The sequence below is a fragment of the Siphateles boraxobius genome, unplaced genomic scaffold, assembly GCF_051911475.1.
Source record: "Siphateles boraxobius isolate OS27281-9 unplaced genomic scaffold, OSU_SipBor_1 48, whole genome shotgun sequence".
In the NCBI taxonomy this organism is placed as follows: Eukaryota; Metazoa; Chordata; class Actinopteri; order Cypriniformes; family Leuciscidae; genus Siphateles; species Siphateles boraxobius.
Window position 1 is genome coordinate 3,165,880 of NW_027509119.1, and position 72,089 is coordinate 3,237,968.

The window sequence follows — 72,089 nt, forward strand, 5'->3', positions numbered from 1 at the left end:
ACGGGTTGTGCCTGGAATTCTATTGCTAGACCACCGCTGACTCCGGGGGCCGCTCGGCTCCTCAGCGAAAAAAGCAACCGGTGCGTGCATCCACTTCCGTGTTTATACCCGTGCTTCGGGGCAGGGCGTATAATCACGCACGCCAATGTTGAATTGGCTTGATTAAATAGTAGTACGAAGAAGTCAGTGTGATACCCATTCGGTCGACATCAACTACATCCGCCGTTCTCTCCTTCAGGGAACGATGGGTTGCATACGCAACCAGGACATTCTCCCATTAAAACAATTTTCTCATTTATTTCTAGAAGTAGGCTAATAACTGCTTACATTTTAGATGCATTTGCTCAAGATAGTTTTTATGGGTTAAGTTAACACACACAGTTGAAAACACTCACCTGGTTGAGGTGGAGGTGTAGCCAAGATAAAAAAGTCTGTGAGGAAACACAATAACAGATCGTGAATGATAAAGTGAAGCAGATCATATATTTTCTCAATTGAATTATAAGATTTAATACATTGATACACATGAACCTGTCACAGTAGTTTGATGAGGTTTTGCAGTGATCTATACTGTAGCAAACACACATTATTGTAGAGAAAAGTTTACAAGGGTTACATCTGTTCCTAAATGCCCAGCAGACCAGCAGAAAGACTATGGAGTTCATTTTGAGGAGCTACTGTGGTGTCATTACTTATTTCTATGCAACTCTAATCAACTAATGGACAAACGCAAAGTGATAAAATATAAAAAAAAATAGTTATACAACTGACAAGGTAGTAGTAATGTAATGAAGGGGGTGGATTGGAATCCACTGCTGCTTCAATGTATATGTAATGAGTGATTATAATTAAGGTATTAATCAATATGTTTCCTTCTAAATATCACATGAGTTGAAAGACTTCTCTAGCTTTGTGAGATTTTACTTTGTTATAGAAGTTACCAGTGTGATACTGAAATGTTATTTTCATGTATTCTCTGTCTGTATTTGATATCTGGATGCAGTAACAGTGCCTGCTGATTAATTCTGGCTTCCAGAAATGAAGTATGGAAAGATGTTTTGTTTTGTGTTTGAGAAATGTCAATGCCTCTATTGGCAAACTACTTAAAAAAATCTGTCTGAGATTGATACTGGTTATCTAAAAAGATATAAGAAATAAAATTAAAGCTGCAAGCAGCGATGAAAGGGCCCTCGCACCCGTGACACCGCTACCCGGTGTCTTTATGAAGACAGAGCACGATGGGCAATGTGCATTTAAGTAGGTAAATATAGGAGAAGTATGTCAAAGTCAGTTACAAATATGTCCACTTAGCTAAGTATTTCTAGCATGCTTTAGCATGTTTCTAACATATTTCTAACTCAATGGCATATTTAATATGTTGCTAGTACTGCATTACAGTGTTAACCATGTCACTTCCTGTTGAAAGTAGGTGGCGCTATTACTATAACTGAAAGTTGTCATGTAGATGTGTTCATGGCAGGACTCTTATCAAACATGTGAAGTTTGGGGCAGATTGGACATTGCCTTCTTGAGTAACAACAACTTCCTGTTTCATGGCATTAGCATGCTTTAGCACTTAGCTAAGAATTGCTATCATGTTTTAACATGCTTACAACATGTTAATAACTCAATGGCATATTTAATATGTTGCTAGTACTGCATCACAATGTTAAACATGTCACTTTCTGTTGACACTAGGTGGCGCTATTACAATAACTGAATATTGTCATGTAGATGTGTTCAGGCCATGACTCTTATCAAACGTGTGAAGTTTGGGGCAGATTGGACATTGTTTGCCTGAGTTACAGCCACTTCCTGTTTCATGGCGAAACATCGAAATTTGTCTGGCCGCCGAGGACACGCCCTTGGACGAAAACTCAAGATCTTCGCAATTTAACGTCACAAAGGCCTTAAGATTATGCTCAACAAATTTGAAGATGATCAGATTAAAACTGTAGGAGTTTGTTACAGTACAAGGCCTGAAAATGGCAAAAACTGCACAAAAATCTGAGAGGAAGATCAAAATGGCTAACTTCCTGTTGTGTTTAGGGCTATGCTCCAAGAGACTTTTTTGTAGGTATTGGGTCATTACACATATGTACTGAATTTCGTACACGTACGTGAAATGTAGCGGAAAGCGCACTCTGTTGAACCTTTATAGGTGGCGCTATAGAGCCATTTTGCCCCACCCAATTCTGAAACCCATATCAGATGTAAATTGTTGCCAGTTATGACGCGTGCGCAAAGTTTCGTGAGTTTGCGAGCATGTTTAGGCCCTCAAAAATGCGATTCAAATTGGAGAAGAAGAAGAATATAGATGCGAGCAGCGATTGCGGGCCCAAGCCAGTGGCACCGCAACCCTGGTGCCTTTAGGTAACTAAAGGTGCTGCCGTCGGCTTTGGCCCTTCATGTCATAGGATGTCATAGCTCAATATGTTTTGCAGCACTTAAATGTGTAAATATAGAAGCCCAGTATTTATCTGGAGGTCTTTGTACAAGTTTATTAATGTAATTTTATTTTACGCTTATGTGTTCTATGATATGCAATGGAAGTAAATTTTAATGTTTAACATGGATGTATTCACAACACATAGCATATGATATAATATCTTAAGATTATTGTTTTGGAATGGGGTTGGATAAATATGTTTTGCATTTAAAACAGTGTGCGTGTGCACGCGCGCGTGTGTGTGTGTGTGTGTGTGTGTGTGTGAGAGAGAGAGAGAGAGAGAGAGAGAGAGGGAGAGAGAGAGAGAGAGAGAGAGAGACTTTGACTTTACAAAGACCTTTAATTTCCAGTTAAAAATAGATTAACATGATTCAACAATTAAACACACACACAAAAAAACAAAATTAAATTAAAAAAATTAATTAATTAAATTTTACAACTTCTTTCCTAAACACCCATCACTTATCTTGCATAACATTCCATTTAAACACAAAACTTCCTCAAATGTTACCAATTTTCCAACAAGTTTGTAGTAAGCAAATTCAACCATTAAACGAGTAGAAATCAGACCTTTACATGTTAAAACAATATTGATGGAACCTTTTCCTTCAATCTTAACTTTTCTTGTCAACCATATACTTAGTTTAGCTTGTCCATACAAATAATTAAAAAAAAAAACATCAATATTCCTTTATTTATAACGATACTTAGGACCATAAATAAAACCTTGTTGGCTAAAAACATGACCCAACAAATCTCACCACTCTTTTAACATCTGGAAAAGTGGCTCTCAAGGGCGTAGGTTTAGGGGGGGACGCTAGGTACTAGTCCCAATCAATATTTTGAGATGACAAATTTGTCCCCACCAATATTTAGCAAGCTCCTTTCAACTGCTATTTTGATATTTGCGCTGCATTTGGATCTTTTCGCTGCTATTTGGATCGATTCCAACGGCCAGGACGACGACAGTACAAGATGCGACGTAATTTGATTGGCGGCGGGGTATCTGACGGGCAGGCTACACGCGCGGGCCGGGACTACTTTATGTGCTTGCACTCACTGGCAGCGAGCGGGTGGTGTGTGCGTGTGTGTGTGTGTGTGTGACGACGCCGACGGTAAGTTACCAGGGTTGTCTCTCTGCCTGCCATATACAAAGGCCAGAGTAAAACATTTTAATATTCCGTTTTTTGCCCCTTTTTGTACTTTGTAGATAAGCTATGTCACCCAAGAAGAAGAAAGGGGACATACGAAGCTTTTTCATAAAGCAGAGTGTAAGTAGGCAAAAATAACACAAATAACTAGCAGTAGTAGTGACTGACCAGGCTTTCAAATGCAGATTCTACTGTGGAAAATAGTATTAACTGGTGATCCTGGTTACCCAGGATATTGTTACAGTTAAACCTAGCTTCTGCAATCTTTCAAGGTTAGGAGCATTAATTAGGGGTGTGCAGCATGGATAGACTCATAGAAGTCGCGCTATCATGATAGAATGCTAACTTACTTTAGCAAGTCACTGAATGTTAATTAGCCTACCTTAACTTAGAATCTTGCAGTCATAAACAGTGGATCATCTGAGACATTTTTCGTTTCTACATTCTGTTTATGTAATGTATTTGTGAGTGTAGCCTACTTGCTAGACACATGTGCTGGAAAAACATGTTGGCAATGTTAAAAAGGCGAAAGTTAACACTGTTGGTTATTCAAATATAATGAATCATTATTTGATTGATAATATCCAAATAACAATATCTGGTAGGAGGGTTAAACTTGCTAGCCATAGGATAGACTACAAAATTAATTAACCATTTTGTACGCAGGAAAGACAGCATCAAACCACAACAGATTTACATTTATTCATTTAGCAGACACTTTTTATCCAAAGCGACTTACAATTGAGAACAATAGAAGCAGTAAACCTAGGATAACAATATGCAAGTTTTATGACCCTTCCCAGTTTAATCTAATGCACTTTTTTTTTTAGAATAGGAAGGGGGGGGGGGGGGTGTCCCCACCAAAGCTGAGACCAAACCTACGCCCATGGTGGCTCTTATCTGTTACACTCTGAAAACAAATGAAAGATAGTTTCAGTCTCTGAACAAAAAGGGCAAGTATCAGTTTCACTGGAATTCAAGTGAGCTTTATGCTTATTTGTGGTTAATATTCCATGTATAATCCTCCACTGTAAATCGCCAGATCTTTTATCAGTGGGAATCTTATATCAAGTTCTCCAGCTACGTTTGGTTGAGATATCTGTTCCAAATATCTCCTGCCATTTTGACTCACGTACCAGTTTCAATTCTTGAACACGCATCACTTTCACGCAGACATGATACAGTACATGAATTTCTTGTCCACCTCACGAAAGGATTTCAGTTCTCGAGTACTAAAAGTGAGCAGTTTTCCTTCCTCTTCCTGCCACGAAACAACACCAACTTTTAATGCCAGTTCTGGAAAGTCTTTAACAGTGTCATCATCATTTTGTTCAGATAACTCTTGATCCAGGGGAAATTTAAAATCAGAAGGTACAGAAGCCACAATTTCAGTTAAAAGTCTCTCAGAAAAAGTTTATTTCTGTCTCTCAGTTTATTTTGCATGAAGAAGCCTTTTCATAGCACTGAATACAACTTAATATACTTTGTATATCTTCTTCATCCTTGATTATCACAGTGAGGTCATCAGCATAAGCAGAAAGTTTCATTGGCTTATTAAATGATCCTTCAATATGTAAACCTTTTAAAGAAGTTCTTAATTTACACAATAATGGTTTGATCACTAAACTGTAGAGCTGGCCCGAAAGAGGGCAACCCTGCCTTATCCCCCTTCTGACTTTAATAGGCATGCTTAACCCTCCAGGCACTTTCACCATGCATTCAGCTTTTTCATAAAGTAATCTAATCCATGAAATAAAAACATTCCCAAAACCATATTCACTTAAAACATCAAACAGATAAGAATGATCCACTCTGTCGAAAGCCTTTTCTTGATCTAGGGATAATATTCCTAAATCAATATTGTTGGACATTGAATAATCAATCACGTCTCTTATAAGAAATAAAGGTAACACTTTAGAATACGGTTCCTTCGTTAATGAATGACTACACAAGAACCAATGAGTAACAAAATATTAACAATCTAGTAACTATTATTAACTAACAAGAAACTCTGATTAACGAACTAGTAAGTTATAGCGCACAGATTTAAGTGGTAGTTCACTATTAACTAATCAATAACTACTTTTTTTTTAATGCTTCCCAGAGAACTTACTGAAAAAGTTTATTAACTATCTAGTAACTACTATTAACTAAAAAGAAACTCTGATTAACGAATTAGGAAGAAATAGTGCACAGATGAAAGTGTTACTACATACTTCTATGGGAATTACTAATTATTTGGATCCGTATTCTAAAGTGAAGATCACGGGAACTAACTAGTAATGACTCAAGTGTTACTACATGATCTAGTCATGATTTGTGCAACCAAACACAAAAGTCATTTCAAGCGTTTGAGATTTTTGGTGAACTTTGGTATACTTTTAGAAAATTTCCTTAGAAGTATAGTAACACTTGAGTCATGATTCTCTTTCCAACATTTTATTTTCAATTTCAAGAATCTCGTTTTCAAGTTCTTTAATCATATTTTCCATTCTTTTTGAGGAATAACAAGTATATTGTTGGTAGAAAACTTTAATTTGGGTTTTTCCAACTTCCCACCACTGTATGACATCTCTAAAGTCATGTTTATGCATCTGCCATGTCTGCCAAAATAAATTAAAATGCGCACAAAAAAAAGCATCTTGTAACAGCTTGTTAAAATGCCAGTATGAACCTACTTTTTGTTGTTTTTTACAATATACAATCTATTGTAATCATTTTATAATCTGAAATGATATTGGGGATAATATTGGCATTACAGACTCTATTCCTTGAGTTGTTTGAAATATAAAATGTATCTAATCTTGCAGCATGAACCGTTCCTTCTGAAACCTTCACCCAGGTATACTGTTTAAAGAGAGGTTTTCAGTTCTCCATATATCATTTAACTCGAACTTCTTGATAATTGGCAAAACAGAGGAAGACTGATGGTGTGTTTCTTCATGATTTCTATCCATATTAAAATCTAAAGTACAATTAAAATCCCCTCCCATAATCACAATGTCATTTGATGTTCATGTTTTTAAAACCTTTTTTAAAAAGAACACTTCTCTCAGATCCTTTATTATTTGCGGAAATATTCATAAAAATTCTACTTTGTTATTTTTATCACTATGGGTTTCTAGAAGGAAAGTAACTCCAATATTTTTAATTTTTAAACTGACAGCAAAGCCTGTTTTCTTCCATCTCTAAGGCCATTTACGTTTAAAGAAGCTACTCGCAAAGGCTCCATGAAACAGAAAAGTAGGGAAAGACAGAAAAGAAAAGAAAAACAAAAAGACAGACAAACAGCCATTATAATTATTTAATATATCCCCCAATTTCCTTCCCTACTCTTTTCCTTTGCCTCATCACAGCTATATATTGATTATGTCTTTATTGCCTTTCTGGACAAGGACAGTATACCGTACATAGATTTTCAATGGAGGGACAGAAAACTCTCGGACTAAATCTAAAATATCTTAAACTGTGTTCCGAAGATGAACGGATGTCTTACGGGCTTGGAACGACATGAGGGTGAGTCATTAATGACATAATTTTCATTTTTGGGTGAATTAACCCTTTAAGGCTATTTCACTACTACAACAAGGCTGCTCTTCTGGCAAAACCTCAGCAAATGTACTAGAATTTGCACTCATTTCCTGTATCCACGACTCGACCTTCTGAAACTTTCCCTGATTCCCGATTTTGATCAGCATGACTCTCCATTGCTGATTGATTCTGATCAACCTCACTCTCAGTTGTTGCTTCATTTTCTGCATCCTGAGTCTCCTCTGGTCTATTTTTATGCAGACACGAGAATCTTTTATGGCCGATGTCACCACACTCAAAACATCGTAAGCTTTCAGTTTCCGCATATAACACATAGGAACTATCTCCATCATTTACTCTAAATGACGCATCTAAAGTTTTATCCTGCGAATTTAAAAACATGTGAACTTGTCGTCTAAATGAAAGAACATGTTTTAAAGCTGGATTTTTACACCCCAAAGGTACCATCTTGACTGGACTGACCAATTTCCCAAAACGAGACAATTCTTTAACGATCGCTTCATTTTTAATAAACGGAGGGACGGAGAGACGTTTGAAACTATCACTTTTGTAGCCGGTGCATATAGCGGAGTTGCCGCCAAAAACATCCCCTTCACCCAAAGTCCATTCTCAATTATTTGTTTAACAAGCTGTTCCGTCTTCAAAAAAATCACAACAGCTTTGTTCATACGCGAAGCCGAATTTATATTTTCGTGACCAACCTGATCCCCGACTACAATCAATACATCCTCAATCGAAGCGTTCGGCTCCGGTACACACCTAAACCCATTCCGGAGGGAAACCGCACTGGTTCCCCCCGTGGGAGACGCCATACAGCTCCGAAGAGGCCGCAAAAACCCTAAACTATCTTAACCCCCCATATAATAAGGAATGATGAAACACACCCCCAGTATGTTTCGAAGACAAAAAATGAAAAAAAGATAGTGATAAACCAATAAAGAAAAAATAAAATATAACAATAAATCAGTTTGAAAAACGCAACACGCTCTCCCACACGTGTCTCTCACACACGCACTCACTCCCAAATATCCACTCAGGGAATGAGAGAGACAGGCGCGGGCGCGATCGAACTGTGTGTGTGTGTGTGTGTGTGTGTGTGTGTGTGTGTGTGTGTGTGTGTGTGTGTGTGAGAGAGAGAGAGAGAGAGAGAGAGAGAGAGAGAGAGAGAGAGAGAGAGAGAGAGAGAGAGAGAGAGAGAGAGAGAGAGAGACGCGGGCGCGATCGAACTGTGTGTGTGTGAGAGAGAGAGAGGATCATTTTGTTCATACAGGACATCATTCAAACTGCAAAATGTTTACTTATATTTGTGTACACAAGCACATTCTTAGCACAAATTTAAAGCATTTTCTTTAAAATGTTTTTCAATAAAAAGTCACACTCTAAACTCTTGTCAAACTGTAACCTACAACTGTCACCCAACCACACATACACACACACACACATTTGTTTTTGTGATTTGTGAGGACATTCCATTGGCGTAATGGTTTTTATACTGGACAAACTGTACAGTATATTCTATCCCCCTACACTGCCCCTATCCCTAAACCTACCCGTCACAGGACACATTCTGCATTTTTACATTTTCAAAAAACATTACTTAGTATGATTTATAAGCTGTTTTCCTCATGGGGACCGCTGGCTGGTCCCCACAACGTAGGTGATCTCAGGTTTTACTATACTTGTGGGGACATTTGGTCCCCACAATGTAATATAAACAAGCACACACACACAAACACACACACACACACACACACACACACACACACACACACACACACACACACACACACACACACACACACACACACACACACACACTCGCTGTCCTTCTCTCTCACTCAATCACTCACACATACACACCATGTTTCACACACATTAGCCATTAAAATAGTAATAGGAATGTAACTATGTTTGCTTTGCTTTTTTGTTGTTTTTAAGTTCTGAGCTAGATGTATTTCATACTAGTTAAAATAATCCTAGTTGTCCCACCCTCTCTTTGAGAGCTCTCTCTCTCTCTCTCTCTCTCTCTCTCTCTCTCTCTCTCTCTCTCTCTCTCTCTCTCTCTCTCTCTCTCTCTCTCTCTCTCATCAACACATACTGTTATCCATTATCCAATTGTCAATTTGTCTACAGTTAACTTTTAAAGATATGTAGTCTACAGCTGGGGCTTGATTAAACAACTAGATTGTTGTATTCCCTATTATTTTTTGTATTCCCTATTATAATTTATTGTTATGCACTTTTTCTATCTGGACATGGAGCATAATAAACATGCAACTTGTTCATTATCATTACCTGTGAAACTGTTGATTTCTACATGGCAGTTCAATTAATATTGTATTTTTAGAACATTGGTATTGGTATAGGCAAGGGCATGACCTAAGGCCTAAAATGCACCAGAATGCAGGAAATCACATCTACGAAATTAAAAATTTTCTGGGGGAGCACCACCAGACCCCCCGGCAATATTTTTCACCAGCCGCCACTGGTTGTCTGTCATAAAGCGTCCATCTCCACGATGAGGAGAACTCCTCTATAGGGTTCAGGAAAGGGGAGTAGGGTGGCAGACAGACATTTAAAACATTGCTCTGTGAGCGCCACCATGATCAATGTCCGTGCGGATGTCCGTATTATACTTTCACTTTTATATTAGCGATCGCTGGTGTCACACGTTGATTAATTGGGATTCGGGGGGAATATAATTATATATAAATACAATAGGCCTACCTGAGTTTTATGTACTATTTTGATATCATTTCAGACACAAGAGGGCAATATAGCCCTATGTATGATTTTTAGTTTTTATTTAACCAAATAGCTCTAAATAGACTGTTTTTCTCTTTTTCATACTTCTTGAGTTGAAAAAAACCCAGAATAAAATGGGTTTAGTTCTAATATTTGTATAACTTTATATAAAAATAAATGGTGTATAATTAAATTTAGAAGATATGAGACGTTTCCAGATTCTTTTTTTTTTACATGCCTTTAAACCCTTGCCATAGCAAAACCGTTTAAGATATTCCTTTTCACGAAAAAAGTGATTAAAGTGATTCGCCTTTTCAAGGCTTGGGCCCTAATAATCCTAAAGAATACAATAGGGCTCTGCGCCCTTTCAGGGCTTAGGCCCTAATAATAATAATAAACAGAGAAATTCCAAGAGGGTCCACACACCATCGGTGCTCTGGCCCTAACAAACACTTTCTTTGAAAAACGAAAATCTGACTGTTTATTGAACTAAAATCGCACTGATATCTCACTTGCATAATAATTTGAAACAAAGTGTATGATAAATAAAAGATACAAATAGTGTAGCTGCATTTTGTTTAACATCTGACGGTGTCAGGTTCTCATGTACAAGATTTTACCGGCAGGGGCGGAGTGGCAATCGGGAGAGTTGGGATTTTTCCCGGTGGGCCGGTAGTGTTTCGAGGCCGTGAGGGCCGGTCTGATAATAGTTATACATTGCAAGTTCTTAGCAACACCATCCTCGGCAGCCTGGTGTGCGGCCGCTGCCCGCTGATCAAACTGTACAGCCTCTCTGCTCAACCCGTAAATAATCCAGCAATCCGCAAATTCAGTTTCAGTTCTTAAATGGTCTAGTGGTAGATCTTATGCCAAGCGTGTCAGAGGTTATGGGTTCTAATCCGCACCCATATAGTTTTTTTCTCTCTCATCAAAACTAAATATGTTCATCAGTGGTGACAGTCTATCTATATCAAGCAGGGACACGTTTGTGTGCATTAACTGCACTTTATTTTGTGATTTCACCGGAATGAATAGAGTCTTCGCGACAGCGATAGATTAAAGCGCGCTTCCGAGTGAATACTGCGCGCTACAAGAGAACACTGTATCCCTGACAACCGATCGCCGTGGCAATGAGCGCTCAGCTTGATTTAAAAAAAAAACATTTTAGCGGTAGATCTCTTATTTAATAGCGAACTAAATGAATACTCTGCTAGTTAACTGGAGATGTTTTATTTATTTGTATTAGTATATCCGGGCCTCAATGTTTCAAAAAGTGGTGGGGGACAATCGATCCTGAGGAAATGTGGTGGAACACGACTTCACTGGATCTAAATAAAGCAATCTAACTAAAAGTGTGACCAGTAGTGGTGCCTTTCTTAATCTATTTAAAATAATTTTGCAAGGGTTCTTGCAAAAAAAAATTATAAAAAAAAAATTTTTTAACCAAAAAATACCCCCCTTGGCCAGTGGTCTACGAAATCTCCCGGTAGATTTTTTGGTCCTACTCCGGCCTTGTTTACCGGTAACACTCTACAATAACAGGGCATGAATATTCATGTACTAATACCTGAATTAATAGTTACTTCAACATTAACTCATGATTTGTGAATATATGAACAAATCATGAACCAATGAAGAGCAACCCTTAACTACAACAGGAGTCATACTGATTTATGCATGAATAACAGCAGCCTTAAAGGTGCAGTGTGTGATTTTTAGCGGCTTCTAGTGGTGAGGTTACGAATTGCAACCAACAAAAGTTACGGTGGCCGACAGGAAAATATGTCATCGTCTGAGACAGCAGATAGCCAGTTCAGCAATGAGGTTTCTTTACAAGGATAAATTAAGAAATTATGTTTACTTAAAGGGGTCATGAACTGGCTTTTTAAAAAAAATTATATTGTTGTCTGAGGTCAACTTATGACGTTCGCTTGGTTTTTACATTCAAAAACATCAAAATGAATAAGTAATAGGCTATTTTCTACCCTAGTTTTGAGCCTAGCTCAAAAACGCTCAGTTTTTATGGGCGTCTCGCATTGAAGACTTGGAAATAAACGCCCACTGCTGTGAGTGGATAACAGTTTTGCATAATAATGAGTTTCAACTCACTCGTCAGTGCAAGTGGGGGAAATTGTTTTGAAAACTTCCAATGTTGTAAAATGGCAACCGGTATGATTCGCCCATACATGTTCGACCCAGAGTCCGATCCCGAATCGCAGGACAATGAACCAACAACACCTCAAATACAACGGATACTTCAGCCTGTGACAGCGTGGTAAGTTATTGTTAATTGTTTATGCTACTTCTAATGTAGGCTATCTTTAATGTTTTTATAGAAATTTTACTCACATAGGTGTGTTGTACCATTCCTGTCGGATCCAATATAGAAGGCACAGCACCGTTTTTCAATCTTAATCGGTCTGCAAATCCTGTCTCGACCTGTGTCTTGTTTACAAAACAGTCCTCGGCGAAATGAAGCGAACAAACGGACAATGTTTTACCCACATCAGCTGGAACCTCATTAAAAATAAATTTTAACCATGCATTCCTATTGGAATCCAGAGGAAGCTTATGCAGCGACTGTCTTCTTCCACAACCAAGCACTGCACAATATTTAGTAAACGGCATGTTTACTGCTCGGTAGCTCGATCCGGTTTGTCATCACGAGGTAGGCCTATGTTATTTAGCTATGCCTGTAATGCGCGAATCGGTGGGCGGGGCTAAACCGGCCGTGTTGAAGTAGGCGTTGATCTTCTTCTGCGAGGGTGGTGTTTTATCCTCTTTGACGTCATTGTTCCCCAGTTTGAAAAACGAGTCGTTTGCTGAGCCTGGTGTCAATAAAATCATTTATTGGACTAACAAGGACGTTTTCAGTTCTGAAAGTTACAGGATATTCTTATAATATGGTGACCTCTTAGATGTCAAAAGCTCAAGGAAAATTTGATTTCTCAGTTCATCACCCCTTTAATTATTCAGTAAAACTGCTCATTCTAAGATAATACAAATATAACGGTTCATTAAGTAAGGTCTTTATACACCACTGAAAACGTCTCGGTTACGTATGTAACCCTCGTTCCCTGAGTACAGGGTAACGGAGACGTGTCGTCGGGGGAGTTCCCTGACGAATTGGGATCACGCTAGGGAGACCAATTGCCTTCGAGTGAATTAAAACGAGCCAATGAAAATTGGCATGCAAGATTTGCATTCCGCGACCCGCCTACCAGCGCGGGTATAAAAGGCGGAAGTAAACATTGCGCAATGCTTTTCGCTGAGGAGCCGAACGGTGTCCAGTCCTCCGCGAAGATACAGCAACATGGCGAAGGGACGACACGTCTGCGTTCCCTGTACTCAGGGAACGAGGGTTAAATACGTAACTGGGAACTTCGACGTGTTGGGATCCCTAATAAAACGCCATGGTGCTGGCCCCTTCCAGCGCCCGGCAAAGCTACCCTGCAGCAGTTTCTTGAAACAAGTTGCGGGAGCTAGCACGGGAAACACACTGCTGTTCCGCAAGACCCGCACAGTGGATATTGGATAACACTGGGAATGCGTTCCCTCAAGAGAGGAGGGAACGCTGCGGAAGCCCCAGCCTGACTGAGGAAGGCCAGGAATACACATATGTACTAGCCCGAAGGAATAGTGAAACATATGGCAGTCCCTGAGGTAGTTCCAATCCAAGGGAAGTGGGAGCGTACTCAACAGGGACGACGAACGAGTCCGTCAAGGGGAAGACACGGCTGAACTGCACGTGGCATCATGGGTCACAATAGAAACCACTGGAGCACCCATTCTACTAGCAGCTCCTTACTAGAGGTAGCAGACCTGGTGCCGGGCGGTCCGCCACGCCCAGCACCGGAGGGGTAAAGGAGGAACTCACGAGGCTGACCAACGTAGGGCGCCATACGGAGCAAAGAACGCATGTTTCCGCTCTTTGAGGCGGAGTGGCGCAGCAAGCCGACACAACCTATTCCCTCGACCCACTGGCCGTAGCCAGAACTCGGGAGGAAACAGGTTCCACACAAAGGCTATAGAACCTAGCGAACGTGTTAGCTGAAGCTTTCTGAAGCTTTGCGTTCTGTCAATATAAACATGCAGGGCACGGACGGGACAGAGAAAAGCCAGGGCTGGGTCTGCCTCCTCCTGGGGCAGCGCTTGCAGGTTCACTACCTGGTCCACGAAGGGAGGGGTAGGAACCTTGGGCACATATCCGAGCCGGGGTCTCAACACAACGTGAGAAAGGCCCGGCCCAAACTCTAGGCACGATTCGTCGACCGAAAAAGCCTGCAGATCCCCGACCCTCTTGAAAGAGGCCAATGCCAACAGGAGCGCTGTCTTAATGGACAGGATATTATCTCTACCGTCAGCAAAGGCTCAAAGGGAGGACTTTGAAGAGCTCTAAGTACCAGAGCAAGGTCCCAAGAGGGTACAGAGTGCGAAACACGAGGTGGATTTAACCTCCTGGCACCCTTAAGGAATCTGATGACCAGGTCGTGCTTCCCTAGGGACTTACCTTCCACTGCATCGTGATGCGCGGCTATTGCTGCGACATACACTTTGAGGGTGGAGGGGGACAGCCTCCGCTCCAACCCATCCTGCAGGAAGGAAAGCACGACACCGATCGGGCAAGTCCGGGGGTCCTCCTGACGGGAGGAACACCAATCGACGAACAGGTTCCACTTCAACGCATAGAGGCGCCACGTAGAGGGGGCTCTAGTGGAAGTGATGGTGTCTACCACTGCCTGTGGTAGGCCACCTAGAACCTCCGCGTCCCGTCCAGGGACCAGACATGGAGTTTCCAGAGGTCTGGACGCGGGTGCCATAGAGTGCCCCGTCTCTGAGAAAGAAGGTCCTTCCTCAAAGGAATCGGCCAGGGAGGGGCTGTCGCGAGGAGCATGAGTTCGGTGAACCAAGTCCTGGTGGGCCAATACGGCGCCACAAGAAGGACCTGCTCCTCGTCCTCCCAGCCCTTGCACAAAGTCTGTGCAAGAAGGCTCACTGGGGGAAACGCATACTTGCGCAGGACCCGGGGCCAGCTGTGAGCCAGGGCGTCCGTGCCGAGGGTCCCCTCGGACAGGGAGTAAAAGCTATGGCAATGTGTCGTGTCCGGAGAGGCAAACAGGTCTACCTGTGCGACTCCGAAGACACTCCTAAATCAGCTGGACCGACTGGGGATGGAGTCGCCACTCTCCTGGCAGGGGAGGCAGCCGTGAGAGCTCGTCTGCCACATGGTTGAGCTCCCCTGGAATGTGAATGGCACGAAGCGACCTCAGATGCTTCTGACTCCATAGGAGGAGGTGGGAGGCGAGTCGCGACATACGACGGGAGCGTAGACCACCTTGATGGTTGATGTACGCGACGGTCGCATTGCTGTCCATACGGACCAGTACGTGCTTGTGTCTGAGAACCCCTTTGAGGCGACGCAAGGCTAAGCGTACTGCTTGCAACTCTAGGCAGTTGATATGCCAATGCAGTTGAGGCCCCGTCCACAGACCTGAAACTGCATGCCCGTTGTACGTGGCCCCCCACCCGGTGTCAGAGGCATCTGTGAAAACCACAGCATGCCTGGAAACCTGGACTAAGGGCACTCCGGCCCGTAGAAACACAGGATCCGACCACGGGGAGAAGGTTTAGCGGCAGTGCGGGGTCACTTTTACCCGGCACGTGCCGCTGTGCCACGCCCACCTCGGGACTCGATCTTGAAGCCAGCGCTGAAGCGGTCTCATATGTAACAGGCCGAGCGGCGTTACTGCTGCTGCCATATGCCCCAGGAGCCTCTGAAATTATTTCAGTGGAACCGCTGTCCTGCCTCGAAAAGACCTGAGGCAGGTGAGCACTGACTGGACGCGTTCCTCTGTGAGGTGCGCAGTCCGGGCGACCGAGTCCAGCTCCATACCGAGATAAGAGATCCCCTGCACGGGGCAAAGTTTGCTCTTGTCCCAGTTGACCTGAAGCCCCAACCAGCTGAGGTGCCGAAGCACCATGTCCCTGTGATCGCACAATACATCTCGCGAGTGAGCTAAAATGAGCCAGTCGTCGAGGTAGTTGAGGAAGCGAACGCCTTGTTCTCTCATGGGAACAATGGCCGCCTCCGCGACTTTCGTGAAGACGCGGGGTGACAGGGCCAGCCCGAAGGGTAGGACCTTGTACTGATACGCTCGACCGTCGAAAGCAAACCGAAGAAAAGGTCTGTGTCGAGGGAGAGTCGAGACGTGAAAGTATGCGTTCTTCAGGTCGATCGCTTCAAATCAATCCTGGGGACGGATGCACTTGAAAATGCGCTTCTGCGTAAGCATTTTGAACGGGAGTTTGTGCAGGGCCCGATTCAAAATACGCAGGTCCAGGATTGGCCGTAACCCACCGCCTTTCTTGGGTACAATGAAGTAGGGGCTGTAAAACCCAGACCTCATCTCGGCAGGAGGGACCGGCTCGATTGCGTCCTTCGCCAGCAGGACATCGATCTCTTTCCTCAAGACCGGGGCGTCCTCTGACCGCACACGGGTGAAGTGGACGCCCCTGAACCTGGGAGCTAGGCTTCCAGATAGCGTCACAATGAACCCACCCGAACCACCGGCGTACCCGCGGAGGGGCAGCGAGGTGGAAGACAGGGACCCGGCTCTGGTGGCGTTGTAGCGACCGAGAGCGGGGGTCTGGGTGCGCCTGACACCAACCTGCTTCCACCGAGGGGCAGACGGCATAGAAGGCTCGTGGGCGTTCTGCTGCGGACTGCCGCACTGCCATTCTGACCCTTTCGGACGGAGGAAACTGGTCTTATTATACTGCCAGTCTCGACCGTGAGGGGAACGAGGGACGAGGTCCGGGGGCATCGAGTCCTGGTTTCCCCTCACCCAGCGAGAGACGAGAGTGACAAGGCCGTAGCCCTCACTGCCATCTGAGCACTGGGGCCCGTGAACGACTCAGAGGAAGTGGACTGCTCAAACTTTGGGTACCGCTGATACAGCGGCGGAACAGAAAAGAAAAATTCTCCACCCGGCCCTCCCCCGGGGGAAGGAGTGGTGATGACACGCACTCCAATAGAGCAGATCGTCACACACTCTGGGTCGCTCCTCTCAGGGTTGCTTACCTTCGCTGAGGGAAACAAACTCTGAGCGGGCTGGTTTTGAGGCGCTTCTGGACCACCAGTGTGGACATCGTCTAACCGAGGGCCAGCGCTGCGACTAATCACGGTCAGTCACTAAGCACAGTTCAACCCCTAGTTAGAACTACGCACGTGCAGTGGTAGTGAGAGAGGAAAAACTTCTGCAGATTAAGGCATGTTTGGCTTGCCATATTGGCACCAAAATGCTTGCATACTGCCAAAATTCTTCACACACATCCAGGCACTTTAGAACAGCCCAGGAAAGTGTGGTTTTTACGTCTGAATCTTCAGCATGAGAACACACCATTATAGTAGGAACTCAGCATCATTTCAGAGTATAACAGCCCTCTCTCAGATGTAGCGATCGACATCTGTCCTCCCTGGGGCCCCGAATGAAATGCTAGGTCCCTCATGAGAAGGACCAGAATCCCATCCGAAAGCCTCGACGGCACACGGCACGCTGAGCGGCTCAAACCTTTACGAGAAAGGGGAGATGAACAACGTGCCGACGTGGTCATGCACTCCTGAGAGAAAATGTACCACCCACGAACGCAGTCTCAACACACTGATTAGGCATGTGAAACAGTGATCGTGGCCGTCAACCAGGCATGCAAGATAGTGAACGTGGCCATCGCTTCGATGACACACGGCACGCTGGGGGCTCAAGCCTTCAGGCAGGGCGAACAACGTGCCGACGTGGTCATGCTCTCATAAGAAAGCATAAACCACCCACGAACACAGTCTCAGCATGTTTGCGATGCGCTAGAGGAGTGAGTGGTTCGTGCTCACTGAAACCCTCAGATCACCAATGTTATTCGCCAAAGTAGCCCTCCTCTGGTGCACTAGAGGAGAAACTAGATCGGGAAATAAGCAAAGGGACTCACCTCACGCGAGTCTTGATCTTGACCGCGCATCTTGAGCGCCGAATGACGCGCGCTGGGTTGCCGTGACAACCCGCGCTGTCAACCGGCGCTCGACGGCACACGGCACGCTGAGCGGCTCAAGCCTTTACGAGAAAGGGGAGACGAAACAACGTGCCGACGTGGTCATGCACTCCTGAGAGAACATGAACCACCCACGAACGTAGTCCCACACACTGATTAGGCATGTGAAACAATGAACGTGGCCGTCAAATAAGGACAGGAAACGATCGCATCCAGAAACACACGAGTGAAACGTCATCCTGAAAAGGACGCGATCTTCACTCGTGTTGCTCTTTCAGGAAGAAGTACTCTCTCTATCGTGCTGAAGCACACAGGGACCCAACGCGGCAACACAGCGGGGAAACTGCAAGCCCGCTGTGCGCACTCAACCGTTTACCAGCTGTGAAAACAGCTTTTGAATCAACAGCATATAGACGCAGCCGGCAGACAGGAAACCGCGCGGTCGCTGAAACGCCATCTCACCAACACAGAGAGATCCCCTCCCGAAACAGCAGACTCGTAGCCGTAAGAAAAATACAATCTTAAAGCTCACTCACTCAGAGAGGACACAATCGGTCGGCTCCGAACTAAAAGCATTGCGCAATGTTTACTTCCGCCTTTTATACCCGCGCTGGTAGGCGGGTCGCGGAATGCAAATCTTGCATGCCAATTTTCATTGGCTAGTTTTAATTCACTCGAAGGCAATTGGTCTCCCTAGCGTGATCCCAATTCGTCAGGGAACTCCCCCGACGACATGTCGGAGTTCCCAGGACGAAAGGGAACTTCTTTTTCAAGGTAGTGACAAAACGCGCTCTGTAGCGCTGTTTTTTCGCTGTCGGCTAAGATAGAAACATGACGACACAATATGTCAACCTCCATAGAAGGGGGTGCCTGCGGTTATGGAGATATAAATGTCTCATTCTAAGGTAATAAAAACATAACAGTTCATTATGCAAGGTGTTTATACACCAATGAAAACATAGTTATGGATCCTATATTGCATTTCTGTCATGCACATTTGCACATTTAAACATTGCACATTTAAACATGTTAGTACATGTTTGATAGTTAATGCACTGGCTGCACTGGTGTTACCAACTTTCTCAGTTGGTCGCACCAGCACATGATTTGGTCGCACCTTTTTTTTTTTTGTTACAACATGGTTATGCTATCAGTACATGCTGATGAATAGTTGTCTTAATCTGCGTACCCTAGTTTTACCATTTAAAACAAATACAAATGATATAGGGGTGTAACGGTACATGTATTCGTACCGGACCGTTTCGGTACAGGACTTTCGGAACGGTGCACATGTGTACCGAATGCAATCTTTCACGTAAATTAGGCTAGTTTTTTGTGGGGAACATACATCAATTCTGAGTTTCCACATGGACATATTAGGTGGCGGAAGTCTCCGCGTTGCACTTGAGCAGTACATACACAGCCCGTTTTAGCCCAGCCTCTCACTAGCTAGCGTCATGGCCAATGCAGACAAGCCAGAGCTTGAAGACCCACCCTTATCATTAAGGTCTCCTGTTTGGGAACACTTCGGTTTCCCAGTGAAATACGTCATCGGACAATGTTCAATGTTCGACAAAGACTAGTCGATAAGACGAAAGCTGTGTGCCGACATTGTTCAGTAATGATCGCGTATGTTTCTGGCAACACTTCAAACCTGTTAACGCACTTGAAAAGGCATCACGCGATTGTGTACATCACTACTACAAGGAAAAAAAACGAGCGTAGTTCAAACACAGCTCCCGTCGGCATTTAAACAGACCTTTGCTTGTAATTCCGATCAGGCCATCGCAATAACGAATGCAATTGGTGTTTTTATAGCAGCTGATCTACGACCATACTCGGTTGTTGAGAACACTGGTTTTAACCACATGATGAAGGTGACTGAGCCCAGGTATGAAATTCCTACTCGTCCACATTTCAGCCAAAAAGTTATACCCACACTTTATGAAAAGGCTAAAACTGCTGTTGTCAACGACCTGTCCAAGGGATCTGCTGTAGCACTCACAACAACGTCACACACAATCAGTGCACTGGTGTGTTTTGCACACACAATCAGAGGTGTCAAGTCCAGGTTCAGAAAGTAAAATTCCTCCTCAGTATTTTGTTCCAATCACCTGGATTTGCTAATTAGCACAGTTTTTCAGCCAGGAGATAGAACTAATTAGAGAAATCAGCTGGCTGAGTTAATGGGTGGAATAAACATATTGCAGGACTTTTACTTTCTGACCCCTGGAATTGACACCTCTGCACACAATTAATTTAGCATCACAGAAAGCAACAGGTCTCAACCAGGTGTCCAGAGTGCTAGGTAGAGTCAGAAGAGTGAGGAGGCCACAGCAGTTAGTTCATCCCCAGTGACAGGACACCCAGAGGCATCATCTCCTCCTGTCAAGAAGTCAGCCATGGCTGAACTGTTTGGTGAACTCTTCAAGTCCCAGGTGGGAAACAAGCCTACTTTGCAGCTGGTGATGGAAGATGTTACCTTATACAAGGGTGTGGACTGCATTTCACTGGATTCCAGCCCACTTGAATGGTGGAGGACCAATGAGCCCACATATCCTCATATTGCCAGGTTAGCAAAGCACTACCTTGTTGTACCTGCTACCTCAGTCCCTAGCGAGAGGGTATTTTCTACAGCTGGAGACATTATAACTGCCAGCAGATCTGCCCTTTCTGCAGGCAATGTGGACAAGTTTATTTTTTTGACAAAAAATTTGAAAGTTTAATGAATCTGAGCAGGCCTAAAAACTGAAACTGTTGATGCTGCACTTGACACTTTGGAAATATTAGGCCTTTATAATTAGGAAATTAGCAGGCCTACAAGCTAGGATTGGTAATGCTGCAGTTTAATCCATAGTTATTTATATTTTTCATTATATTTTATTATGTGATATAGGTTATTTAGTGGAGAACTTTGCAGCAGTATTTTATTTCTTATTCATTTTTTATTTTATATATATTTTATTTATTATATTTAATTAAAAAGTGTCTAAAAAAGTGTAAACAAATTGTTAAAAAAAGTTTATAATAAACAACCAATAGTTTAATGTTTGCATTTCTTTCCCTTACTGTACCGAAAATGAACCGAACCTTGACTTTAAAACCAAGGTACGTAGGCCTACCGAACCCTGGTTTTTGTGTACCGTTACACCCCTAAAATAATATAATACGCACTGTTGCTCAGTATTAAATTATAGCTTGAGATGCATGATATTTTAATTTACTACCAGCAGGATACACAAGAAGCACGTTCAGGGACGCGCATATGGTTGTCATGGTAACAAACACCACATCAACCTCTTGCGCGTCTGTGCTTCCGGTGAAATCACAAAATAAAATGCACACTAAAGTGTCCCTGCTTGATATACAACCACTGATGAGCATATTATGTTTGGATGAGTAAAAAACAAACTATATGAGTGTGGATTAGAACCCAGTACCTCTGACACGCTTGGCAAAATTTCAACCACTGGGCCATTATCCATTAATGTAGACAAGTAATTGACGCGGATCTGTGAATTTATTCACGTCAAAATTCTCAGCATTAGCAATGTATACTAGTAGACCTCATTAAACAATAAATGTAATCCAATGTACTATTTCTGGACATCATAATGTTATTTATTTATTTTTTTAAATTGTTATTGTACATATATTCGCAGATGTTACTTTAAGAAATCTGGCGGTTACTTTAAGATGGTAAGAGGGTCATTTAAACGCTTAAAATCAGTCTAAATCATATTAGCATATAAACACTGCAACGTAAACATTGTCACAAATCATAAACATTAGTTCATAAGCAATCAGTTGGCATAAATGTGCGATATAATTCCTTGATTGCTCTGAAGTGCTGTTGGGTGGGGCCTGTAGAATGCCCAACAGCCAATCAAACATGCAGCATTCATCATAAATCTTGTTATGACTAAATAATAAATAAAAATGGGACTTAGTTCAAAATCAAATATATCAATAGTGTTCACTCAGAACACCCTAGCAACCGTTTAGGCCACATAGAAACCATATTGCAACATATAGAAGCCATGGGGTTCTTCCCACCGGAGCCTCGCTTTCGATTTCAAAATGGCGGCTGTGTGAAAATAAAAGTAAAAAAACGAGCAATTTGTCAAAATGCTACTAAAATAATTCCTTGTCTGCCTCGAGTAAAAAGGTTTCAGTCAAAGCTGCAGTCGGCAAGTCTTGCACATTGAGGGGATTTAGCCAAAATTTTGAATGTTTACAACTTTCATACCCCTCAAACAAACTCAATCTGCTTTGCAAAGGAAAACTCAACTCGCAAACAAACAGAAAGCAATGAGCAAGTACAAAGGTCAATTTGACCAACAATGCAGTGGAGTAACAAATATGCAATAACAAATATATTCTCCTTTCAGCTTTTTTTTATCAGTCCAAATTAAAAGGCCTCTTAAACTCCTAAACAATTTGATTACTGATATGTTGTAATTTATTCATTTAAGATCCAAACACTAAAAGTAACAGTAAGCCAGCTACGTACCCAGTTATTGTGAAGCCAGCCACCACGAGAATAAAGGTATAAACATTTCGAAGGAGTTTCATTATTCCTATTGGCTATTAGGTTTTGTGTCCTTATTCAATTGAAGAACTGAACTCCCACAGAGAAAAGAAGCAAGACAGTGATAATGGGAGAAGCGTGTTGCTAATGACTGTAGACTACATAAAACTAGGTTATGACAAGGGGTTTTTTTGTGTGTGATTTTTTACAGGAAATGAAAGCTTTACCACAAAGTTCTGCGAGGAGGACTAACAGCGTTTCACACCGCAAATGTCAGGGGTGCGGGAGCACAGCACACACAGTAAGTATCTGCACTTATATTTCCTAATTGTCATCATATTGTGTTTGTAGTTGCGTGTTGTCAAGCTTAACATGTACAGGGTGGACATGTTAAGCTTGACAACATGCAACTACAAACACAATATGATGACATTGTGAAATATTAATAATATAAAATCTTTTCAGAAATTCAAAATATATATTTTAAACAGTGCACAGTCAGCTTCCACAGTGAATCACTTTGCTAACTGCTGTACACCATGTGCTCATTAAGTGCTAACTTTAGCCAAAAATGTCCACCCTGTCATTGTCCACCCTGTCACCAAGCCTTCCATGACAGGGTGGACATTGTTCATGACAGGGAGGACATTTGCAGTTTTTGCCACATTTAGATTTTTTTTTCACATATTAGAACAGTTATAACACAGTTATAACACATATTATAACAGTAAATTCTATACATGAGTGGATGTGAACTTTTTTGGCAATTTCACTATCAGCAGGTGTTTTGATGATGATGATAATTTGATGATAGTTTACAAACCTCTTTTCCTATGTAATAAAAGATTGACATGAATTTCATTGACTGTTTGAAAAAATACAGCCCTAACAATGTAAATAAATAAGACTAGGCAAGCCTAGTTTAGCTGGACCAATTAAAGGGGATTTTGTAAGAGAAAGTTTTGAATTGTTTTGAAATATTATAATTTTTTCCAGGAATGAGTCTAAGTGGAGCTGAGATAGCAATTAGATATAGGGAATGCCCTGATGCTGACCCAGAGAGACGAAGAATGTACCTTGAGAAAGAGAGGGGAAAATGGAAAAAAGACAGAGAGGCTGGAAAGAAGAAGGGTATTAATGAGTTAAGTGAGAGAGAGAAAAGGGCAAAAAGACAGAAATGGAAGGAGGCAAAAAGGCAAGCCAGGGCCAGAGCCAGAGCCAGTTCTTTGCTACAGTCAGAGACACCACCCAACTCTCCTAATATTTCTGAAGCTCCTGAAAATCAGCCTGAGCCAGGCCCCCCCAGGTTAGAACATGGAAGTTTAGATACATAAATCATTAGAAAGTTAGATTTATTTGAAGGACAATTATCAACTGTTTATTTTCCCCTAAATTTACATATTGAAAACGAACAAAAATCTTACTAAAAATCCTAACAAATATTTTGTGTCTCAGGCAACGCCGTCAAGGGGAACATATTCGAAGAAATTTGAAGAGAAAACAAAAAAAAAAAGATTGAAAAACTGGAGGCACAGCTGGCAAAGGCGAAAACTAAAACTGAGACATATAAAAAGCGTTTCCATAGGGCCAATAAAGAAAGTTCATCCAATTCGCCACGTGCAAAAGTCAATGCATTGTTGGATAATCAAAGAGTTAATTCTCCCATTAAGTCAAGTCATCCTCATTTATATAGCGCTTTTAACAATGTAGATTATTTCAAAGCAGCTTTACAGAGATAAACATATAATTTAAGGTAACAGAGATTGGTTTGGTTTTATAGTGGTTCTTGAATAATGTTTTTTCCAGCTAAAGTTAGTTTTGATTGATTCACTTCCGTCTAAATGATCATTTGTTATTAAATTAGGGGCCGCTAAGACGTCACCATTCTCTCTAAACAGACTTTAAACGTGAACCTGTGATAGACGCTGATGGCGTTCACATGCGCATTAAGAATTGATTCTATAGTTATGTGCGTTTGAATATATGTGCGCAGGTTTGTAATTCCTTACAAACCATGCCTAAACAAACTACTTGTCTTGTCTATAAATTTTGATGCAGAATTTTATTTTATCTTATCACTTTGGGTAGGTACGCGAACCGAAAAATTCCACAACGCTTTATCTGTAGAGTGGTATAGGGATCCTCCATAGGGAAAGGCTAGTTGGCACTTCAGCACTTCATTGTCATCGGGTCCAGGCGAAAGTCCTTCGTCAGATCTGGAAACGGCCTGGAGCCGGCAGGCTGCGGGAAAGCCTCGGGATAAACAAAGACACTAAAATTAGCATAGATGCCATTCTTCTTATGATGTAACGAGTACATCATTATTTAAGGGAAGTGTTCCCAGTTCCGGCTGACCTAATCTAAGCAGCCTTATATTGAATTATAGAAGTCTATAGAGTGTTATGTGAATGCTAGGTCAAAGAGATGTGTTTTTAGTCTAGCTTTGAACTGACAGACTGTGTCTGCTTCCCGGACAATGTTAGGAAGATTGTTCCAAAGTTTTGGTGCTAAATAGGAAAAGGATCTACCGCCAGCAGTCGATTTAGATATTCTAGGTATTATCAACTGGACAGAACTTTGAGATCGCAATAGACGTGAAAAAGCTCGCTCAAGTACTGGGGAGCTAAACCATTTAGTGCTTTGTAAGTAATCAGCAATATTTTAAAATTTATACGATATTTAATAGGGAGCCAATGCAGTGTTGACAGAACCGGGCTAATATGGTCGTACTTCCTGGTTCTGGTAAGAACTCTAGCGGCTGCGTTTTGAACTAGCTGTAGTTTGTTTATTAAGCGTGCAGGGCAACCACCCAGTAGAGGATTACAATAATCTAGCCTTGATGTCATGAACGCATGAACTAGTTGTTCCGCATTTGTCAATGAGAGCATATGACGTAATTTAGATATATTTTTAAGATGGAAAAATGCGTTTTTACAGACACTAGACACGTGACTTTCAAATGAAAGATTGGTATCAAAGAGCACACCCAGGTTCCTAACTGACGACGAAGACTTAACAGAGCAGCCATCAAGTATTAGACGGTATTCTAGGTTATTACGTGTGGAAGTTTTTTGTCCAATAATTAGAATCTCTGTTTTTTCAGAATTTAGTAGTAGGAAATTACTAGTCATCCAATTTTTGATATCAACTATGCATTCCGATAATTTTGTGAATTGGTGAGTTTCGTTAGGTTTGGAAGAAATATAGAGCTGAGTATCATCAGCATAACAGTGAAAGCTAATTCCATGTTTCCTAATGATATCTCCTAAAGGTAGCATGTACAGAGTGAACAGCAGCGGTCCTAGTACTGAGCCTTGTGGTACGCCATACTGAACTTGTGATCGATAAGACATCTCTTCATTTACTGCTACAAACTGATAGCGGTCAGATAAATATGATTTAAACCATGCTAATGCAATTCCACTAATGCCAACATAGTTTTCTAGTCTATTTAAGAGAATGTTGTGGTCAATGGTGTCAAATGCAGCACTAAGATCAAGTAACACTAATAGAGAGATACAACCACGATCAGATGATAAGAGCAAATCATTTGTGACTCTAATGAGAGCTGTCTCAGTGCTATGGTGCGGTCTAAATCCTGACTGGAAATCCTCTCAGATACAATTTCTTTCAAGAAAGGAACATAGTTGTGAGGATACTGCCTTTTTTAGTATATTTGACAGAAAAGTTAGATTTGAGATCGGCCTGTAATTGACTAATTCTGTAGGATCAAGTTGCGTTTTTTTAACAAGTGGTTTAATCATAGCCAGCTTAAAGGTTTTTGGTACGTATCCTAGAGATAAAGACGAATTAATGATGTTAAGAAGAGGATCTATGACTTCTGGAAGCATCTCTTTCAGTAGTTTAGTCGGTATAGGGTCTAACATACATGTTGTCGATTTAGATGAATTAACGAGTTTGCAAAATTCTTCCTCTCCTATTGCAACAAATGAATCAAATTTTACCTCAGGGAGACTATAATGCACTCCCTGAGGTGATGCTGTAGTAGACAGTTGCATATTGAATTCTCAAACTTGATTTATCAAAAGAGCTCTTCTTTTGATTGAGGATATCAGAAGAAAATACACAAATGCAAAAGCAAACAAAGAATATAGCTGCGAGCAACGATTGCGGGCCCAAGCCGGTGGCACCGCAACCCCGGTTCCTTTAGTTACCTAAAGGCACCGGGGTGGCGGTGCCGCCGGCTTTGGCCCTTCATCGCTGCTCGCAGCTATATTTATATATACATATATATATATATATATATATATATATATATATATAAAAAGAAGCCGGTGGCACCGCCACCCTGGTGCCTTTAGGGTTATTATGCACGAGGTGCAAAAACGTAACCCTGCTTTGATTGTCGAAAAGAAGTGTGCTGTAGAGCTTGCATCAGTTTGGGTGCATCAAGTGCGCAATCAAGGGCACATATCAACCACAAAGTATGCGTGAGCAACCTTCTGAAACCTAAAATGAAAAATGAGACACCTCATCCATGGGTCTCATGGATTTAACGGACACATGAAATAAGTACACAAGACCGAGTTATCATATGAAGTGTGCCATTTGGGACAGGGCCTATGATCTTGAACCACAATAGCCACATATATGAGATAATTTAAATATAGAATACTTTTTAATGTCATAGGATGTCATAGCTCAATATGTTTTTCAGCACTTAAATGTGTAATATAGAAGCCCAGTATTTATCTGGAGGTCTTTGTACAGGTTTATTAATGTAATTATATTTTACGCTTATGTGTCCTATGATATGCAATGGAAGTAAATTGTAATGTTTAACATGGGTGTATTCATGTAGCGGATCAGTAGACGCACCACAGGGTCAGCCCCAAATAAAGAGAAACACCAGCAACGTCTTTTCGCTTTTGCGTGTTTACTGCAATCATAAAATGGGACAGTGTTACAATCAATCATCTGTTCTGGATTGACAATCTCTCTTCAGAGTGCTTCCCGCAAAACCTTATTACAAGATGTATTTTCTTTACAGTATCTTAAGTGGTTCCATTTAATAAGATGCTTAACGCCAAAGGCATATTTTTTATTTAGAACTAATAAGATTTATGAATTCAGAAAATTAATAAAACAATAATGAAACAAAAGAATACAACTCATACCTGCAATCATAAAATGGGACAGTGTTACAATCAATCATCTGTTCTGGATTGACAATCTGCAAATACATCATTCAGTTAGTACATTGTCCCATATTTCTAATATGCAGGCAACTTACAATATTAAATAAACAATTCACAGTTTCAGCTTCTTCTTAACACACATAACATGCTTTAAATCATGAACTACATTACCCAGAATGAACCGTTGATTACTGGCGCGCATTTCACTCGGTACAGCACAGATTAACCACTCATGTCATCAAAATGAAATTAAGTGAAACCCAAATCAACATTAACAAGCATCCTCATACCCATGAGGATAGGACATTAACTGATACTTAAAGTGTTATAACATTCATAGAAATATGACACAATCGCACGTTTAAAGCAATACAGTTTATGTACTATATTAAACATGAAGAACCATTTATTTAACAAACAACAGAGTCACCAACAGTATCACCACAATATTTCGTTCTGATTTCATAATAACTTCTATTTAATATGCTCTAAGACCTTGTTTGAATTGTCCATTAACGGAGACATATACCTCTCTTCATAGTGCTTCCCGCAAACAGAAGAGTGCAACACGCGAGGAATATACCATTGATTGAAGAAAGGGGGGGGGGTTCATACCAAATCAGTAACACTAAAGGACACAACACATCTTTCCAATCAAACTCATGGGGTACAGGGCAGTAGTGCAATTATAATGTTTGGTAACCACAAAGACTAAATGCTGGTTGCTGTATGTTAAATGAAATACTGGTGTTGATTTAATATTCCAACTTCCCCCATCTTAATGAAATGTGGATCATTCCTTGCTCAATCTCTCTCTGCATCTGATTGAAAAGCAACTAATCTATTTAACAAAGTTTGATGAATTATAAATTTTTCACACCATTACATTCACAACACATAGCATACGATATAATATCTTAAGATTATTCATCATTATGTTGTCTCTGCCTTTTCTGTTTTAATGATATTCAGAACAGAAAAACTAAATGGTCCTTATAATTTTAATTAACACTAACTTTATTCTCATCTGAATTATAAATAATTGATTTCCGTATAAAATGATTTCAGCGCCTCTCTCTCTCTCTCTCTCTCTCTCTCTCTCTCTCTCTCTCTCTGTCTCTCACTCTCTCTCTCTCACTCTCTCTCTCTCTCTCTCTCTCCCTCTCTCTCTCACACACACACACAAAGTTCTATCGCGCCAGCGCGCCTCTCTCGCGCGCACACACACACTCCAGCTTAAGAGAGAGGCGCGCGCCATCAAACTGTGTGTGTGTGTGTGTGTGTGTGTGTGTGAGAGAGAGAGAGAGAGAGAGAGAGAGAAATAGAGAAGCGCGGGCGCGATCAAACTGTGTGTGTGTGTGTGTGTGTGTGCGCGCGCGTGTGAGAGAGAGAGGCGCGGGCGCGATCGAACTGTGTGTGTGTGTGTGTGAACAGTGGAAACATACTCCATCATTTTTTTTCATACAGGACATCATTCAGACTGCAAACTGTTTACTTATATTTGTGTACACTCGCTATAAAACACAACATCCTCAGTCACATACGTAATATATTTATATACAAATATAATTTTGGACACAAGAGGGCAGTATAGCACTATTTATGATTTTGTGTTTAAACTATCACTGGAAGAGAGCCCCCCCCCCCCCCCCCCCTTTCCTTCTCACCCTCCCTACACAGACACACACACACAGAGAATGGCAGTGAACACTCTCTCTGTCAGAGAGAGGGAGAGAAAATTCTCAGAATCCACATTCAAACCACAATATCTGACTTTCTGTTGGTCGGAACTAATAACTGTAAATTAGAAAGTTGTTTGGCTTGAAGAGAACAATATACACACCACGTTTTGTAACTGTAGGTAAAACTAACTAAGTTATAACACACTTTATGTGTCCTTTTTTAGTCATAAATTCATTTCCTCGCCACGGCCAAACCGTTCGAGATATCAAAAATCCGCTGGCAATTTATCATCCTCAATGTCTTGACTTCATGCTGACCGAGTTTCGTGGTGTTTGGATTAATTCTCTAGGAGAAGTATATAAAAAATAAAAGCATGCATTTTCCAAACAACCCATAATAGCTGACTTCCTGTTGAGCTGTCGTTAAACTTAGAGCACGAAAGTTTTTCGGCCCGATGAGATCTAAATATGTACCGAGTTTCATATTATTACATGAAAGCATGTTTGATATATGGACAAGTGTTCGAATCGCATTCCAGGGGGCGCTGTCGAGCCCCCCTTTCACGCCCGGGTACCAGCTTCAGCCCGGCCCTGATGGCCGCGGGTTCTGACCTGTGTGCAAAGTTTCAAGAGTTTTCGAGCACGTTAAGGGCCCCAAAACCTTGAAAAACAAAAATAAAAGCATTCTCACCCAGCAGACAAATCCCCCTCCCCCCAAACACACGGAGAAACGTAGGGTCAGAGAGAGAGGAAGAGAAAATTCTCCAAAACATCCACATTCAAACCAAAATATCTGACTTCCTGTTGGTCTGAGCTAATAACTGTAAATTAGAAAGTTGTCCAGCTCGATATGAACAATATACATACTGAGTATTAAGATTGTAGATAAAAGTATAGACCTAACTCCCCCTCTTTTGTCAAAAGGTGGCGCTACTGAGCCCCTGCACCACACCCGTTTCTGAAACTTTGCACATGTCTACTGGCTAATAAATGTGATGTTACCGTCGAGTTTCATGCAATTTCAAGTATGCTAAGAGTCTCAAAAGCATCAAAAAATAATCTTAAAGTTTGATGCATTACCACGGCAACAGTATCTAAGATATCAATAATCCTTTCACATGTCTACATCTGCCGTGTGTTTACATTATACACATAAAGTTTTAAGCAAATCGGGTAAAAATAAGAGGGTGATTTAAAAGCATTTTGAAAGTGACACACTTCCTGCTGCCAGTTGGTGGCGCTATAACTTTGAATCACAATAGTCACATCCATGTGATCGGCCTCTTACACCGAACACACTGCTGAAGTTTCATCAAGATCACTCAATGTATGCAGAAATTATAACACACTTCCTGTTTCCATTATTCGCCATAAATTCGTTTCCTCGCCACGGCCAAACCGTTCGAGATATTAAAAATCCCCTGGCAATTTTCCATCCTCAATGTCTTGACTTCATGCACACCTAGTTTGGCGACGATCGGGTGAATTCCCTAGGAGAAGTGTTTCAAATTCCTGAGCATGAGTTTCCAAACAGCCCATAATAGCCGACTTCCTGTTGGGCTGGCGTAAAAAGTAAGAGTATGAAGGATATATGAAACGATGAGATCTATATGTGTACCGATTTTCATATTAATTCATGCAAGCGTGTTTGATATATGGACATGTTTTCGAATCCCGTTCCAGGGGGCGCTGTCGAGCCCCCCTGCCACGCCCGGGTACCATCTTCCATCCGGCCCTGATGGCCGCGGGTTCTGACCCGTGTGCAAAGTTTCAAGAGTTTTTGAGCATGTTAAGGCCCCCAAAAATGCCCAAAAGGTAGTAAAATAATAATAAATATAGCTGCGAGCAGCGATTGCGGGCCCAAGCCGGTGGCACCGCCACCCCGGTGCCTTTACCTAAAGGCACCGGGGTGGCGTTGCCGCCAGCTTTGGCCCTTCATTGCTGCTCGCAGCTATATATATATATATAAACAAGCCGCCACCCCGGTGCCTTTAGGGTTATTGTGCACGACGTGCAAATACGTAACCCCCGCTTTGACTGTTGAAAAGAAGTGTGCTGTAGAGCTTGCATCAGTGTGGGCTCTGCAAAAGTGCGCATCGAGGGCACATATCAACCACAAAGTATGCGTGAGCAACCTTCTAAAACCTAAAATGAAAAATGAGACAGCCTACGGTCTCATGGATTTAACGGACACATGAAATAAGTACACAAGACTGAAAATTCATATGAAGTGTGCCATTTGGGGACAGGGCCTAAGATCGTGAACCACAATAGCCACATATATGAGATCATTTAAATTTAAAGTAATTTTTAGGTCAATATGTTTTGCAGCACTTAAATGTGTAAATCCAGAAGCCCAGTATTTATCTGGAGGTCTTTGTCCTTTGCCTGTCAACCTGGTTTGTCTCTGCCTTTTCTGTTCTGCCCTGTTTGCCATTGTTCACCCTGCCTGTCTTGACCATTCTTAATAAAAAAGCTGCAAATGGATTCCCCTGGCCTGACCCTGCCTCGATACAACACATATGCTGCATCTGCTCGCTATCTGCCGATCGGCTCTGGTAGTTCCGCTTCAGCACTGATGATGTTGTAGGAATAGTGCGCTCTGGTTGGTCTGGATTATTCTAGAATTTTTATTTTATACAGAAATAAGTTATTTATAATTCAGATGATATATATATATATATATATATATAAAGACACAGAGAATATTACTTGCCTTACCTGATTAGAACAATGAAAAAATAAATTAAAAAATAACTAGGGAATCACTAAACCAAGACAATTATTCTGATTTGATGATACACTCAAAATATTACACAAGCAATCCTTTAAATTTAATGATATACAGAACAGAACAAGAATTAAAAAAAACCTATAAACAAGAAGTAACCGAAATAATGTGAAGCGAAAGTGAAAGTAAGTGGTGTTGGGCTCACGTAACTCTCTCATTAGAATCAAACTGTTTCAACATTTGCGATGTATTTGGATGCTAAACTATTCTTTATTATAGGCTTTGTACTTCACTCACGTTCCAATATATATGTGTGTGTGTGTGTGTGTGTGTGTGTGTGTGTGTGTGTGTGTGTGTGTGTGTGTGTGTGTGTGTGTGTGTGTGTGTGTGTGTGTGTGTGAGAGAACGAGAGAGGCGCGGGCGCGATCGAACTGTGTGTGTGCGTGTGTGTATGTGAGAGAGAGAGAGGCGCGGGCGCGATCGAACTGTGTGTGTGTGTGTGTGTGTGGGAGAGAGAGAGGCGCGGGCGCGATCGAACTGTGTGTGTGTGTGCGTGTGTGGGAGAGAGAGAGGCGCGGGCACGATCGAACTGTGTGTGTTTGTGCTTGTGAGAGAGAGAGGTGCGGGCGCGATCGAACTGTGTGTGTGTGTGTGGGTGTGTGTGTGTGTGTGTGTGTGCGCGTGAGAGAGAGAGAGAGAGAGAGAGAGAGATGCGCGGGCGCGATCGAACTGTGTGTGTGTGTGTGAGAGAGAGAGAGAGAGAGAGAGAGAGAGAGAGAGAGAGAGAGAGAGAGAGAGAGAGAGACGCGCGCGATCGAACTGTGTGTGTGTGTGTGTGTGTGTATGTGTGTGAGAGAGAGAGAGAGAGAGGCGCGGGCGCGATCGAACTGTGTGTGTGCGTGAGACAGAGAGAGAGGCGCGGGCGCGATCGAACTGTGTGTGTGTGTGTGTGTGTGTGAGAGAGAGAGAGAGACGCGGGCGCGATCGAACTGTGAGTGTGTGTGTGTGTGTGTGTGCGTGTGTGAGAGAGAGAGAGGCGCGGGCGCAATCGAACTGTGTGTGTGTGTGTGTGTGTGTGTGTGTGTGTGTGTGTGTGTGTGTGTGTGAGAGAGAAAGAGAGAGGCGCGGGCGCGATCGAACTGCGTGTGTGTGTGCTTAATACATGTAATAAATAAAAAAATTGCGTATAAATATAATTTTGGACACAAGAGGGCAGTATAGCCATATTTATGATTTTGTGTTTAAACTATCACTGGAAGAGACCACCCCCCGCCCCCCCTTCCTTCTCAACCTCCCTACACAGACACACACACACACACAGAGAATGGCAGGGAACACTCTATGTCAGAGAGAGGGAGAGAAAATTCTCAGAATCCACATTCAAACCACAATATCTGACTTTCTGTTGGTCGGAACTAGTAACTGTAAATTAGAAAGTTGTTCGGCATGAAGAGAACAATATACAGGCCAAGGTTTGTAACTGTAGGTAAAACTAACTGAGTTATAACACACTTTATGTGTCCTTTTTTAGTCATAAATTCATTTCCTCGCCACGGCCAAACCGTTCGAGATATCAAAAATCCGCTGGCAATTTATCATCCTCAATGTCTTGACTTCATGCTGACCGAGTTTCGTGGTGTTTGGATTAATTCTCTAGGAGAAGTATATAAAAAATAAAAGCATGCATTTTCCAAACAACCCATAATAGCTGACTTCCTGTTGAGCTGTCGTTAAACTTAGAGCACGAAAGTTGTTCGGCCCGATGAGATCTAAATATGTACCGAGTTTCATATTATTACATGCAAGCATGTTTGATATATGGACAAGTGTTCGAATCACATTCCAGGGGGCGCTGTCGAGTCCCCCTGCTACGCCCGGGTACCAGCTTCAGCCCGGCCCTGATGGCCACGGGTTCTGACCTGTGTGCAAAGTGTCAAGAGTTTGAGCACGTTAAGGGCCCCAAAACCTTGAAAAACAAAAATAAAAGCATTCTCACTCAGCAGACAAATCCCCCTCCCCCCAAACACACGGAGAAACGTAGGGTCAGAGAGAGAGGAAGAAAAAATTCTCCAAAACATCCACATTCAAACCAAAATATCTGACGTCCTGTTGGTCTGAGCTAATAACTGTAAATTAGAAAGTTGTCCAGCTCGATATGAACAATATACATACTGAGTTTTAAGATTGTAGATAAAAGTATAGACCTAACTCCCCCTCTTTTGTCAAAAGGTGGCGCTACTGAGCCCCTGCACCACACCCGTTTCTGAAACTTTGCAAATGTCTACTGGCTAATAAATGTGATGTTACCGTCGAATTTCATGCAATTTCAAGTATGCTAAGAGTCTCAAAAGCATCAAAAAATAATCTTAAAGTTTGATGTGTTACCACGGCAACAGTATCTAAGATATCAATAATCCTTTCACAGGTCTACATCTGCCGTGTGTTTACATTATACACATGAAGTTTTGAGCAAATCGGGTAAAAATAAGAGGGTGATTTAAAAGCATTTTGAAAGTGACACACTTCCTGCTGCCAGTTGGTGTCGCTATAACTTTGACTCACAATAGTCACATCCATGTGATCGGCCTCTTACAGCGAACACACTGCTGAAGTTTCATCAAGATCAGTCAATGTATGCAAAAGTTATAACACACTTCCTGTTTCCATTATTCGCCATAAATTCGTTTCCTCGCCACGGCCAAACCGTTCGAGATATCAAAAATCCCCTGGCAATTTTTCATCCTCAATGTCTTGACTTCATGCACACCGAGTTTGGTGACGATCGGGTGAATTCCCTAGGAGAAGTGTTTCAAATTCCTGAGCATGAGTTTCCAAACAACCCATAATAGCCGACTTCCTGTTGGGCTGGCGTAAAAAGTAAGAGTACGAAGGATATATGAAACGAAGAGATCTATATGTGTATCGATTTTCATATTAATTCATGCAAGCGTGTTTGATATATGGACATGTTTTCGAATCCCGTTCCAGGGGGCGCTGTCGAGCCCCCCTGCCACGCCCAGGTACCATCTTCCGTCCGGCCCTGATGGCCGCAGGTTCTGACCCGTGTGCAAAGTTTCAAGAGTTTTTGAGCACGTTAAGGCCCCCAAAAGTGCCCAAAAGGTAGTAAAATAATAATAATAATAATAAAATATAGCTGCGAGCAGCGATTACGGGCCCAAGCCGGTGGCACCGCAACCCCGGTGCCGGAAGTGGCGGTGCCGCCGGCTTTGGCCCTTCATCGCTGCTCGCAGCTATATTTATATATATATATATATATATATATATAAACAAGCCGGTGGCACCGCCACCCCGGTGCCTTTGGGGTTACTGTGCATGACGGGCAATAACGTAACCCCGCTTTGACCTTTGAGAAGATGTGTGCTGTAGAGCTTGCATTGGTGTGTGCTCTGCAAAAGTGTGCATTGAGGGAACATATCAACCACAAAGTATGCGTGAGCAACCTTCTGAAACCTAAAATGAAAAATGAGACACCCTACGGTCTCATGGACTTAATGGACACATGAAATAAGTACACAAGTTTGAAAGTTATATGAAGTGTGCCAAGACAGAATATTTGCCTGATCTGATTAGAAAAATAGTTTGTGTGTGTGTGTGTGTGAGGCGTGATTGAACAATGTAGACATAAAAACATACTCCGTCCTTTTGTTCATACAGGACATTATTCAAACTGCAAAGTGTTTACTTATATTTGTGTACAATCGCAATAAAACACAACATTGTGCTTTTGTCAAACTGTACTGCTAAACTACAACTGTCATCCAACCAAAATCTCTTACACACACACACACACACACACACACACACACACACACACACACACACACACACACACACACACACACACACACACACACACACACACACATAGTTTAAAAGCAAAAAAATCTTTTGGACATTCATCATATTGCATTGGTTTTCATTTCTTGTCCTCGAACAGAGCCCTAATCTGTTTATTTTTTCAGTTACACATTCTACATTGATTAAAAAAGAAAAATCAAATGTGTTTTTATTTTATACATAAATAAATAATCTATCATTCAGATGAGAATAAAGTTAGTGTTAGTTCAAATTTTAAGGAAAACAAATATATGATCTGAAATATAGCACATTCATTTAAAATTCATTCAGGTTCAATTACCAAACATACAAATCTCAATGTAATTTAAAGCAAACAATACATTTAAAATATATGGGTTGTATGCTATTTTTTTTATATAAAAAGATATATATCCAAAAAGACAAGGCCTAAACTTTAACAAGGGTTAAACAATCACTGTAACAGACACAATCACACACACACACACACACACACACACACACACACACACACACACACACACACACACACACACACACACACACACACACACACACACACACACACACACACACACGTCAAATCACTTACATTTTAGATGCAATATTGACTTTTTTTCTGTTTCAGCAGCGAAAATAGTTAAACAAAGATCACAGCAGAACCATCGAGGATCTCACAGCAACGCGTTCTCATTACTGAATGATTCAGCATTTTGAACGAATCGGTTGACTCAAAGATTCAACGACCAATCCATAATCTGTCTCATTCATGAATGACTCAGCCGTTCGAACGAATCGTTTGAACGAATGAATCAATGACTCGCTCATAAAGACGGTCGCCTGGCGACACCTAATGACGGTTTAGTGATATGTTTAAAAGTATCATTCTTTCCAACGATTGTTAATTAACTCATATTTGAAACATAAGCTATATATATATATATATATATATATATATATATATATATATATATATATATATATATATATATATATATATACACACATGTATACACAAAAATAAAATAAAAACACATTTGAAGCGTGTTTGCTTACTAAATTGTGAGCTGAACGAAAGTTGCAGCAAAGATCAGCAACAGGAGTCAAAATTCATTAATCACGAGAGTGAAGAGCTGACTGAAAAAAATGATGACGGAATATTTTGTGTAAAAGCGCCTATTTAAGCGAATCTGTCATTTACTCATTTGTTGTTGTGTTTTACCTGAAAACCGGAAACAATCGGCCCCGATATGGTGCTAATTTTAAAGTGACACTAAAAAGTATGCAGCTGCACTGGCATTCATAACGGTGCGCGTCCATGGCGACGAGCGATCAGAACAGAGCGAACGTTTTTTCATTTCTACTTCCATAGAAATTCATTCGAGCGCACTGCGAGCGCCACCACTATAAATGTCCGTGCGGACGTCCTTATACTTTACTTTCACTTTTATATTAGCGATTTAAAATATATGTGTACCGAGTTTCATAATATTACATGTAAGTGTGTTTAATTTATGGACCAAATTTTCTGACCAAGTTTATGGACCAAGTTAATTTAATTAATAAACTAATTATATAAAACTATTTTCAATGCACTACAATTCAACTGGTTATATGCCTTTACTTATTAATACAACTTATTTAAAAAATACAAGGCGTAAGACATTTATTTTCTTTTTTAATGCAGGCCAGACCAAACAGCAGTGAAATGGTTAATCTAGTTAAATCTAGCTTATTCATTAGATACTAGTACTTATTCATTAGATACTAGTACCTATTAAATAGATACTAGTACTTATTCATTAGATACTAGTACTTATTCATTAGATACTAGTACTTATTTCGATAGTCACTAGTAACTATTCTTTTGTTACTAGTAACAAAAAAAAATTTTTGCCATTGACTTCTATGGGGATCTGTCATTTAGATATCAACTATTCAGTTCTGACTAGTATCTATTCCAATTGTGACTAGTACATATATATTAGATAATGATAGTTATTCTTTAGGTACTGGTACTTATTTTTTAGATAGTACTTATTCATTAGCTACTAGTACTTATTCAATAGATACTAGTACTTATTCATTAGATACTAGTACTTGTTTATTAGATACTAGTACTTATTCATTAGATACTAGTACTTATTCAATAGATACTAGTACTTATTCATTAGATACTAGTACTTATTCATTAGATACTAGTACTTATTCATTAGATACTAGTACTTATTCAATAGATACTAGTATCTATTATTAGATACTAGTATTTATTCCAACTGTTACTAGTACGATTTTTTATTTTACTAGTAAGATTTTTAATTGAACTATACAGTGGCCGTTCTGACTAGTCATAACATAAGACTAGTAAAAAAGCAGTTGTGACTAGTAAGATAAGAATAGTTACTAGTAACATTTGGAATAAATACTAGTATCTAATTAATAGGAACTAGTATCTATTGAATAAGTACTAGTAGCTAATTAGTAAGTACTAGTATCTAATTAATAGGTACTAGTATCTAATGAATAAGTACTAGTATCTAATGAATAAGTACTAGTAATATTTAAAAAGATACTATTCAAAATTGGAATACTTACTAGTCATAAATTAATAGATGATATAAAAACAGAATAGCTACTAGTATCTATTAATTTGTAGATATCTTCAACCTCATAAGGAACTAGTAAGGAAATATTAGGAGATATCTTCTTTCAAGCAGATTATTACATAAACATGAGTACTCTCAGCCATCCAATCAGAGTTCATATGGTAATGCAGGCTAAACTATGGCAATAGAAGAAGCTGATTGGTTAAGGGGAGAAAAGATGCGTTTAATATGATTTTTACATATAGACCATACTAAAGACTTAACTGCCAATAATAAAATCCAAACAACCGGTTCATAATTACCAGCCAAACAACCACAATCCAGAGATTGTGACTTTTGGAGAGCATTCATAATTCACATTAAAAAATTTGGATAGTCTGCGTCTGATATGCGATTGAATGTCAAAATTAAAGTAGCATGCACCAATTAGGCTACATGCCTATTCATTATTATATTTTTTATACTGCTCACTCGCACACAGGTCTGCAACACAAGATTTTCATTAAGGTAATAACTTGTCATTTTGGTCTGCTTTGGGTTATTTTACGACAGATTTGCATCGGCTTGATTTGTTTTCTTTTTCTTTTTTTAAATCCACCATGACATTAAATAGGCAACTGCGAGCAGGACTTTATGTGTGTGTGTGTGTGTGTGTGAGTGTGTGTGTGTGTGTGTGTTCCGAAAAAAGAAGGTAAGCCTTTAGAACAACATAAGGTGACTGAGTTACTATAGTTCACAGTTCCAATACGTTTTTTTATTAGTCTATTCAGCAATAGTGTAAAAGGCCGGTAAATAAAATACAACCTTAACATTGTAAACACTACATGTAGGCTATGCGAATTTTACTTCCCCTTACTTTATGACACAGCCAATAAATGGTATTCAGAAAAAAGATTTAAAAAAATAAGTAGCCATGTAGGCTATAATAAAAAATATACAGTAGCCTAAAGCCTTGTGTGCTCTTTATTACAAACAAGATTTAGCCTATTTAAACGCCAAGGCTAAACGAATTTATTTGTATCGAAACTGAAATTGTACGCACGTTGGGTTCGCGCATCTCTCATTCGGTCCAAAAGTTTCCATATTTGCAATGTAGGCCTAACATTTGCATCTATTAATATTTAAGTCGAGTCCCAACATAGGCTAAATCCGTGACTTCACAGCAAAGGAAATGAGTTTGACTAACCGGCACAACCTTTATAGCCTACTTTAGGCCTACAACAGACAAATTAAATTAAGCATGAATAACTTTCTATGTTTTGTTGACTGTTTTATTTTGATAATGCCAGAAGTGAACTGATAATATTGTGTGAGCGTGCGGTGGGTCGGCGCCAATTTGTTCCTCAGGGAAATAACTTAATACACTGTCATTTATAGACATACAGATATGACATCATTCGAAAGAGTAAAATGTATATTTTTATTTGTGTACATTCAAAATGACTGCAAAATGTCATGCCTTTGAAAAATAAAGAAAACATGCTTTAGGGCGTCTCGGTCTCTTTGAACATCTTGCGCACACCAAAAATTAACCAAAATACAGCAATAAACGCCTTCTTGGCGCGCCTATAGCCTACTTCTGAAAGTCAACATTTAGATTATTTGAAGTTAAATGCATTATATTGGCCTAAGTCACTTTGGAATAAATCACAGCGTGTTTCATTAGCCTATAAAAAACGTGACATTAGTCCGGAAAATAGCCTACAGTAGCCTAGAAGGCTATCAAATTATTTCACGCACCCCCTGCACTTGAGAACTGCTGGTCTACACCAGTCTATGGTCTCTAAACAGAAGAAAATCCCTGCCTACTCTTCCCCGGTACGGATTGTGTCTGGTTGTTTGATGAGAAAAAGATTAAATGTAGTTGCAATAAACCCGTTAAGAATCCGTACAAATGCAGCAGCGGAGGACTTTTATTCTGCTGTGCGGAACTGATGAAGGAACAGTTTGATCTTCGGCTGATAAATCAGAGGAAAGGATAGTGTCTAATAAATAAGTACTAGTATCTAATGAATAAGTACTAGTATCTAATGAATAAGTACTAGTATCTATTTAATAGGTACTAGTATCTAATGAATAAGTACTAGTATCTAAAAAATAAGTACTAGTATCTAAAAAATAAGTACTAGTATCTAATGAAAAACTACTGGAATCTAATATATATGTACTAGTCACAATTGGAATAGATACTAGTCAGAACTGAATAGTTGATATCTAAATGACAGATCCCCATAGAAGTCAATAGCAAAAAATTAAATTTGTTACTAGTAAAAAAATAATAGTTACTAGTCACTATTTAAATAAGTACTAGTATCTAATGAATAAGTACTAGTATCTAATGAATAAGTACTAGTGTCTAATGAATAAGTACTAGTGTCTAATAAATAAGGACTAGTATCTAATGAATAAGTACTAGTATCTAATGAATAAGTACTAGTATCTAATGAATAAGTACTAGTGTCTAATAAATAAGTACTAGTATCTAATAAATAAGGACTAGTATCTAATGAATAAGTACTAGTATCTAATGAATAAGTACTAGTATCTAATGAATAAGTACTAGTATCTAATAAATAAGTACTAGTATCTAATCAATAAGGACTAGTATCTAATCAATAAGTACTAGTAACTAATAAATAAGTACTAGTATCTAATAAATAAGGACTAGTATCTAATGAATAAGGACTAGTATCTATTGCATAAGTACTAGTGTCTAATAAATAAGGACTAGTATCTATTGAATAAGTACTAGTATCTAAAGAATAAGCACTAGTCGCTAATGAATAAGTACTAGTATCTAAAGAATAAGCACTAGTCGCTAATGAATAAGTAGTAGCATGAAAATAGAGACGGTTTATATGATTAAATGTTAAAACGGCGGCAGAGTTCAGATTCTGGTGTGCTGATATTTGTCTGCAGCCCAACTTACCCATCCTTCAAACACATTCTTTGACATTACATTCACTATGTGTTAACAATAATGTGCCTCAACAAGTAGCTAAAGTCATAATGATAACATAATGATACATTTCATACAATAGGCCTATATTAACCTTAAAGAAACTTTATTAGTTGTTGATGCCGTAATTATTAATGGTTTAGTTCTTCATGAGTCATACATTAACACATATGATTATCAATGCATTAGTTAAACATGAATTAATGCATGCACCCGTATTGTAAAGTGTTTCCATTTAGGAAATTATAGTGTTAATCTGTTTTTAGAATTTGTGCATTGATTAAAAACAATCTGAGGTGGGCTCTGTGTTTAAAGTTTTGATGAATGGCTGTAAATGCTCCAAACAATCACAAAAAATCCTAACAACCACAAAAATGACACCAGAAATTTGCAGTAGTGTTGTGATGCACTGTAAAACCTAACAGTACTATTTACTCAATTAAATTGAGGTCACTGCACTCAAATAATACCGAAACTTGAAGTGTCTTGAATGACTGAAACAGAACTCAAACTGAATGAGTTATAGAACATTTCTAGATCCCAGAATGATAATTGAATAATAATTGTATAGTTAAGTTAATTAATCATCAATTAAGTGATGATTGCTCATTAGTGATTAACACCTGCTGTTAACAAGCAGAATCACTGAAGGAAATAGAAACACAAGAAATACAAGGTTTAAGGTCACCATGATGGAGATCAGCGTTTGCTTTAGTTGGGCTCTTGACCCTTGATGTTTGAGTACAAGTCTTTCTTTGGCTGCTGTAATTGAGTGTTTATAAAACATTTGTAATGGCACAATAGTCAAGGAAAAGTATGAACAGATGATGAAGGTCAAGGTATGATGATGACAATCATCACTTAATGACTTGATTCTCTGATCTCATTCAGAGTCTAATCTCTGATTATATTATTAGTTGTATTTGAAAATAAATTCTACAACATAAGAACTAGCAATGTTATGAATTTCAGATAGTATGAAGGATTTTACAGAAAATGTGATTCATTACCAAAACTAACACAGATATCAAGAATCAGCATATGAATCTCAATAATGGTGACCATTAAAAAAACTATTCATACTGCAATGCATGCTGGGTACTACCATAATACAAACCTTATCCATGGCTCCCAGCATGCATTGCAGCATGAATCATTTTTTTAATGGTCACCATTGTTGAGATTCATATACTGATTCTTGATGTCTGTATACGTCAGCATGATACCATAGAGGTTTTTAAAATCTGATTGAAAGGGCCTTGTAGCAGAATCACAGTTCTTAGATAATGAATAATACAAGTTATATATCACCTGTTTATCAGAGAATAATCCCTAGAAAAGATCAGAGAATCAAGCCACCAAATGTTGATTCATCATTCCATAAATCATCTTCAAAACAAAATTTTTTTTTGGCTTTTGTGCCATAACAAATGTGTTATATAAACACTCAGTTACAGCAGCCAGAGGAAACTGGTGTTATAAAGTCAAGGGTCAAGAGCCCAACTAAAGCAACCACTGACCACTATCATGGTGTCTTTAAATGAAACTCAATAAATCATCTTCATCTAAACCTCTGTTCATTTACAATAACAACTTCTGTAGACGCATGATAAAAGTCAAACTGGTTAGTAATAAGTGAAGGTAATGCTGTTTGTGGAGTTGTTCAATCCTCCTCTGCTGAGATCTTGAGAGATTTAAAAATATTTTATCTTCAGTTGATTTCATCTAATGTTGTGGTTGGAAGTCAGTTGTAGTTCTTGTGTTTCTCTTTCCTTCAGTGATGTTAACAGCAGGTGTTCATCATTAATGCTCAACAATCACTTAATTATTCACTTAATTAATCACTTAATTTCTTGACTGCAATATCTATTTTAGTGAACTCAACTGAAATAATTTCAGAGTACTCATAACTATTGTTTTTTATAAACTTAAATGAATTGAGGTAATCGGTTTCCTCAAATGCAATGAGTTAGCTTAACTCATTGGATTTGACTTTGTGTGATATTGTGAGCTAGCAGTAACTGCATGTGCTCTGACTTCATTTAAATTTTGTCATGTCTGTCTGTGTTCCCCCTGTCTTTGTGCACTTGGATCAGTCCTGTTCCCTAGTTTCCTGCTCCCCGTTATCTCTATTAGTTACCCGTATAATGAACCGACAAATTCTATATTCTGTAAATTTAAAGCAATAAAATTTTCTGATTTAGTCAGTCTGAATACTGCCGTTTTTATGTTTAAAGTGAATAGGAAAATAGTGCCTGAAAATATACTATGTTTGTTTGAAAACAGGGAACAGAAATATAACTTAAGAGGAGAGAACATGCTTAAAAAACAGATGGTCAGAACAAACTTTAAAATGAATACCATCTCGGTAAAAGGGGTCGACTTGTGGAATGGTCTCACTGATGATCTTAAGAGGAGTAATTCCATTCATTACTTTAAAACACAGTTTAAAATCTTAATTTTTGACAAATATTCGGATGCTTAAAAAAAATTGTCCAAGATAAGTTTATGCATAATTGTTGTGTTTAGATTTCAATAATATAAGTAATAAATAAATATTTGTAATCAAGTGCAGAGGTTTGTATGTATGTATATATGTATGTATATGAGTATGCAGTATGTGTATATAGGAATGAGTGTATGTATGCATATGTTTATACATGTATATTGTTTATGTTCAAATTTTGATGGGTAGATGTTGATGTAAATGATGTAAATAGGGTAGGCGTAATAAGCCATGGCTTCAGCCTACACCTGTTCGGTTACCTTCTTTGTTTGTAATGAATTTGTTGTATATATTCTGTTTTATGTTTAGTAACCGAATAAACCTTTATTATTATTATTATTATTTATTAGTCTTCACAGGTGTCCCCAATTAACCACGCCCCCTTGTCATCTTGTTTAGCTTGTTTGCCCTTGTATTTAAGCCCTGTGTTTCAGTCCAGTCCTTGTGAGTTCTTGTGTTGTTACGGTCGATGTTGGTTTTACTGTGCCTGAGTCTGAGTCTTTGTATTGTTTTCAGTTTATGGAATAAAGTGTGCTGCATGTGGATCCTGCTTCCTCCTTGTTTCTACTGCATCGTGACAAAGTAGCCTATTTTTTTATTTTATTAACTGAAAGTAACGGCGTGGCGCGTTACAGGCTACCATAGGCTACTCACGCGAATGATGAAATTGTAATTGTTTACATAGACCACAAGAAAGATTAATTACTGAATTTACACAAAAGTTTATAAGTTCCCTTTCAAGGGAACTTCGAGCTGCGTCAAACGCTGCGGGAACGCCCCTGCGTTGTGCGTCATGAAGCACGTATGGAATCAGCCCAATGGAGAGATGAAACGTCATAGGCGGGTGACGTCATCGACCAGGAAACTATAAAGCACCCCAAAAACACAAGCGCATTAGCTTCTGTGCTTTCAGTCGCGCTACATGTGAATCTGTCCCTGTGTGATATTGTCTGTCTTACATACCCTGCACCACACAAACAATTTATCCCTATATATATATATATATTGAGAGATTATGGCGGACGAACAGCAGTTTAGAAAGTGTGTTCCTCCCTGCTCGCGTTATTTAACGAGCGGGGATACACATGATCTTTGTGTTGTTTGTTTGGGAGTTCAGCATGCCCAGTTTGCTCTCGAGGGAGCAGACTGTGAGCATTGCGAGCGTTTGCCGTTAAGGACGCTCCGCTCCCGCCGATCGCTCTTTGAGGAGAGCGGTTCGGTGCGCGCTCCCCGCGGTTCGGGTCCCGCTTCTGCCGAGGCAGAGCGGTGGCGCTTATCGTGGGGATCGCAGATGGATCTCACAGCGGGGTTTGAGACGGGCTCTGCCTTATCTCTCCCTTCACCTGTGAGATCCAGTGCCTCAGTCCCGGGTTCGGAAGCACGCGCTGCGGTTTCTTCCGCTCGGGCTGAGGCACCAATGCTGCAGCTATCCAGTTCTGAGGAACTTGATGTTGTTAGTGTTGAGGGAGATGTGGAGGATTCGCCACCCCACACTCCTGAGAGTGATGAGCTTATGGAGGTGTTAACAAGAGCTGTTGAAAAACTTAATATTGAATGGCCAGTGACTAGACAGGAGTCTGTTTCTAAATCAAAGTTGGATGAGAGATTTTTGCCGTCACGTGTGCAGCCTCCACGTCGGTGCCTGCCGTTTTTCCATGATCTCCACACCGAGGTGTCGAAATCATGGAGAAAACCGGTGTCATATAGAGTGTTTAGTCCCCAGACTTCAACATACGCTAATATTATGGGAGCCAAGGCTCATGGTTATGGTGCTTTGCCTCGTGTGGAAGAGACGCTTGCGAGCCATCTCTCCCCCGAAGCAGCATCATCTTTTAAGGCACCGGCATTACCCACCAAGCCTTTGAGAAACACTTCGGCTTTGGTGGGTAAAGCATATTCGGCAGCAGGTCAGGCTGCGTCATGTCTGCATACTATGTCAATCTTGCAGGCATACCAGGCTGATCTGCTAAGGGACATGAGTGAGAGTGAGGAGGTCAGTACTGACGTAGTTCGCGAACTGCGTCAGGCTGCTGATTTATCCCTGCGTGCCACCAGAGAATCGGCCAAATTAATGGGTCGTTCTATGGCAGCTCTGGTGGCCGCAGAAAGACATTTGTGGTTAAATCAGACTAATATTAAAGAGAGAGAAAAAGCTTTTCTTTTAGATGCTCCTCTTTCTCCCATGGGGTTGTTTGGTGATGCTGTGAATTCAGTTATCGATAAATTCCAAGAAGAAAAGAAACAAACTGCAGCTTTTAAAAAGTTTCTTCCCCTTAAAGTTCATGTCCCTGGGGCTGCTGGGCGGGAGCAGCCCCGGCCGTCTTCGAGCTCATCACATAGAGCGCAGCAGAGGCAGAGTGTCGCGTCTCGTGCTCCCCCTGCTGGACAGTGGGCTCAGCCGCGACACTCTCAGCCGAAGCCTTCTCCCAGTAGAACTGATCTGAGGACAGTTATATTGGCTAAGAAGGCTTCGGCTAAGAAGAAGTCCTGACGCCAAGCCGTTCAGGATGCTGAGGGTGGTCCCCACCGAGGCGGAAAGGTGTTCACCTCTTTTTACGGTGCCCATTCCTCCTCGGTGCCCTCAGGGGCTCGTTCTGCCAACCCCGCCTTTATGCCGGGGCACAGACGATCCCAGCGAGCGCTTTCCCGAGGGACGCTCGCTCCCTCTGAGGAGGGTCTCAGAGCGGTCAGACCAGTTGTTCCCTGCCGGTGCGCCGTTACAGGGCGCTGCGTCTGCTGCTCAAGTTACACCAGAGGCCAGTCTCGAGAGGCTGGTACCCTTAGTAGAATTTCTGGCAGAGTGGAAAAGCCTTCCAAAAATATCTCATTGGGTCCTGCAGACAGTAGAAAAGGGTTATGCTATCCAGTTCAGGTGTCGTCCACCAAAATTCAGAGGGGTTCTGCACACAGTGGTGGGCCCCGAGCAGGCTCTGGTATTGGAACAAGAGGTGAAAACGCTCCTTCAAAAAGAGGCTATAGAACGGGTTCCTCCTCCCAGTTTGGAGTCAGGTTATTACAGCCGATATTTCATCGTTCCAAAGAAGGATGGGGGGCCGGTCCAATTTTAGACCTGCGCATATTGAATCGCTCGGTAGGGAAGCTAAAATTCAAGATGCTCACTATCAAGCAGATCGTGTCTCAAATCAGGTCCGAGGACTGGTTTGTCACGATAGATCTGAAGGACGCATACTTCCATGTGTCCATCCTTCCACAACACAGGAAGTTCCTGAGGTTCGCCTTCGGGGGCGAGGCGTACCAGTACAGGGTTCTTCCGTTTGGCCTAGCTTTATCTCCCCGCACTTTCACGAAATGCATGGATGCAGCACTAGTGCCTCTGAGGCTTCAGGGCATTCGTATTCTCAATTACATCGACGATTGGTTGATTTTAGCTCAGACCAAGCAGATGGCGGTTCGGCATCGAGATGTCGTCCTCGCTCATATCAGAAAGTTGGGGTTGAGGCTGAACGCAAAGAAAAGTGTATTATCTCCTTCCCAGAAGACCACTTTTCTGGGTGTCGTTTGGGATTCGGTATCGATGCGGGCGCGACTCTCTCCGACCCGCATCGCTTCGATTCTCTCAGCTGTGAAACAAGTGAAGCTAGGCCAGCTACTCACTGTCAAGCAGTTTCAGAGACTGTTGGGTCTGATGGCAGCAGCGTCCAACGTTATACCTTGCGGCCTGTTGTACATGAGACCGCTACAGTGGTGGCTCAGGACCAAGGGATTCTCCCCGAGGGGAAATCCGCTCCGCACGTTCAAAGTCACGCGGCGCTGCCTTCGTGCTCTGGTCATGTGGAGAGAAACTTGGTTCCTATCCAAAGGTCCTGTGCTGGGGGCTCTTTGTCGTCGCATAACGCTAACGACGGATGCTTCCCTCACAGGGTGGGGGGCGGTCATGAGTGGTCGCCCAGCCCAAGGTCTGTGGCAGGATCATCATCTTTCGTGGCACATAAATTGTCTAGAGATGTTGGCTGTGTTTCAGGCTCTGAAACACTTCCTAACAGACCTGAGAGGCCATCATGTGTTAGTTCAATCAGACAACACGTCGGTGGTCTCTTATATAAATCATCAGGGGGGCCTGCGGTCTCGCCGGCTTTACAAGTTGGCCCGTCAGATCCTCCTGTGGTCCCAAGGGAAGCTACTATCTCTGAGAGCAATGTATCTCCCTGGGTATTTGAATGTGGTAGCAGACTCCCTGTCGAGGCAGGGGCCGAGGCCACGGGAATGGAGACTCCACCCCGAGGTGGTGGAGCTCCTTTGGTTGAGTTTCGGTCGCGCCGAGGTGGACCTATTCGCTTCCAAGGAGACCACTCATTGTCATCGGTGGTTCTCCATCACTCTTCCAGCCCCCCTGGGGTTGGATGCTATGGTGCAGCCGTGGCCGAGGTCACGTCTGTACGCCTTTCCCCCGATTGCTCTGTTACCAGGAGTTCTGGAGAGGGTCCGCCGGGACGGGGTCAGTCTACTACTAGTAGCCCCGTTCTGGCCGGCCCGAGTATGGTTTGCGGACCTGATTTCTCTCCTGGACGGTTCTCCTTTGGAGCTCCCGGTCAGGAGGGATCTACTCTCCCAGGCGGGGGGCACGATACTTCACCCCCGCCCAGAATTGTGGAAACTGTGGGCTTGGCCTCTGAGGGGGCCCAGCTCATAGACTCCGGTCTCTCAACCGAGGTTGTTGAGACCATTCTTAACTCCAGAGCTCCATCCACGAGGAAGCTTTATGCCTTGAAGTGGAAACTTTTCACTTCTTGGTGTGGAGAACACCTGCAGGACCCAGTTAACTGCCCAGTGGGTGCAGTGCTGGAATTCCTGCAGGAGCGCTTCTCCACAGGGTTATCCCCCTCCACACTAAAGGTGTATGTGGCGGCACTAGCTGCTTACCACGTCCCTTTCAGTGGAGTTTCTCTTGGGAGACACCCGCTTATAACTCGTTTCCTCCGTGGCACTTTGAGGCTGAGGCCAGCAGTTCGTACGAGGGTGCCGACTTGGGATCTGGCCATTGTATTAGAAGGTCTTTCCCTAGCTCCTTTTGAACCTATCGAAGAAGTTCCCGAGAAGTTTCTCACTTTTAAGACTATCTTTTTGCTTGCTATCTCTTCACTAAAAAGAATCGGAGATTTGCAGGCTCTGTCGGTTTCACCCTCGTGCCTGGAATTTGCACCTGGCATGGTTAAAGCTTTTCTGCATCCTAGACCAGGTTACGTTCCTAAGGTTCCTACTAATATTGTTAGACCTACGGTTCTGCAGGCTTTCTGTCCTCCTCCATTTATGTCATCGGACCAGGAGAAACTTAATTCACTCTGCCCTGTTAGGGCATTAGACGCTTATGTCCACAGAGCTGCCCTGTGGAGGAAATCAGAACAACTTTTTGTATGTTTTGGGCCACCCAGGAAAGGGTGTCCGGCGTCTAAACAGAGAATGAGCAAGTGGGTGGTTGAGGCTATCTCACTTGCTTATGAGTCGGCTGGCCAGCCTTCACCTTTGGTTGTCCGAGCTCACTCTACCAGGAGTATGGCTGCTTCTAAAGCTCTTTTGTCGGGGGTTTCCCTGAGTGATGTTTGTGATGCGGCTGGATGGTCTTCACCGCATCCTTTTATTAAGTTCTATGACCTAGACTTAAGCTCTACCCCTGGGGCACAGGTGCTCTCGTCCTCTGTGCGCTAGTCTCACATGACGGTCATTTGGTCCTATGGCGACGTGGGTATTCGCGTTCCCGCAGCGTTTGACGCAGCTCGAAGTTCCCTTGAAAGGGAACGTCTCGGTTACGTATGTAACCCTAGTTCCCTGATAGGGAACGAGACGCTGCGTCGCTCCGCCATACTCCCGGCACTCCCGTTAGCGCTTCCTTCAAGCCTATCAGAAGCTAATGCGCTTGTGTTTTTGGGGTGCTTTATAGTTTCCTGGTCGATGACGTCACCCGCCTATGACGTTTCATCTCTCCATTGGGCTGATTCCATACGTGCTTCATGACACACAACGCAGGGGCGTTCCCGCAGCGTTTGACGCAGCGTCTCGTTCCCTATCAGGGAACTAGGGTTACATACGTAACCGAGACGTTTCACCATCAGTGTGCAATGCGCGTGACGTCTACGTTCGTCAATAAATAAACTGCACGTGTCTTGCGGAAGAACATTGTAGACGGAACTTCTCTCCGTTAATGTCTATGGCGAGTCACGCAGGCACTGGGCTACTCCGCAGCCGAGACGACCCCGGGATAAAATAGTCCGAATATAAACACTTATTATAGGCGTACCGTAGTGATTCAGAATAAGTTAAAAACACGGTTTGGAAAATGGATTCATGATGTAGCCTACTCGTTCATTTTGAACATAAGTTACGGACTGCAGCAGCTGATACAACGGCGTTCTGTTGCTCAAGCGTCCACTCGCACAAATGCGACCACATAACATTTTAACTCGCACATTCTCAAAAAATGGTCGCATATGCGACCAATTTGGTCGCAGTCTGGAACCCTGAGTCACATTCAAATCCAGACTCAAAACACATCTGTTTAGCTATGCATTTACTGAATGAGCACTGTGCCACTGTTCGTCCGACTGTTTTAACTGTACTTTATTTTATTTTTTATTCTAAACTGTTTTAATTATTCTTATTTGTTTTGATTATTTTAATTTCTTTATTCTAACCTGTTTTAATTATTGTTATTTCTTTTGATTTTTTTTAAAATTTCTTCTATGTAAAGCACTTTGAATTACCATTGTGTATGAAATGTGCTATATAAATAAACTTGCCTTGCCTTGCCTAGTTGTTAGTCTTAATGAATAGTAAATTCAACGAAACAATCTGATCAGCCAAAACACTGACGCTTTTTTTCATGGCAACGGTGTGTTCTACTTAGCAGCATCTGTTATCAAGAAATAACAGACCATATTCTACATTGGAATTCTACCAAGCCATGTAATAAAATTATTAAGTGGCCTGTTGGTCTGTTATTTCTTGATAACAGACGCTGCTAAGTAGAACCATAGACTGTAAAAAATATGGACAAAGCGTCTGTGACGTCACTCATAGACTTTCTGAAGAACAGTTTTGAGGCGTTTATGGGGTGTATAGGCGGCGCCATCTTGGAAAATCTTTTCAGAAAGGATACAGAGGTGGTATGATGTGTTGGGTCAGATCATGGCCGAGACGTCAAATTTCAAGAATTCCACTCGGTGCAGCCCCTTATCAGCTGTCAATCAAAGTTAACCACGCCCTTATTTGTCATACATTTTATATCTAAATACGATCTAAACTAACGAGTTAGAAAAAAATTCACCCCCCTCACAGTTGTTAGGCACTCGGAGCCTATCAAAAAATACAATAAAAGTCCATGGGACCAACCTGTAAAAACATGAATTTATGCTGTGAAAACTGACATTTTAACATGGACATTTGCTCCCTTTTTGGGACCTGCCCCTAGCGGATTTTAGATGTATTGCAGTTTTTCCACACTTCCAGGTAGGCTTCATTTATCAGATTAGAATGTTGCCGCTTGAGTAGAACACACCGTTGCCATGAAAAACAGCGTTGGGATGGAGTCTAACCGTAGAGACGGAACGGACTAGTTTCTTTTGTTTTTAAATCAACTCCTTTTTATAATCAATATTTCGAATCAAATTATTGATTTATTTTGTAGGTAGCCATGTAATAAGCGGGGTAATGTATAGCGAGGCGGTTGTTATAGCGAATACCACCCCTTCAGGCTCCGCTAGCGTCGGGCTCCTAGTCAGCCTGTTGGGTTTGTATTCGCTATAACAACCGCCTCGCTCTACATTTTCCCTTACATTTATTTATATATATATATATATATATATATATATATATATATATATATATATATATATGTATATGTTAAATAAAATATATATATTGTTAAAGAAAATCCTAAATACCTGATGAGACGCATATTTCCATCCATGTGCCACAGACTGTTTGGATATGGCACATAATATGTTCTTCTGGCCACGGCAGTACTCCATCTACGTGCAGCTGCTGCTGGGTCAATGTTCGTCAACATTACTCTCACTCTCTGTCGTGACACCAGCAATCCCTCTGCTCGCAGCAATGCTCTCATCATCTGTGATGTTTTGGTATGCAAATAATTACACAGAGTTTGATTTACCCCCAGTTTCACAGACAATGCTTGAAGGGATAGTTCAGCCAAAAATGGCTGACTCACCCTCAAGCCATCCTAGGTGTAAATGACATTCTTCTTTCAGACGAATACAATCAGAGTTATATTAAAAAAATATCCTGGCTCTTCCCAGCTTTATAATGGCAGTGAATGGCCGTTTCTGTTTTGAAGTCCATAAAAGTGCATCCATCCATGATAAAAGTGCATCTATCCATCATAAAAGTAAGAAAAATATCCATATTTAACACATTACAAAGTAAAATTCTAGCTTCCGGCCAAACGCACATACATAGTCTACTTACGCCTAAAGCGCAATTTAGTTTTAAATATGGATATTTTTCTTACACAAACGCATGGCTTCGCTTTAAAAAGGCCTTTATTAACCTCTGGAGCTGTGTGTAGCACTTTTATGATGGAGAGATGCACTTTTATGATGGATAGATGCACTTTTATGATGGATAGATGCACTTTTATGATGGATAGATGCACTTTTATGATGGATAGATGCACTTTTATGATTGATAGATGCACTTTTATAATGGATAGAAACAGCCATTCATTGCCATTATAATGCTTGGAAGAGCCAGGGCTTGTTTAATATAACTCCAAATTCGCCTGAAAGAAGAATGTCACATAAACCTAGAATGGCTTGAGGGTGAGTAAATCATGGTCTAATTTTCATTTTTGTGTGAACTACCTAGTCCCAAACTATAATGCATGTTTGAATTTTTCCTGAAAGCAACTTGCACTGTGTGCCATTGTTTTGTTTGGCACATTTATAAAAGCTACTTAATGTCCTAATTGAACTAAAACATAATCCTGGCTTTATCTAATCCCTGTGAAACCAGGTCTATACGTGTTATACTTGAAAATAAAGAGCATTAACTCACACATGTTGCATACCTGTATTACGCTCTCATATTTGTATATAGATGGTTATAGTTTGCAATGTACAGAGATTTACAAGTCACTTTTTTTTTTCAAATTATTGCAACACCTGCATTTGACTGGTGAGTGGATTCTGAAACTTAAACACCTCTGATCTGAACTGCATACTAGAATACTACTCTTACTCGGGATCAGCCTAAATTTTAAAAACGGTCTACAAAATTCACATTTAAAGTAACAAAATGTAAAATTACAATAATAAGGTACAACAATATAGAGATAAAAAAAAGTTTGGTACTACCTCATTGCCAGATCTGGGATATAACCCATGAAGTCGTCTAATGTGCTGTTCCAAATCCTCATCAGTCAACGATCTTGACATGGAATTCCTAGTTGGCAGCCCTAGAGCTTTTCTTCTCTTATATAAAAATGATGCCGAACATCCCAAAAGTTGGGCCATGCGCTTGGTGGTGTAGCCCTGGGTCACCAAGAATTCCAGCTGTTGTCTCGTAACTGTGATCTTAGGTCTCCCTCGCTGACCTGTGGATATACACACACTGTTAAACAACATTGACTAACAACAATAAATGATTTATTGTGTAAAATAAATATTTCAACAAAATTTTACTTGAGAATATGCTAATCATGTTTTAACAGAAACTAATAGTATAATAGAATAACTAATAGAATAATAGTAATGCATTTTGTATAGTGGCAATGATAGGATTTAGTTTATTTTGTTTTTTATGAAGCATAAACATGTAAGAACAGAATGTTTGGCAGCAGGGGTTTTTCTAGACTTTTATCAGTATTGGGGCAAAAAGTAGCATTGGGCTCCCCTAATATTTTCCAATTTCTTGAATAATAAATACTGTGCATCAATAATGTACTGTATGAATTCTCTAGCTCAAATTATCTGTATAATTAATTATAACTAAACATGCATTTTATTTAAAACGAAACAATGACGTCAAGACAACTTTATATGCATTTTTGAACCGCATATAGAATCTCAAGACTCTGCCTATTTGATTTCTTTATCGTTGGGAATTCCATTATTTAAAAAACAATTGAAAACTCATTGATAACAATAAGAACAAGTTTCTTAAGAATAATGATTGTATTTGCCTGTATTTTTTTCCTTTTCCTTTTTATATCAATGTATTCAATGCAGTGCTGTTTTTTTCTTGCAATACAAAATAAATGCATGTGTTCACATTAAACAAGCTTTTTTGTTTGTTTGTTTTTTACCTATTTACATAAAATAATATTAAAGGTAGCCTATACTGTAGACTATACAGTGGATATTAAATTATTCCTTCATGTAGGCTACTGTAACAATGTATTTGCAACCGAAAGCCAAAGTCAGTAGTTCAATTCGTTCGAGTGCTGTAGCGTTTTGATAACCTTTTTTATTATTATTATTGCCAGTCATCTAAGCTCGGTAAACACTACAGGTGCATGATGGTCAGACACTGAGAAGTTTAGGACTTACTTTTTAATTAGTCTTCTCATTAACACCATATTTATTCATTCGGAAAGATTTGGGGATGCGGAACAGACATGAAAACGAGAGGCGAGATTAATAAATACCGTAACGCCTCTTTTAAACGGGACCAGAGTAAAAGTGTGTTTCCGAGCAGCATCTGTGAAAACTCAAGTAAAATATGCTACAGACCTCACCTGAACGAATTCTAGGAACTGTGAAGGCGTCTGCCCTGCGCTCCTCGAGTGACACGGACTGTCTGACGAAAGCTCTGAGATCCGATAGACTACTAATAAGTTCTTCCATTGTTTCAGGAGACAGCGAGCCTTCAATTCTTCTTAAATTCAATAAAGTCGAATCAATGGCATTCAGATGTGCGCTTCCTAAGACTCTATGTCCATGTACTCTTTCTACCTAATTCTTTCTCCTCTTCTCCTTCCGTTTCCTGTCATCTCCCCTTAATATGTTGTTGGTTCATTAATATTCAACATATCATTTGCATACTGATTATTTAAATAGTACTAGTATCTATTACGTTAAGGATATCTTTGATCTAAAATGTTACTAGTAACTAAAAAATAAGCACTAGTTCTATTTTTTCTTTACAAGTTGGGTATAATTAAATACTAGACACTATTGGAATAAGTACTAGTATCTAATAAATAAGGACTAGTATCTAATGAATAAGTACTAGTATCTTTAAAAAGGTACTAGTACCTTAAGAATAAGCACTAGTATCTAAAGAAAAGGCACTAGTAGCTAAATAATAAGCACTAGTAGCTAATGAATAAGTACTAGTACTTAATGGAATAGATACTAGTATCTAAAAAATAAGTACTAGTAGCATGAAAATAGAGACTAGTTGGTTAAAATGATTAAATGTTAAAACGGCTTGCCTTACCAGTACTAAAGAATAAGCACTAGTCGCTAATGAATAAGTACTAGTACTTAATGGAATAGATACTAGTATCTAAAAAATAAGTACTAGAAGCATGAAAATAGGGACTAGTAGGTTAAAATGATTAAATGTTAAAACGGCTTGCCATATTGGCTCAGAGAGAGAGAGAGAGAGAAAATGACCATATTCAAACCAAAATATCTGACTTCCTCTTGGTCTGAGCTAATGACAGTTAATTAGAAAGTTGTCCGGCTTGATCTGAACAATATGCGTACCGAGTTTTATGATTGTAGATAAAACTATAAAACTAACCCCCCCACTTTTGTCAAAAGGTGGCGCTACTGAGTCCCTGCACCACGCCCGTTTCTGAAACTTTGCACTTGTCTACAGGCTAATAAATGTGATCTGTCTGTCGAGTTTCATGCAATTTTAAGCAATTTCAGGCATGCTAAGAGTCTCAAAAGCATCCAAAAAGAATATTAAAGTTTGATGCGTTGCCATGGCACCAGTATCTAAGATATCAATAATCCTTTCACAGGTCTACATCTGCCGTGTATTTACATTATACAGATGAAGTTTGAAGCAAATCGGGTTAAAATAAGAGGGTGATTTCAAAGCATTTTGAAAGTGACACACTTCCTGCTGCCAGTTGGTGGCGCTATAACTTTGACTCACAATAGTCACATCCATGTGATCGGCCTCTTACAACGAACACACTGCTGAAGTTTCATTAAGATCAGCTAATGTATGCTGAAGTTATAACACACTTCCTGTTTCACGTTTCTCGCCATAAATTCGTTTCCTCGCCACGGCCAAACCGTTCGAGATATCAAAAATCCCCTGGCAATTTTTCATCCTCAATGTCTTGACTTCATGCTGACCGAGTTTCGGTCAGCATGAATACAAATATTTTCTAAAGTATTTGTTCGAAATAAGTATTCGTAAAAAACACGTTATTTGTGCCTTTCCGAATACCGTATTCGGGTTCGGCTCCACCCCTAATATATATATATAAATACAGCTGCGAGCAGCGATTACGGGCCCAAGCCGATGGCACCGCAACCCCGGTGCCTTTAGTTACCTAAAGGCACCGGGGTGGCGGTACCGCCGGCTTTGGCCCTTCATCGCTGCTCGCATCTATATTTATATATATATATTAGGGGTGGAGCCGAACCCAAATACGGTATTCGGAAAGGCACAAATAACGTGTTTTTTACGAATACTTATTTCGAACAAATACTTTAGAAAATATTTGTATTCGGGAACAAGAAAAACTTTATATCAAAAAGCTGCGTTTCCTCACGAGACCGCAGTGCGCGAGTGAGTGAGTGACGTTCAGGAAGAGGTGACTGACACAGGCTGCTCCACACACAGCAATAGAGAGGGCTCGGCTGAGCGAAAAAACACTTAACTGCATTACTATTTTTGTTGAATAGATTTTTGTACCTTAACTGGGTTCCGGAGGCAGTTTTTAACTTTCGGGAAGTGGAGTTTGATCGGGAGATTATTTCATTACGCTGCATTATTGACGTCTGCAGCCGGGTGCTCTCATGTTCGCTCTGTTTACGTAGCTCTGTTAGCTCCGTAATTATTTGTTTTTATTACATGGCTTGGTTGAATTCTAATGTAGAATGCGGTCTGTTATTTCCATGGTTATTTCTTAATAACAGACCGCTGCTAAGTATAACACACCGTTGCCACGAAAAACAGAGCGTTGCCATGGATTCTAAACGTAGAGACGGAACGGACTATTTTTTTTAGCGGAAGCAATACAATAGGTTTTAAATCAATAAACTCCTTTTTAAATCAATATTTTGAGTCAAATTATTGATTTATTTGGTAGGTAGCCATGTAGTAAAAGGGATAATGTATAGCGAGGTGGTTGTTATAGCGATTACAAACCCTTCAGGCTGATTCAAGACCCCTCCGCTTCGCGTCAGGCTCATAATCAACCGCCTCGCTATACATTATCCCTTACTTATTCTGTCTGTTCAGCGTCCTCCAACAAGGACGGGTGGTGGTGGGATTCATAATGTTCACAATGGTATTTTATTAGTTGTTGGTTTAACCATGGATGAGGTAATGGCTGTTATGTTATTTTCTTTTCAATGACGTTCCTTGATAGGCTACATGTTCATTGCTGGATTTATATAATTAAAGAATACTTACACTATAACGTAAATTAGAAGTGTAACGCAAAAAAACTAGATTTTTACGCCTATTTTGGATTTTACTCGAATACAAATACAAATACTTTTTCCCCCTCAACAAATACAGATACAAATACTGGCTGCTTTGCACACCCCTAATATATATATATATAAAAAGCCGGTGGCACCGCCACCCTGGTGCCTTTAGGGTTATTGTGCACGACGTGACACAAAATATCTGCTCGCTATCTGCCGAACGGCTCTGGTAGTTCTGCTTCAACACTGATGATGTTGTAGAAATAGTGCGCTCTGGTTGGTCTGGATTATTCGGGATTTTGTATTTTATACAGAAATAAGTTATTTATAATTCAGATGAGAATAAAGTTAGTGTTGATTAAAATGAAGGAAAACAAATATATTTATCTGAAATATAGCACATTAGTTTTAAATTTATTTAGGTTCAATTACCAAACATACAATCTTAATTTAATTTAAAGCAAACAATACATTTAAAATATATGGCTTGTATGCACTTTTTTTTTTATAAAAAAAAAAGATATATATCCAAAAAGACAAGGCCTTAAAGGGTTAAACTCTTGTCACTGTAACAGACACAATCTCTCTCTCTCTCACACACACACACACACACACACACACAAACACACACGTCAAGTCACTTACATTTTAGATGCAATATTGAATAAGCAGAAAAATCGGATTTTCTGCTCTGAAAATATAAATAAGCTTAAAAATTGAATAAGCACTTTGAATATTCTAAACAGAATAAGCACTAGTCGCTAATGTATAAGTACTAGTACTTAATGGAATAGATACTAGTATCTAAAAAATAAGTACTAGTAGCATGAAAATAGAGACTAGTAGGTTAAAATGATTAAATGTTAAAACGGCTTGCCATATTGGCTCAGAGATAGAGAGAGAGAGAGAGAGAGAGAAAATTACCTTTTAGATACTAGTACCTATTAATAGATACTAGTATTTAGGCTCTAGATCCACTCCGAAAGTCACTTCGTGATCATTTAACCGCTTCATTTGAGAAAAACTATCATTATGACATAAACAAACAAACTCAAAAGGTCTTCACGGCAACTCGTCAAAATAAAAGTTCGGTTTAACTTGACAGAAATATATTACCGTTGTACAGTAGAATTTAGATATGTCCCAATGTAATAATACTAACACTAATCCAAATAAATTATCATCAAAACTGAATTTAAGGAATAATCCATGTTTTAATTTTAAAGTCCCCGTGAACCGGAAGTTGCAAACGACTTTTCTCCAGTGTTGTGACGTATTTCCGAGAGAAACGGAATACTAAATGAGGCAAAATGGTGGGCGTGGCTTTTTCCCCAACTAGCACCTGATTGGATCTAGAAAAGTAGTTTTTTTCATTCAGCCTGTCTACTGTCAGTTGGAGGGGCGTGATTACGGATGTTAAGAAGACGCCCAAACCGTGAAACCTACGTCATCAGGCAAGGTCCTCCAACGCAGAGGGGAGGGGAAATTTCAGATTTTGATTAAAGATTACGAAGCCAAACAATTTTTTTGTGTGGATTGACTTGCATGGATGAATTGTTCACCACAAAACGATCAATTTAAGCAAACAAAGTAAGTATGGTCAATTTTGAATTCATGGGGACTTTAACAGTAAAGCTCATTGTGCAGCACGTTATTTGACAAAAAGTTTATTTAATTTCATATGATTAAAATTGATGATAAATGATCAAATTTGTGTTTTATGTCTTCATTTTATTACCAGAAAAAACACAACACAGAATTAGTGTGACATTTTTTTTCATATATTTTTTTAAATGTTGTATACGTTTAATGATTCATAATACACTATTTCAATTAATTAGACATGCTTTTTGATTGCTAAAAAATTTACACCACGTATTCGTAATACACCCGCTCCGCAACACTAGCAGTTCCCCCAATCCCCCCCCCCCTGAAAAAAAATCCTAGGGGAAACACTGGGCATTCATAACGGTGCGCGTCCATGGCGACGAGCGAGCAGAGCTGAGCGAACGTTTAGTTAATTTATTCATTCGAGCGCTCTGCAAGAGCCACCATTATCAATGTGGACGTCCGTATTTAAAAGCTCTCGATCCTCAGTCACATACCAAATATGTATATAATTTTGAACACAAGAGGGCAGTATGGCCCTATGTATGAGTTGGTGTTTAAACTAAACTATCACTCAAATCCCTCCGGAATTTAGCATCATCAATGTCTTGAAGTCATGCTGACCGAGTTTGCTTGAAATCCGATTAATTCCCAAGGAGAATTAAATAGAATTTCAGGGGTATGCGTTTCCAAACAAACCATGATAGCCGGCTTCCTGTTGGGATGTCGTAAAACTTAGAGCACGAAAGTTGTTCAACCCAATGAGATCTATAAGTGTACCGAGTTTCATATTATTACATGCAAGTGTCTTTGATTTATGGACAAGTGTTCGAATCCCAGTCCAGGGGGCGCTGTCGGTCCGCCCTGCCACGCCCGGGTACCAGCTTCAGTCCGGCCCTGATGGCCACGGGTTCTGACCCGTGTGCAAAGTTTCAAGAGTTTTAGAGGATGTTAAGGGCCCCAAAAGCCCCCAAAACCTTGATCAACAATAATTAAAAGCTTTGTCACTCAAACAGACACATCCCCCTCCCCCCACAGACACAGAGGTATGCAGAGAGAGGGAGAGAGGGACAGAGATTACTCCAAAACATCCCATTCAAACCAAAATATCTGACTTCCTGTTGTTCGGAACCAAAATCTGTAAATTAGAAAGTTGTCCGGCTTGATCTGAACAATATGCCTACCGAGTTTTAAGATTGCAGGTAAAACTATGAAACTAACCCTCTCACTTTTGTCAAAAGGTGGCGCTACTGAGTCCCTGCACCACGCCCGTTCCTGAAACTTTGCACATGTCTACTGGCTAATATATGTGACATGTCTGTCGAGTTTCATGCAATTTCAAGCATGCTAAGAGTCTCAAAAGCATCAAAAAAGAATTTTAAAGTTTGATGTGTTGCCACGGCAACAGTATCAAAGATATCAAGAATCCATTCACAGGTCTACATATGGCGTATGTTTACATTATACAGATGAAGTTTGAAGCAAATTGGGTTAAAATAAGAGGGTGATTTCGAAGCATTTTGAAAGTGACACACTTCCTGCTGCCAGTTGGTGGCGCTATAACTTTGACTCACAAAAGTCACATCCATGTGATCGGCCTCTTACAACGAACACACTGCTGAAGTTTCATCAAGATCAGTTAATGTATGCAGAAGTTATAACACACTTCCTGTTTCACGTTTCTCGCCATAATTTCGTTTCCTCGCCACGGCCACACCGTTCGAGATATCAAAAATCCCCTCGCAATTTTTCATCCTCAATGTCTTGACTTCATGCTGACCGAGTTTCGTGGCATTTCTTTGAATTCTCTAGGAGAAGTACTTTAAATTCCATTGCATGCGTTTTACAAACAACCCTAAATAGCCGACTTCCTGTTGGGCTGGGGTAAAAAGTAAGAGCATGAAGTATATATGAACCGATGAGATCTATATGTGTACCAAGTTTCATATTCTTACATACAAGCGTGTTTGATTTATGGACCAAGTTTTCGGACCCCGTTCCAGGGGGCGCTGTCGAGCCCCCCTGCCACGCCCGGGTACCATCTTCACCCTGACCCTGATGGCCGCGGGTTCTGACCCGCGTGCAAAGTTTCAAGAGTTTTCGTGCACGTTAAGAGCCCCAAAAGTGCCCGAATAGTCGTAAGAAAAATAAAAGAGGAGAAAAAAAAAATAATAATCCTTAGGTAAAACAATTGGGCCTTCGCCTTTTCAAGGCTTGGGCCCTAATAATAATATTCCTTAGGAAAACAATAGGGCCTTCGCCTTTTCAAGGCTTGGGCCCTAATAATAATAATAATAATAATAATAATAATAATAATAATCCTTAGGAAAACAATAGGGCCTTCGCCTTTTCAAGGCTTGGGCCCTAATAATAATCCTTAGGAAAACAATAGGGCCTTCGCCTTTTCAAGGCTTGGGCCCTAATAATAATCCTTAGGAAAACAATAGGGCCTTCGCCTTTTCAAGGCTTGGGCCCTAATAAATAATCCTTAGGAAAACAATAGGGCCTTCGCCCTTTCAGGGCTTGGGCCCTAATAATCCTTAGGAAAACAATAGGGCCTTCGCCCTTTCAGGGCTTGGGCCCTAATAAATAATCCTTTGGAAAACAATAGGGCCTTCGCCCTTTCAGGGCTTGGGCCCTAATAATCCTTAGGAAAACAATAGGGCCTTCGCCCTTTCAGGGCTTGGGCCCTAATAAATAATCCTTAGGAAAACAATAGGGCCTTCGCCCTTTCAGGGCTTGGGCCCTAATAATCCTAAGGAAAACAATAGGACCTTCGCCTTTTCAAGGCTTGGGCCCTAATAATAATAATAAATAATCCTAAGGAAAACAATAGGGCCTTCGCCTTTTCAAGGCTTGGGCCCTAATAATAATAATAATAATAATAATAATAATAAATAATCCTAAGGAAAACAATAGGGCCTTTGCCTTTTCAAGGCTTGGGCCCTAATAATAATAAATAATCCTAAGGAAAACAATAGGGCCTTCGCCTTTTCAAGGCTTGGGCCCTAATAATAATAATAATAATAATAAATAATCCTAAGGAAAACAATAGGGCCTTCGCCTTTTCAAGGCTTGGGCCCTAATAATAATAATAATCCTTAGGAAAACAATAGGGCCTTCGCCTTTTCAAGGCTTGTGCCCTAATAATCCTAAGGAAAACAATAGGGCCTTCGCCTTTTCAAGGCTTGGGCCCTAATAAAAAGAAGAAGAAGAAGAAGAAGAATCCTTAGGAAAACAATAGGGCCTTCGCCTTTTCAAGGCTTGGACCCTAATAATAATACTTAGGAAAACAATAGGGCCTTCGCCTTTTCAAGGCTTGGGCCCTAATAATAATCCTTAGGAAAACAATAGGGCCTTCGCCTTTTTGAGGCTTGGGCCGTAATAAAAAGAAGAAGAAGAATAACGAAAGTGGTCACAGGAAATATAGTGAAGAAATACCCTGTGGATCTTATCTACTGTGGGAGGAAGCGTGTCAGTCGAACTGAAATTAAAAAGAAAGTTACATACTTTTTTCATAGAGATGATATCAGTCGAAAGACGACTGGCCGCAAACAAACAGTCATTCGGCTGAAGGCAAAGATGCAGAAGAAGTTACTTACTGATACAATGAGGAACTTGCATAGGAAGTTTCTGTCTAACAACCTGGGCCAGATATCATACACCTCCTTCTGCCTTCTCAAACCTTTTTGGGTGGTAACCCCCTCTTCCTCTGACCGTGACACGTCTGTACAAAAAACACGAGAACTTGCAATTTATGGCCAATGCCTCAATAGCGTTTGGCTGCAGACTTGAACTCTCAGACTTGCACGCTCAGACACGAGCGCTTCCTCTGCAAGTCACCTCCTCTCCGCTGCCATTTGGTTGCCCTGGAAACCTCTTTAGTATAGCAAAATACATTAGTGACTAAAATTTCAATAAGTAACACTTTGGAACTTGATCAATTTTACCTCTAAATCAAGGCCTATCTTTTCAGCCCATTTCCCAGGCATTATTCTGTTCACAATATCCCTGGTGATTACAGATTGTGTTCTTATTAACATTAGCAGCTTTTTCTTAATAACCTTCATGCACATTTAAATCTGTAGAACAGTTTCTCAAACTGGGTTCAGTGAAAGAGCTAGGGATTCCATACATATTTAAATATGGCCTACAACTATGTAGAATGAACTGTAGAACACATTAGCATGATATTGATTACAAAATGAGCTTGAATCAGATAAGGATCCCCTAGTACTCTCAGTAACCTCTGAGAAACCCGTTCAAGAACAATGAGAACAAACCTTCATGCAAATATAGGAAAACAACATCTGAACAATACATACAATACTATCAACTTCATTAAATAAGTCACAGAACTGTGACTATTAGTGAACAAATGAGCATGCAAGCATTGTCAGATAACTCAGATATCTCAGACCATAAGCTGTCACAGTGAAACGAAGATGTTTAAATCTGAAATCATCACTAATGCAAAAAAGGTCTGAGAAACCTGAAGTACATTAGAACAAGTACAAACCTTCAGACCGTTGAAAAAAAGCTCCAACTGAACAACCCCTGAAATAAGATTATATTGCAGTGTAGAGACAGCTCATATGAACGTGACTTTCTCTGAACAAAAGCGCAACCCCGCATTGTAAATAAATTTCTCCAAAGACCTCAACAGAGCTTTGTATCTCTGGTTACCAAATCCGAGTGGGGTCTCAGAACATTTAGAGTCTAAAAAGAAAATTACTTTCTGGGCTGGCTTCACAAACCTAAAGAAAAGTACAGTAAATTTATTCCGTAAATAGCATTATTAACGGCACAAATATTTTTTGTTTTTCATATTCTACAAAAAATATGTTTTTTTGTTTGTTTTTTTAAATGTGTACATTTACATCTATTTGGTACTTTCTGCAGTTATACATACACTGAAATCAAAGCACTACGGCCATGCAACGATTTTGTAAATATATATTTTCTATATTCATTAAATGCCGTGCGAGTACATACACACAACTGGTAGTGTCCTGGTGTCCAAATCGGAATCACAAGGGCATCTTTCAAGCATCATCATCATCTTTCAAGCATCATGAGCATCATCCTGGCATGAATTAGAAAGTTTTAGTGAACACATCATAATAGCATGCATAACAGGGAATAGAACAACATGTACTTACAGGTAGACTCACAAATGGATCACAGTTGTTTGGTGGCAGCCACATTGGTACAACATAAAGATTGGCTACATAAATGTTCTTGCCCTGCAGGGTATTGTATGTAGAAGGTTCCATTCAAAATATGTACTGTCAACTCAACTATTGTAATATTGTATAAACTAAATATTGTACAACTTGAAGGTATTTCTAAGTAACTAAATATAAAATTAAAATACCTTAATCAACTGAAAACAACCATTTCCAATCTGAAAAAAAAGTATATAATTTCACCCACTGTTTCACTTGTGTATATGGTTGTGTGACAAAGGGATTTGATTTGATATATAAAGCAATCTAAAACAGCTGTAATCTTACAGTTGACTCCATGTCTCTGTTTAAGCCAAGTGTCCAAAAGTCAGCACGGTTTAGGACAGCATTCGTTGTTCAAACGATCAGTTCCTTTCCTGGTCTCTCAATGTCCAGTATGCAGTTTAGCTATAAAATAAATAAATTAAAAAAGGTTTCAACATTAAAAATCCCACAGTTAAACAGAGCTGTATTAATAATTTATTGAAACTAACTAGTTCTTTTTGAGCTGGATGATTTCCCAAAGTCCATGATGCTCGACAGGCAGAAATATTTTCACACTTGGTGAATGCTTCACATTGAGGTCCACAGTCTTCTGCATGTAAAAAAAAAAAAAAAAGTATTAGCAAAAAGGCAAAAAACATTGAAAGTCAAACAAAAAAAATTCGCTCACTAATGTCCTGGTTTATGTGATGTGGATGTTGCCTGACGGTTTCTCTTTCACTGGCTGGTGGGGCTGAGAAAAGCAGGGTAAAACAAGGTCACTATTGGTAAGTTACTCAAAATATCATGGTATATAAAAGAAAGCAGAGCATCATAACTATTGGCTACTGACCTAGAATAGCTTGTCCCAAGTCAGACAGGATGATATCTTCCATTCCATGAGGTCTGTGAACAGGTTGCAGCTGTACTTCCAGAAGCTTCTGGTTTTTGGATGTGTTCTTATGATGAATGATGTTGCGCATCATAAAGATATGTGTTGATGGTGCCATGTTGTTGAGAAAATAGTTGCTTTTTTGCAAGCTTGCAAAAAACTGCTCTGCTATTTGACTATTTAGCCAACCCTGTAGCTCTGGGACCAGTCTGATTCTTCTGAGTACTTCCTGGGGGTCTTTTGTGTTCGATTCATGAAGTTTGTCATATAATACGTAGTGCTCAGATGATCCAGTGATGGGATGGCATTTGATATTCAAATTGTCTGTCTTCTCAAACAACCAAGGAAGAGAGACGTTTAGTTTGCCCTGCTTTGCTGAACTGATGTTGTCTGGCTCAGCTAGTCTCCCTTCATGAGGTTGAAATGGAATATCAGTTGGTACACGCAAATTACCATGTGTGATCAAGCCTTGCGCAGTCTTAGACATTAACATTAGTAATGTGCTTCCATGACAACTGCAGGTCTGCAAAATCTCTGGGACTTTCGGCTCTCAAATTGAACTTTATACTATACACCACACCATGTGGGCATAGGATAACTGACCAGCTACCTGGAAAAGGCATAATAAAAACTGAATAAGGACATGTACAATTATCTAAAAAAAAATCTCTCAATTATCATCTCATTAAAGTAATGATGCTCCCCAAATTTTCTGGAACATTTTGTCATATGACATTCTGTTCTGCATTCCGCTCTTAATCTTGAAACTAGATCCATGCGAGAACCTTTAGAGTCAATATTACAGGCCTTGCATAGATTTCGGACAACACCGACCTGCTAAATAATGCAAACACATTCTCAGAACAATCATTTTGTCTCAAAGATCACATGATTCAACTGAAGTTGAATTTTATGAAGATTTCTACCTTCTGCTTCATCAGCTCATCCACAAGACGGTCTTCTGAGACATTCATCATTTGAGCTTCAGCTGATGTGACCTTTAGTGTAACAACTTTAGCGTATTCTGTATTCAATACAGTGTTATCCTTCCTAGTCTTGCTTCCTATCCATGGAGCCCACCTTTCATAGCTAGGTTGCACAGTAAATGGATTTTTGGCCCGGCCTGATGCACATGCACACATTTATTAGTCTACTTAATATGAAAACTGAGACGCATTTCAGAGGAAAAAAAATTAGATTAAAATTCAATAAATCATTCCCCGAAGAGACCATAACAGAGGAATCTATTGTTGGTTTAAAAAATAAAAAAATTAAAAAAAACTTACTGGGGACAAATCCTCGAGCAATCATCTCAAGATTTACTGATTTCCAGAAATCCTCAATGTCAACTTCCCTTTTAAAATCAGGTGGAGGCTCTTTGAGGTCACTCGCTTACAAAAAAAGAAACAAACAAAAAAGTGAGACAGACAGATAGACGGTGGTTTGTCGTACGGGCGGATAGATAGCATTTAAATAAAAGTATTTTTACATTTCATTACTCTGCTTACTATCTAGAAAAAGGAAACAAACTCTTACCTGACATGCTAAAAACACCCTTCTTGTGCAAGCCCATGATGACCACGGGAGGATGGTAACGTCCTGGTTGCGTATGCAACCCACCGTTCCCTGAAGGAGGGAACGGAGGACGTAGTCGACGGTCGACTGAATGGGGGGGATCTCACTAGAGAGCCTATCCTCTTCGAGTACTATTGAACGAGCCAATGTAATTGGCGTGCGTGATTCGCATCACACACTCCGCCCCCGCGGCGCGGGTATAAATACGGAAGTGGATGCACGCACTAGTTGCTTTTCGCTGAGGAGCCGAGAGTAACCCGGGGTCAGCGGTGGTCCAGCGGTAGTGGCAAGGGGACTACGTCCTCCGTTCCCTCCTTCAGGGAACGGTGGGTTGCATACGCAACCAGGACGTTCCCTTTCAGTCGATAACGTCAGACGTAGTCGACGGTCGACTGAATGGGGATAACCTTTGAAAACGCCACTAAAGCTGCCACCTTCCAGTGCCTAAACAAAAGCCTCCTGATGCCCCCGCACATTTAAGGCGGGGAAGGACAGGGCTTAGGCCAGGGAAGTCACTGCTGTTCCTACAGGACCACTGGGAAAGCGTTCAAGTACATTGGAAGGAAGGGACGCTGCGGAAGCCACATCCAACCCAGAGGGAGGTAACGTGGAGAATACACATATGAACTGGGCGGAAACCGGGCAGTCTAACATATGGAATGTCACTGGGGTGGCTCCAGCCTAAGACGGGGGAGACACACCGGACAGTGACGGCAGAGAGACTCTGCCGAGGGAAGACACGGGCTCGCCGCAGGGAGCCGTATCGTGGAAGAATACAGATATGGGGTCGCCGTAGGGACCGCAACATATGGACCCAGCCTAACACAGGTTCCACACTGCTTACGAGTGGTAGGCCTAACACCAGACGTTCCGCACGTCTGACGTCGGAGGGGTGTGGAGGAACTCAACAGGGTTCAAATTTAAGGGAACTCAACTGGAGTAGAAAGGCGCACATATCCAGTCCATAGGACGGGAATGGCGCAGCAAGCCGACACTTGAACCGGGCTCACGGTGAAACTGGCTTCATGAGAAGGGAGCCCACGGGAAGCAGCGGTTCAACTAGGTGTCGTCCAGCCCCCAACTCTAGAATCTGTTTAGCAAAGCATATCGTCAACGCCCAGGCGTCCTCCCATAGAGGAGCTCAACACCTAAGTGGACATGTTGCACCTCGGATTTTTACCGAAATGAAGGCAAGCACTAAGTGCAACTTTGCATGGCAACAGCCTTCCCTCTCGGCTGAATTCCAACAGATATTTGTAGAGCTGGTCTGAGGTCTATGGCTTGCGTTCTGTACACGTCCAAGCGAACGGACAGAGAAGCCAGGGCTGGATCTGCCTCCTCCAGGGCAGCGCTTGCAAACTCACCACCTGCTCCTATTACGGGAGAGGTAGGAACCCTGGGCACAATCCGAGCCGGGGTCTCAGCTTGTGAGAGTTAGCCGGCCCAGACTCCAGGCACAATACGTTGACCGAAAGCGAGCAAGTCCTTACCCTCTAGTAGAGACCACGCGAGCAGGAGAACTGATATAACAGAATTTTTAACTCACTGCCTGCAGTGGCTCAGGGGCGGTCTCTGCAGTGCAGTCGCACCAGGGACAAGGCCCAAGAGGATAAAGAGGGACGCAAGGATTTACAAGACCTTGCTCCTCAGGAACCTGACGATCAGAACGTGCTTCTGCCCACTTCTGCAACACGATGAGCGTCGTTTAAACACCGAGGCAACATCATTTTGAGGGTGAAGGAAAACAGCCTACTCCAACCCATTTTGCAGGAAAGAGAGCACTGAAGTGATCGAAAGCTTTCAGGATCTCCCCTGGAGAGAAGACGCACTCAACGACTAGGTTCCACTTCTAAAGGCGTAAGCACGCTACCCATTTCTAGGGGGTGCTCGCAGAAGTGATGGTAACTATCACATGTCCCTGTGATAGCCACCTGAACCTTCGCGTTCAGATGTAAGACCGCCCGGAATCTCCGGGGGAAGAACGCGGGTGCCATCGTGCCCCGTCCCTGAAAGAGTTTTCAGGGGAAGTCAGGAAGGCTGTCGATGGGAACCAGGTCTAGTTGGGCCAATAAGGGGCAACTATGAAGACCTGTTCCTCTCCTGACTTGGCACGTAGGTGCAAATGACAGGCGCAACAAGACAGGAGCATTGCTCAACACAACATGTGAAGATCACTGGGCTTCAGAAGCATTTTCTGCTCAGCACTTGAGTGTGATAAGTTCACTGAGCTTCAGGAGCATTCCTGCTCAACACCTGAGTGTGATAAACTCACTGAGCTTCAGGAGCATTTCTGCTCAACACTTGAGTGCGAAGAACTTCACTGAGCAACAGGAGCATTTCTGCTCAGCACTGCGTGTGATGAATTCACTGAGCTACAGGAGCATTTCTGCTCAACACCTGAGTGTGATGAACTCACTGAGCTACAGGAGCATTGCTGCTCAACACCTGAGTGTGATGAACTTTCAGGAGCATTTCTGCTCAACATGAAGTGTGATGAATTCACTGACTTGAGCAGGCGCAAGGCGACCATGAGTCGCAGTCGCTTTTAGAAGGCTCACTGGGGTTAAACGCATTTCTGCGGGCCCCTGTGGCAGCTGAGAGCCAGTGTTTGTCCAAGGGTAGTCCGCTCGGTTTATACAAACACTGGCAGAAAGACGAAACCGGAGGGGCAACTGAGCGGCCCCGGAATGGTCATGACCCAGCTGGACCCAGGGGATGGAGTCTCCACTTGCCCTGGCTATAACTGTTGTGAGGCTCGATGGCGGCACGATTGAGTAGAGCGGGAAGAGTGGAACAAAGCATCCTCAGAAGCTTCTGACTCCAAGGAGGAGGTGACGGGTGAGTTGTGACATGCAAGAGAAGCTTGCGCAACGGTCGCAATGTCTAACAACTCGAGGCACGAATGCCCGTGTAGTCGAGGGTCGCCCAGGCCCCCGTTAAAACATGGCCCCTCTGTTGAAGAGGGTTTGGCAGCAGACCGGGATGAACTATAGTCACACAGGGTGAGCTGCTCTGCCACGGTCACCTCGGGACTCGATCATGAAGCTAGCGCTGAAGCGGTCACATATGGAGGAAGCCAATGGCTGCAACTACCATATACCCCAGGAGCCTCTGAAAGTTCTTTCAGTGGGACCCTTTCTCACTTCAAACACCAGCTGAACACATTCTCATTGGAGAGACGTGTTAGACCGAGTCCATCTCCAAAACTGAAAAAGAGATACTCAGCCCGTGGGCGAGATTACTCTCTTCCAGTTGACCTGAAGACCCAACGGGCTCTGGAGCACTCGAAGGGAAGGACACTGTACTGATACTCCACCCTTACACGCAACACACAGGATGGCCTGCGGTGCGGAAGGTAGAGATCTGAAGCACATGTCTTTCAGGTCGGAGCTGCAGACCAATCTTGGGCCAAGATGGTCACGACCCACCACCTAGTAGCACGAAGAACGAGTTTACCACTGGCCTTCGTACCGGCTGGAGGAGCGGCTATATCAAATCCTTCGCCAGCAGGATAAGATAAGCACGCACAAGTCAGGAGCACTGCTCAACACTCGGTGTGATGAATATCACTGAATTTTCAGGAGCACGTCTGCTCAACACCTAATGTGATGATTATCACTGACTTGAGCGGGGTAGCCGAGCCTGAGGTGGGGCAGCAAAGTAGAGAGAGTGGTGTTAGTGTGCTGTGCAACACTTACCTGTCTCCACTAGCGGCAGGGGGCGCGTGAGAAGGCGGATGACCGGGTCCTCGAACGCACCAAGCTGCCTGCTGAAGACCAATGGGGAGCTGAGGGGTGTAAGGCTATACAGGGTCACACCCGCCAGACTGGCCCTCTTGGGACCCAGGAGCAGATGAAATTGCTCTCTCTTTGAAGTGTGGGTACCGCTTGCTCCGCTTTTCTTTTTTTTTTCTTTTTTTTAGGGAGCCAGCGGCGGACAGACAGACACACAAACAAAGGCTCCCCCCGGCCCTCACCCGGGGGGAGGGAGTGATCGTGCCACTCCAAGAGCATCTCATCCATTCCTGGGCGGCCCGCTCCGGAATGCTTTCGCTGTAGCTTGCCACCTGGCTTGGCAGCGCCTGGAGCGGGCTGGGCTTCTCTACTGCGGCCGGCTCCATGCTGAGGCCTGGGTGGAGGCTGCTGCGGAGGCCCCGCAGGAGCGGCGGCCGGGGAATGCCCACGGCGACGAGCAGGCGGAGGAGCTGCCACCGGCGGCAGGTGGAGGCAGCAGCTGGCCACCGGGGCAGGATGTGCCGGATGACCTCCGTCTGCGCTTGAGCGGCAGAGAACTGTTGGATGCAGTTCTCCACCGCGTCGCCGACCAGCCCAACCTGGGAAATTGGGGAGACCAGGAACCGAACCTTGTCCGCATCCGCCATACCAACCAGGCTGAGCCAACGAAGGCGCTACTGGACCACCAAGGTGGACATCGCCAGACCGATCACGCACGCTACGACACTCGTGCCCCGGAGGGTGAGGTCGGATGCAGTGCGGTGCTCACCTATGAGCGCACGGTCTGGATTACCCTCGCGCATGCCATGGGTGCCCTAGCCTGCAGCAACGCCATGGCATGCAAGAGGAAGCGGCTTGCCCACAGGCTTTGTAAGCTCTGCCCGTCGGAACGGACGAACACTCACAGGCCTTAGGGGGGAGACGAGGATCCCCCCAACAGGCAGCGGCCGCCAGACACAGGTGCACCTGTGTCGACAGACCGCTCCAATGGAGGGACACCGCGCAACCCTTCACCGTTCCTCCATCAAGGGTAATGAGGGGGAAAAGCTATTCAGGCAGTTTCTGGCAGAGAAAGATGCTGTTCACCACCTGATAAGCTCTCCATGCATTTCGGGAAAGAAAGGCACTGGGGCGGCGAGCTGAGAACCAGCGCGGCCCGCCCCAAGATACCAAACTCCAGATTCCAACCGAGACTGAACGGGACACGGTGGAGGGCCACTCGAGCCCGGCAGCCTCGGCGGCCCGTTTCAGCATAGCTGATAATTCTGGATCCGGATCGGGCAACATTGAACTCCCGGAGGGAGACAATGCAGCCGAGTCATCATCTCTAGAAGTCAGCTCACCCTCCGATGCTGCAATCGGCGTCCTGTCCTCCAGGGGAGCCCGGAGTGAAACCGCTGGCCCACCCATTACAGATGGACCAGCAGACAACACAGGAGGCTCCCTTTGGTTGCAGTGGAAGGGAGGAGTGAGGAGCCCACAGGGAATGGTTACCGGGCGGGACATCCAACACTGTCCTCCGGTCAC

General features: G+C 41.6%; 1 protein-coding gene across 1 annotated transcript; it reads right to left on the minus strand.

The window, feature by feature from the left end:
• Nucleotides 1-22,926: 22,926 nt before the first annotated feature.
• On the minus strand, nucleotides 22,927-54,966 carry LOC143710629 (uncharacterized). The gene is made up of 4 exons (XM_077201608.1): nucleotides 54,657-54,966; nucleotides 53,275-53,513; nucleotides 51,844-52,028; nucleotides 22,927-24,721 (listed from the first exon to the last, which is right to left on the minus strand). The coding sequence occupies exons 1-4, from the start codon at nucleotides 54,763-54,765 to the stop codon at nucleotides 24,679-24,681; spliced, it is 576 nt and encodes a 191-aa protein (XP_077057723.1). The 5' UTR covers nucleotides 54,766-54,966; the 3' UTR covers nucleotides 22,927-24,678.
• Nucleotides 54,967-72,089: the final 17,123 nt, after the last annotated feature.

Coding starts and splice junctions, on each gene's coding strand:
- LOC143710629 (XM_077201608.1), bottom strand. CDS start 54,765: ATGGAAGAACTTATTAGTAGTCTATCGGATCTCAGAGCTTTCGTCAGA. Junction 53,514..54,656: donor AGTTCCTAGAATTCGTTCAG/GTGAGGTCTGTA, acceptor GTATATCCACAG/GTCAGCGAGGGAGACCTAAG. Junction 52,029..53,274: donor ATCCCAGATCTGGCAATGAG/GTAGTACCAAAC, acceptor AAAACATCACAG/ATGATGAGAGCATTGCTGCG.